General features: G+C 36.2%; 1 protein-coding gene across 2 annotated transcripts; it reads right to left on the reverse strand.

The window, feature by feature from the left end:
• Nucleotides 1-7,989: 7,989 nt before the first annotated feature.
• Nucleotides 7,990-58,002, reverse strand: LOC128862656 (dendritic arbor reduction protein 1-like). 2 transcript variants are annotated; one of them, XM_054101327.1, is made up of 3 exons: nt 57,394-58,002; nt 24,255-25,115; nt 7,990-10,004 (listed from the first exon to the last, which is right to left on the reverse strand). In XM_054101327.1, exons 2-3 carry the CDS (start codon nt 25,081-25,083, stop codon nt 7,990-7,992), a joined length of 2,844 nt encoding a protein of 947 aa, XP_053957302.1. In that variant the 5' UTR covers nt 25,084-25,115; nt 57,394-58,002. The 2 variants fall into 2 exon arrangements, with proteins under 2 accessions (XP_053957302.1, XP_053957301.1); XM_054101326.1 differs by having other exon boundaries at nt 56,327-58,001.
• Nucleotides 58,003-72,089: the final 14,087 nt, after the last annotated feature.

A 72,089-nucleotide genomic window follows, 5' to 3' on the forward strand; every position in this document is an offset into this window, starting at 1 on the left:
GACTACATCGTCCCGAAGGTAATATCCAACAGAAATGTTGTCACCCTCTTTCTATCTCAGGAGGAAAGGAAGAAGGACCATTCACTAAACCACTAAACGACTTCGACACTACAGTCTACACAGATGGTTCAAAAATGGATTGTGTGTTGGAGCAAGTATATATTCTCATAGACGTAAAATTGAAATCTGTGTGTCTTCCTAATGCCTGCCGTGTCTTCCAGGCGGAAGTATTGGCAATTGGAGAGACTTGTAGTTTACTAATAGCAGATTTCTCTTTTAAAAGCAATATCGCTATTCTTTCGGATAGCCATGCTGCAAGGCATTGGATTCGGTTACAACTACCTCTAAACTGGTGGAACACAGCAGGAGTAGTCTTGAAACCTTGAGCGAAAACCAAAACGTTACCTTAATTTGGGTTCCGGGACATCGGAACATTGAAGGTAACGAAAAAGCAGATGAACTGGCATTCCCTCTTGCAGAATAGGCATTCACACCACTGGGTGCAATCAAGAATGCAATTTCCTTAAAGTATCTCCGAATCGTGGGTTGTGAATGGAGAGACCAGACGACATGCAAAGTTAGTAAACCTCAAACAAACGTCAGTATTGATAAACATAAAACGAGGGGATGCCTGCATACTCACGGTGGTGGTAACTAGCTTCTAATCTATCGAGGAACAAGCTGTCCAAATGGGTCTCCCACACAAGGCACTCTGTTAGAGATGTAAGCAACCAGAAAAAAGTAAACAATTTTACATTTACTCTGTGAATGCCCTTCCTTTACGGAAGGACAAAATGTCAACCCCGGGCGAACCACTGTCTGGCAAACCGCACAGACTGGCTATAGTCATGCTGTAATTAACCCCTGAATAAGTTGGTAGCGAGGATGTGGCAATAAAATGGTGTGGAAGCGCTAGTTGGATTCCGAATGAATCACCACTTCAGCCAACGAACCAACCAATTGCTCTCAACAATTATATGTGAAAAATCATGTCATTTAAGTGGCCACCAAGGGCACGTCTATAGGTAAAATCTCGAGATATCAAGTTGAAGGTTGTTCAGCAACACTTTGCGCTAGAGCAGCAATAGTCTCAAGAAAATATTCAGTTTTCAGTGTGACAGTATATTTCTATCCTCTACAGAATCAGTTTCTTCTTGAAATTCTTTCACCAACCTTTGAATTGTCGACTTATTTGGACGATTATTTCCACCAAAAAATCATGAATTTTGCGATTTCCTGTTGTTAAAGATCGACCATATTCATAATAAGTTTCAATAATTTTAATGCGCTGTTCTTGTTCCGTGTAAAATTTTACAACTGTCTACTTGACAAATGCTGAAGATGATATCAGAAAAGGTACCGTCTAGAAAATATTCACCGCGGACAGCTAGGCGTCACTTTCGAAATAAAACTTAATTTTCTTCATATATCGGACGCGCAAAGAAAATGCGAAGCATCGTCATCGAAAAAACGATCAAAAATCAATAAAAACTTTGAGGATTTAATTGTAAGTTTTCACAGCTAACTTCACAATTAAGTCGCATTGTCATTATATGTTTTGACAGCTGATATATCAAGGCTTGTGTGTGAATAAGTTCAACTGATTTTACGTAGTAGTTTTTGGGCGGTGCTCATTTAAATATGGAGAGCAATAAGCAGCATTTTCGTCATCCTTTGCTTTTTTACTATAGAACAGCATGTTCAAGCCATTAACCGATGTGTGCGGAGAAGATGTGTTGATAATACCGGCCAGTGCCAGATCTGGTTTGCAAAATTTCCATCCGGAAATTTTGATGTCGAAGATACACGACGTTCTGGAAGGCTGGTCGAAGCTGATAAAGACGCGATAAAGGCATTAGTTGATGCAAATCGGCGCATAACAACACGTGAGATCGGTGAGAGGTTAAATTTATCGAATTGAACTCTTTATGACCACCTGAAAGACTTGGGTTTAAGATCGTCTTTCATTTTCACCACAAAAAAAAAAAAACGAAATTACTTTCCGAACAACCCAATATTTGTGTCCGTGCAAAAAGTATTTTGAGTTTTGTTCCATATTTCATGCAGGCGAATATTTAAAAACAAAAAATGAAACGAAAATATACGAAAAAAAATATTTTCAAATAAAAAGAAACAAAAGTGTATATTTGTTTTCAATTATTACATATATTTGTATTTGTTTTATTAATATTTTAATTTAGTTTTTTTGCATTTTCATGCTTGCACCAAGTGTAGAAAAAATTAAGTAGTAATTACACAAATTTAAATAGAAAACATGAATTTTTAACAAAATTGTGGAAACAAACATTTCAAATAAAATATTTTTATGTACATACATACATATAATATAATAGGTTTTAAATTTTACACAAAAAATACATTGATTGAATCAAATAAGAAACATTTTGCAACTTTCACATCCAATTGGCATTGAGGACTTTGGAAAATCAAATGAAATAACGTAAAGCAAAGTATATATAAAATAATGTCGCAGAAATACATACATACATATAAAGAATGGCTGTGCAAATATCTTAGAAATACAAATTTACAATAAAAACTATTTGCTAATTTTCATTTGTTGCTTAATTTCTCTGGACCGTCGATATGCTAAAATCAGCATCGGGCAAAATGCTGAACATTTAAGAGCCTTCAACTGCACTTAAACAACTAAACTTAAGTGCTAATTAAAATTTAGGACATTTAATTGAATTTGTGTTTTCACGTGGAAATACTCTTACACACATACACTTGCAAAAGCGCGTATGTGTGTACGCATGTCTGTCAGCTTACACGAAAAATTAAATACAAATGTTTTGGATGATTTTTTTTGTGGTTTTTGTTTTTGTTTTTGCTTTAAAATAAGGACAATTACAAATAAATAAGTTAGTATAGAAATTTAGTATGTTGAGTTACACGTTTTTTAGGCTTAGCAGCACTTAAGCTAATGTAATACTAAGTTGTATTAAAAAATAAAATAATTTATAATAAGATAAAATTAGCTAAATAATGAGGCTGTTTTTAAATTGTTGCATTTGTTATTTAATTTAACTTTAGTTTAACAATTATTCATTTATGTGTTTTTGTTTTTCATTTTGTTAAGTTGAAGTTTAAAATTAAAATTAATTTATTACAAATGAGATCACAGTATTAGAGATATAAGTTAATTTAAGTTCTTCTTTGCGCTGCATCTCCTGATTTTCGCTAGTTCGCTTTTTCTGTACGTTTGCACAACATTTTTCAGCGAAATTTTACGCTTTTTAATATTATTCTTTAGTTGTTGTTGTAATTTTTGCGCTGGTTAGTTGTTAAACTGTTTTGTTATTGTAATTTACCATGAGAATTCGTTTCGTGTTTGTATGTGGAAAAAATGTTACAAGTTTAAAAATTTAGTCGTTCTATGATTAGTGGAAATTCATTAGCGTTGCACATTGACATTGTCCGTTATTGTATTGCAGTGGTTAGTTTATACTTTTACTTTACTTAAATTTTATTTTAACTTTGTAAATTTTAACTAAAAAACAGTTTTAGCATAATTTTCATTCTTTATAGGATAAACTATGATGAATGTCTTGTATTTGAAGCATTTTTGTTTTTGTGTTTGTCTTCGTTTTTATTTTTATTTCTTAATGAACAGCAAAAATTGATAGCAACAGTTTCGGTTTGTTCAACTTTTCAAGTCAACAATAATAACAACCTATGAAAGCAATTTTTTCTATTACTTTGTTTTTTTTTTTTGTTTTGTTTGCTACTTGGAAACAGTTTTAATTTTAGCCATTTATTGTTTTTTGTTTTGTTTTTGTTTTATAACTATTTGTATATTTGTTTAATTTAACATATCTAAAGTTTTGTATTTTTATTGTAGTTTATTTGAAAAGATCATCGAATGTTTCTTGCGCACTTAATTTTGTGGAAAGAACATTTATATGCAAGTTTTGAATTTATTTTCAAAATTGTTTGTGTTTCATTTTCTATCAGAAAGGGGAGTAATAGCAAATTGGGTGATGCTGTGCTGGGAGATGTCTGTGGTGCAGTTCAGTATGACAAATGACAATTGACAGTTGACATTGACAAATTGTAATAACGGGTGAAGACTGCTGCCTGAGCAGCTATTTAAAAGGTTGGGGTCGCAGAAAAGAAAAAAAGTATATACAATTTTAGCCGGTGATGAATTATTTTTAAAACAAAGTAAACTAAAAAAAAATTATAATAATTTAAGAGCGTTTAAATATTTCATAGACTACAGAACAGTTAACAACAGCTAACAGCAGACGCGCTAAAGAGAGCAAATGTTTTCAACCGAAAAAGCGATACGCGTACTTAAAGCTTTATGCTCAGCTCATATCACAGCTTAATGCAAGCCTCATTTTTATTTAGAGCCTGTTGCTTATCATCTGCCTGTGTAGTGCTCATCAGGACAAGGGCTGCATTTGTCATCACAATGTGCTATGAGACTGAGCGTGCCCGTTAGTAGAGAACCTATCCTAATCTAACCATGATGCTCAAAGTTTTTCTCTCTATCGTGAAGGTTTGAACTTTTAAGTTTGTTGAAGAATATTAAGCTGTATCAATTGTGATTGAAGGAGGATAGATTACAAGGTTTGGCCAATCTGCTATGGTGAAAAACGAATTCAGAATTCTGCTTGCTCGTTGCACGTGTATTCACGAGCTTGTAAAATCAGTTGTTGTTCAGCCGATGTAACATGAGCGGACATTATGCTGATCTTTTGTATATCACCAATACAATCTCAGTTGTTTTGTAAGCAAATCGCTGTTATGACCCCGGTTACGTCAGCCAATCAGCTGATTCTTTCAAATTTGGTTAAATTCAGAAAGCCAAAGACTGTCTGTTTTCACCATGGTTACTACCATCAAAATCTCATTTGAAAGTGGTGAGTTTTATGTTCCCCTACGTTTAGAGCTCTAAAGCGTGAATTACTTAGTCCCATGCAAATTACTTTACTGTGCAATCAGCCTCGTTACTCAGTACTTGGCTACATGTGCGAGTGCGTAGGAAAGTTTCTTGAGGAATTGATTAGACTTGCACCAGATTGTCGTGGAAAAACTGTTTTTTATCTTATTTTATGGAATATTTTACCCTTTTGGATAGTTAGAAAGATGTGCTAGTTTTTAAAATAATTATCAGAATAGCTTCCATACAAAAAACAAAACTTGTAAGGATGTGAAGAAGGATACACTAAACTCAAAATTTTACTGAACTTTACTTTAAATTGGAAACAGAACTAACATTTAACTGAAATCGAATATCTCGAAAACGGTTGAGTTTGAAACATAACAAAGTTAATCAGAAATGCCTTTAAGTGTCCAGGACTGCTTTGCCGGTAACCCTGCGTATTAAAGCTGGCAGAGATTCATTTGATTTATGTGGAAATGGAGTAAATGAAAAATTTTACAAAGAAAATTAAAGATGGGTCCAAATTACGGAAATGTACTTGGTCAATAATACTTATACATATGCAATCTATTTATACACAAAGCTTTTGTGAAACTATCTGCTTTCATCAGATCTGAGCAATATTCATTGATTGGAGTAAGCAATTGAAGTGAACGATTCATATTTACATTGCATGCCGCTGATTTGCTGTCTTAATCCATCATTTGTGTCACAATCCAAAAAAATTAAACGAATATGTCGATAAGAACGGCTACATAGTTTTTAATTTGCCTTTGTAGTTTACCTAATTGCAAGTAAAGCCACTTACATCTCCATCTAATGAGATACTATGACACAAGGTGGCACGAAATTAATCATCCAATTGGTTTTTAAATCACTTCAAGTCAGCAGTCATTTCGGAGATGCCTGTAATTGGCAAATGTCGGGCTGTAGAAGCCATAGTAAACTGCGATAGGCCACAACAGGAAAGTGAAGATTTCGAGTAAGCGGGAATTTGGTTACTAAATCAAAAACAAAAAAAAATTATTTTGACTGATAGAAATTTCCTGCAAAATGCAAAAAAAATTATTGTGACTGATGGAAATTTCCTGCAAAATGCTAAAAAAATTATTGTGACTGATGGAAATCTTTATTTTTTACCTTTACGCACTCTAGGGCTTGTCTCTTTGCTGCCTCAGCTGCCTAGTTCACAAGTGTCAAATATGATTGATTTGCGATGCCATTTGAAAAAATTATAAATGCTTCGATAGAATGATTAATTTTGCGCTACCTTGTATTAATTGATAGATATCGCCATGCATTTTTTGCATAGCATAAAAGAAGAGCTTCTGGTCAAAATATTTTTATCTTTTAGATTATGACACGCTTGTAAGGTATGAGCGATTTGTTGGAAAAGGATGGAAAATTGTATCCGCAAATTTTTTATATAATACGACCATTTCTTAGGTGGAACATAGGGCCTCAATTCACAAGTTGTAATTTGATTTATTTGGAGTTTATTTTAGTTTGAGAGTTTATTTTATTTATTTAGTTTGAATGACCTGTTCTTTTCGCTTCAGCTTGAACTTGTTGCCTCCACGGTCGATACCCTTACGAAAATGCTTCCAAAATTCAACAGTATTGGTAGCCAGCTGATGGCTAATACGACGTTTACATTTCTTACAGGGTACACACGCACATACACACACGCATGTAGCAGGCATGTACTTATACATATCGCACTAGATACATATCTCTCTATTTATTCTATTTCTATATCTTCAAAGTGCCCTTGGTTGTCGTCAAGATTTGCGTCTCCACTCATGTGGAATATACATATGTATGTACACAACAACAACCATACTTGTGCATATGTATTACTATTCATACATATAGGCGACAATTGCGCCATTAAACTTAATGACAATTTATGATACGAAACACAGTAAAGTACAAAGAATTATTGTTAAGTCCATATTGAAAAGAATAACATTACAATAACCAAAAAAAAAACACAAAAGTAAACGATAGTCCTCGGACCAATAGCAAATTAAACCAGTTTTACATGCATTGCGATCGAAATAAATATACGTATGTGTGTGTGCGTGAATGTATATGTATGACAAGTAGGTACACCCTGTCTGGCTGCTACCAATTGTCGGTCATAGGCGAATAAAAGTGTTGTTACCTTTATGAGTTACAGTCTATTAAAAAATTATGACTAAAAATGTTAATCAAACCAATCTAATCGTAAATATTCGTCGGAATAAGCGGCAGGAGTGATTTGAAAATAAAATGAGCTTTAAAGTGTTTCACTTCCTAAGATATTTTGAAAGCAGCACACAATTGATATGTGTGCCAAGTTAAGTTCACTTTTGAAATGATCAGCTATCAACTGCCAAGTCACAACACCAAGCAACTCCCTAAAGGTTTTTGTTTCTTGCGTTTTTGTTCGTTTGCCACATTTTGACACAGATCTCTTGCATTTGTTAAATAATCAGCTATTGATATCTTTACTGCGAAAGAAATACTATTACCATATCCTGATTACTGCCATCCGAAAGGTGTGTATGGACTCCGCGCAATATGGCGCATGGTGCATTACCAGCCGGCTCAGCCCCTCTGCAACTGCCACTGCCACTATGACACAACGTGCCCACGCTGATGTGACCATATTTCGTATTCAACGGCGGCGTTGTATTCGTTGCCGCTTCAACAGTGCCGCCGACGCCATCTGCTTCACACTCACTGAGTGCGCTTAGTTCCACATCGAGCTCGGATTCGGTTTCATATTCTTCCATCTCGTAGTTTTCACCACCCAATGCCGCATCCTCTCCGGTCAGCTCACTGTCTTCGGGTGTTCCAGCACTTTCACCCCCCGGCGCATTTGTGGGAAAGGGGAAAGCCGTTGTCATAACTTCATCGTGTCTGCCGCGTAACGATAGCTCGGCTGTAGGCATCGTGTCCAGTGGCGTATTGGGTGAGAAGGGTGATGATAGTTTTGCGTGCCAGTCCTGCACCATCAGTGTTGGTGTATTCGTCGATGGCGGGGTGTATTCGGAGAAGGAATCATTCGATGATGAGTTACTTTCGCCCTACAAACTAGTGGCGCTGCTCGTCACAATGGGTAGATCACCGGAATGGAGCATATGGTGGGCTGTGTGATGGTGATGATGTTGTTGTTGTTGTGCAGCTGCTGCCGCCGCGGCTGCTGCAGCGGCCTGTTGCTGCTGTTGTTGCTGCTGCTGCTGGCTCAGCTTGGACTCTTTCTTGATGCGTTGCTTGAGATGCACTTTTGCGTGCCGCTTTTTCTCATCGGAGCGCGCAAATTTGCGTCCGCATATGTCGCAGGAAAAGGGTTTCTCGCCTGTGTGCGTACGAATGTGCGTTGTGAGGTGGTCTGAGCGACTGAAGGAGCGCATGCAAATGCGACACTGGAACGGCTTCTGGCCGGTGTGTATTCGTATGTGGCGGGTGAGCTCGTCAGAACGCGAAAAACGTCGATCGCAGTTTTCAACAGGGCAGGCGTATGGACGCTCGTGCACGGGTGTTTTACTCGGCCTGTTTGGGTACTTTCGTGGCTTAACCGGCACAAGTTTGAGTGGCATTGTGCTTTGTTGGTATACCTGCGAGAGAATTTCGTGGCCTTTGCTTGTTGATGGACTGTACTCGGCTAACTGCACGACGGAATAACCAGATTGGCTGCCTTGCGCCGTCGATGGCTGCATGAGATGTGGCGGTGTGGGGTCTGTGTAGGTTTCTTGCTTTGGAATGATGCCACCAACTACAGCGGAAGCTGCCACTGACGTTGCGGATGAAGGACCAGGTACAACCAATGACTGCTGCGCGCCATACTCAGCGGGCGAGTCCAGCCACTGGTACTTGGTCGTGGCAACGGATATTTGCTGGCGATACTGCTGCAATTCGTGGCTAGCCTGCGCCTGTTGCATATCAGAAAGGCTAGTGAAGCTGCTAGTGCTGCTATAGCTCGGTGGAGGTTGTTTTAGTATAATCGGCGAGCAATCCATATTGAGACCGAGCAGTTCGACATGTTGCGCTGCTGCACGTCCATCGTCGTAAGCGGTGTGCATATGATGCGAGGGTGAGGGCGTGGACGATGGTTGCGCCACAGCTTGTTGGGCGGCATAGTGAGCCTGAGCGGTACTTTGAGGGCCAGGGCCAAGTAAGCTAAATATGGGCGGCTGAAAGAGTGTTTTGTCGGGACTAGGCAAACCCCAACTGTTGCCAAGGCCAGCGGACGGTGGTGACATTTGGCCGGGCAGCACGCTCATCTGCGGCGAGCCGATTTGTTGCTGTTGCTGTGCAGCTTGCTGCTGCTGTTGTTGTTGGGTAGCTGCAGCGGCGGCCGCGGCCGCGGAATTCAAGCCGCTCATTGCTGTATTACCTGTAGTGGTGAAAATGCCACGATATGATATTTTGCCGCTATTGCTATTGCTAGTTGCATGCGTCTGTTGTTGTTGTTGTTGCTGCTGTTGTTGTTGGTGGTGGTGTTGCGCATGCTGTTGTTGTTGTTGTTGGTGGTGGGTGTGTTGTTGATGAAGGCTATGGGGCGAATGTTGATAGTGTGGGTGTTGTTGGTGGTGGAGTGTATGATGACTGTTGTGTTGCAGATGTTGCTGCTGCTGTTGTTGTTGTTGCTGTTGTTGTTGTAAGGCATTGTGGTGAGATATTTGGTTTAGCTGTTGTAAGTGATGTTGTTGCTGTTGATGTTGATACTGGTGTGGTGAATGTTGGCCGCTGTGTTGTTGCTGGTGATGTTGGTGTTGTGAGTGATGTTGTTGCTGTTGTTGTTGGTGATGCGATTGTGATTGTTGGTGGGACTGATGGTGATGGTGTTGTTGTGTATTGCTTTGTGTACTTGTATTTGTTGTATTATTACATAATGTTGTGCTTGTTGCTGTTGTTGTTGTTGTCTGATTCTGATTCTGACTTAGATGTGTAGGGTACATGGTACAACTATTATTACTTGTTTCTTCCTTGACAATTGCCAACGTTGGTGGTGTGCTGCGCTCTTCCTTCAATGGACTGCACAGCACAGGGCTGGTCGTGGGCTGGGGTTCGAGGGACAAGTCCTCGGACTCAATGGAACCTGCGAAATGAAAGAAAAAATAAGGCCTTATATTAGTAAGAACTCCTCTGTAGTTTACATGAAAGATAGTCATTCCACTCAAAGCTCAGTACGAAGAAAAAAATTATTTAAAGAACTGCTGGCGTCAGTAGTCAACCTTACCACTAGGAATTGTGGAAGTAACAGCAACACTTGATTTAAACATTTCTGCTTCTTGATTTAAAAATATTTGCAAAAGTTATATTCAAATCAATCGCTGCAATCGGATCTCCCTTGGACACATCGCCTAAACATTTTGCAATACCCATCCCAAGCTTGAGAAATTCTCCTACAAGCAAACGCCAAAAAAAAAAAAAGAAATCAGCTTACACACTCCATCCAGCTGTTCGTTACCAATTAATTTCGCTCACTTGTAACGAAAGAATCATTCAGCATTTTGCGCCCGCTTCCACAAAAAGATAACCAACCGTTGCAGCAAAGTGATTTCCGCGAATGCCGCCCAGTAGCTGCCGTCGGAACTACGTTCGACGAACTTGACTGCTCGAATTGACAAAAATCAAAACGCCAAAGCCAACAGCTACAAACGAACATACGTACATATGAGTAAAGTGGCTGCCAACCAGTCAGCTGGACTCTTCTCGATTCGCAAGAAATCATCACGGGAGGTCGGCAGCAGCAGCAGCAGCTTGAATTGCGACAAAAGAAAACGTAAAGCGCAAAGTAATTGGAGGGCGACAAAACAGTGGCACAAACAATAACAACAGCAACAAAAAAAAACCACAAAAACTATGGTGGCAGCAATGTTGATTGCAGAAAGAAGCAGCACCACCAAATGAGCAGAAAAAAGCGCGAATGTAGCACAGCTTTGGTGTGCAAAGAAGACTAATTACATTCCGAACACCGGTCTTTGGACACTCTTTTGTTTGCTGATACATTATATAGTGTGTTTTTATTTCGATTTCTTTTTGTACTGCATTTTCTTGCAATGTGTGCGGCGGCAGAATTTCTTCGACTCGAATTGATTGAGTTGCAATACGTTTTTAATGCGATGTGACAGCAATCCTGCGACGTTACTACTGTGGTCTTCATGTGAACACTTGTTTGAGTGACTGTAAGTGGAACCACATACGCATGTATGACCATAAGTATTGTTCAATGAAGTAGTCACATCCTCTGCTCTTCCTACCGCGGCGCGAAGAATTCAGAGAATGGGATTTCATCGCATTTTTAGTTCGTATTTTTTTACCATTTATTTGTTTACTTCTTTGGTGCGATTTTATACTATTATTATTGTAGTTTCACATGCTGTCGTTCTTATGTTTTTCTGCCGTTTTGATGTGTATGGCTCAAGTTGTTCTTGTTCTTGCTTTTTTTTGGAATTTGTGCTACGCTCATTTTAGGTTTGATCTATTTATATATTTGCGAAAGTAAGCTTCACAAAGATCAATTTATTGCATAATGATTTGCTCTGATGATGCATTCCTATAAATAGAACAAAATAAATACAAAAAAAGAAGAGGAAGCGGGGTGACTGAGGAAGTAGGGAAATTAATACCATCAACCACAGCGATTTTAACAAAAATAATAAGTCAATGGCGGATATTCCAAATAATCTCTTTGAACTACAGAGAGATCAGCAACCTACTAAAGCTCTCGAAACAGCGCATGATGAGAAGGACCTGAAGTCCAAGTATTCACATACTCTCTAGGCAGCAAGTTAACCAGCTCCATCAGGTGAATCTACCACCTAAGGGTGGTAACTAAATGAGTCATCTCTGGTAACGAAGAGACTGCTAACTTTACCACTGTTGCTACCGGCAAAAGAATTATGGGATACCTCTGAGTGGCTTAATAAAATCACCTATTTTAGTATTTGAACCTGCTCGTCCTTTAGTATGCACCAGCCAGTCTGGAGCAAAAGGACTGCTTGACTGCTGAAAAAGCAAGAAATTTCATTCGCGGACAAATAATATGGACTAAATATTGAAGAGGCGATGGTCGGCGTAGCCGAATGGTTAGTGCGTTACTACCATTGGGAAGTGCACGGGTTCGAAATTGCAAGCATGAAATATTAATTAATAGAAAAAGTTTTTACTAAGAGCGGTCGCCACTCAGCAGGGAATATTGCAAATGAGAGTAAACAGTCGATCTTTGTTCTTCGATTACATGAAAAACTGTACGTAAGGATATTGGCTTACGTGCCTATAAAATACAGCTCATGCAAGAGTTTGCCTAATTGGGCTCATTTAGATCTATCATTTAGCAGTTTTGGGAAAGTAGTCAAAAATTTGACTGATCGAATGGACCATGCAACTTGTGGCCGCCGGATATCGTATTCAAAAAATAAATTCCATGAAATTGTCTACCAGATTTTTAAAGGAAAAATCATTCCAACAATATTTCTGCTTTGTATTATCTTCTTAAGTTCTCGAGCTCTTAAAAACACCCTATATATGCGAAAATAACGGGAGTCAATTTTTACAGTTTACCATATTTTCCAAGGCTCTGAAGACGCCATGGAGCAAATTCAAGACAGTCTGATGAACTTACCAGGAAGGAGACTGAATTGGCCTCAACGGCACGCCCCTAACTGTTGTTAAAGGGGAATTGCAAAGTCCTGAAGACTCTTCGCCATTCAATTTCCAAACTCGTAACTCTGTTTACCGGTCATTGGACGATCGGCATACACGCAGAAAGGCTAGGTTTACCATTAAATTTCCATTGCAGAAGCTGTGGGGACCTTCCAGGGAAGGAGATTGTTAAGCACTTTCTCTGTAAATGTCCGAGTTTGACAGCTATACGATTAAGGTCACTGAGCGCTCGTTTTCTTCGACAGCCTGAGGCAGTGCGAGAACCTAAGTCCCATCATTATTTTCCATTACATCAACAGCTCTGATTGGCTGTAGATATGTACCTATTGGAGGTCTCATAATCGTATCAGAACTGCGATTTAGTGCTACTTGGGGAGTGCAAGAGTGGGACCTTTCATTTTCTTGCAAAACTACGGACCGGTTAGCGGCATGTGAGCGATCATTTTTGATCAGCCAAGCTAAATTACGAATATCTCTACTGCGTTCAGTAAAATTTCACACTAAAGAAAGCTTTTTATCCCTGCTACTACGTTAGGGTCTTTTGATGACCCAAATTGCATATAACATCACCGTATTTCTAACTGGTGGAATATATTTGAAAGTTCTTACTACTCAGTGCATCAATTGTTGAAATATACTGAATTCAAGTAGTTTTATCACCATTTTAGGCTTAGAAAATTGTTTATTGCAAGTGCTTACGCATATCATGTTCGGGTCATTTTATGACCCCTATCATATTTGTAAAACGAATAGTAAATATATAATGTAAAAAATTATAACTGTAAACGCATTCCAACATTCACAACAGAGAGGTGTTCCAGACGATGACTCTGCAACAGGGTCAATAATTTTTGTATTCAATAACAACGAAACTAAATACTTTCAGTTCTGTGCTAAATATTGTAGTGATCAGTTGCTATTGTAAATCTAAGATTACAGACGATAGATTTTGATAAAACATGGAATCTAGGCATACTGTAAGTATATAAAATCTACATTTTTTTTCTTAATTCATACTAGTATTTATACGGTAAAATTCGTTGTTGTATTTACTTGGCCATAATGTCAGCGTGGACAAATGACTGAGCATGACATTGGTGTATTCTTGAGTGACCTTGAAGACGATGCAAGTGATGATTGTGATGCTAATTTTGTAATTGAGGAAGACGAATGTTTATCTTCGGAACAGTCCATTTCCAGCGGCACAGAAGCCTTCACTTCATTGACCGTACCTAATAGCACAGAATTTTTTGATAAAGATCGGATGATAAAGTGGACAACAATACCTCCTTTGCAATGTCTAAGTCGTGCAGCAAGTGAAAATATTCTTCACGGAAAACCTGGAGTGACTTCTTATGTTATTCATCGTATTTTAAAAATTCGTGATACTTTTGATGTATGCCTTACAGAAGCTATGAAAAGGGATATAATTCACTACAGCAATTTGCAAGGAAGTGCTGTTTTCGAAAATTTTCAAGCTATAGATGCTACTGAGTTCGATGCTTACCTGGGACTTCTTATACTTATTGGTATTTATTTACAATATATTTTTCCTATTATAATTGTATAACGGACATATTATTCGTTTAGGAGTCTACCGGTCATACGGTGAAAGTCTTAACTCCCTGTGGGACGAGTTTCATGGACGTCCGTTTTCGAGAGCAATCATGTCTTTGGAGCGATTTAGCAATATTTGTCGTGTACTATATTAGTATTTGACGATAGGCAAAGATGAAGATCAGAACAAAGAGGAGATAAACTTGCTCCTATTCGCACATTAAAAATATTTTTGAACTGTACAAATTTGAATTTTCTCAATAAAAAAATGTGGGGTCGAAATAAGACCCGAACATAACATGTGTATTTTTTTTCTAACATAGTAGCAGGGTTATATAAACGAAAAATCAAACGGTCGCTGTGAATTTGGTGCCCGTGTTTGATATTTTATTTCATTGCTTGATTACATTCGAATTTTTTGTTTTTATTGTTTATAGAATGAGTTTGTAAGCCACCTATCATTAGGACCTTTCGCAGCTGGTGTGACGGCTTCAATTCTTCAAAGCTACAAATAATTTTGTTTCTGTTATCGCTATCACAGCTTACTCATGAGTGAGTAGTCAGGAAATTGTGTGGCGTAGGTCCAGGTTGAGTTTACGTCAACGAATAATCAAACTTCAATTATAAGCGCACCCACCGGGGTTTCGCGGAAACTTTTCAAAAATCACTAATTAATTCACATGCCTCTGATCGCCAATGGCTGATTCACTCACTGCCAAGTGCCTTTCTTGGGAAACTACCAGAAATTGCTGTGGCAATAATTTTTCGCAGAATTTGTTTAACGAATTTTGACGCGAAAGCAGTTCCAGGGCGAAATTTTGAGCGCCAGCAGCTCATATGCCATTTCCGACTTACGCAGACGAAAATAACGCGCCTTTCCACCCTTTGAAAATAGCTTGCATCGGAAGATTGTGTATTATGTGTGTATGTATGTATGTATGTGTGCATGTACATAATTGCTTATTACGCGTACAAACAAGCACAGGCACGAATATATTTAAATATTTCGAGTTGCAAATAAATTATTATGAATTGCCAAAATTGTATGGCTTATTTTCGGCTAATAAATATATCCTTTAGCTGCGTTGAGTTCATTGCGTCCAGTCGAGTGCATATGCTTTATTGCTCTTAATGTACTTTCAAATTTGCTGCGGAATCAGCCAACAACAAAAAATGACATGAAAAATGTGTTTAGCGTTGCCAAGTTTAGCGATTAAAAGCGACTTCATCATTGTCACCAAACACACAAACGAAAAAATTGCCTTTCTTATTTCAGTGAAATATTTCCAATTCCTAAGACGAAATAATGGAGCAAGACGACATGGAAATTGGCGGCTGGCTAAGTGCATTGTAGAACAAACAAAAAATAAAATAAAATATTAAAGTAAAATAAATAACACAAATACAGTGGGGCACATTTAAATGAGACAAGCCGCCGCGTGCTCAGTTGTTTTCGGCCACTTGGTGCACGCACGCACACATACATGCAAGCGCTGATTTGCGTTTGCTTGATGAAAAAAATATTCTTTTTTTATGCGCTACAACTTTTCCAAAAACAATACAATATTTTTAAATTGCGTGGGGACACCAAAGTTTTCTTTGGTTCGTTTTGTTTGTGTTGTTGTTGTCGTGGCCATTGCTGCTGCTGATTTTCGAAATTAAATGTTGTGTAAAATTTATGGTGACAGGAAATTTTTATGTGTTCGTAGCTAATAAAAATATTTTATACGATTTTTTGTTTTCTATTTTTTTAATTTTGTTGTTTTTTTTTGTGGAAATATGTACGTTTTTGTAATGAAAATGGTTTTTATTTGTGCGCTCAAATATATCTACTTATTATGGATCGTAAAAAGATATGATTTAGAAATATTAAGTAATTAATTGTTGTTGAATGCAGCGTTTTTTAATGAATAAACGAATTACAGTGTGGCTAATTTTAAAATTAAGTGCTAGCGAAACTGCGACAAAAACTGAAACTACGAGGAAACGGAAAACCTGACAAAAATAGCTGCCATAAAAAAGTGTAGGTGAAATAGCTGCGTTTTTGTGGTTTCACGTTGTTGTTAAAAAATCGATTTAATAATTTCGATTGACAGTGGCGCAGTGAGCGGTTAGCTAAAAATCAAGAATAGAGAGTGCCCGACGTCAAATTAGTGCAGTGTTGCCAACCCTTTAAAGAATAGATAAAATAAAGAATTGGCGCGTGCTCTTCTGTTAGATGTTTGGCCGAGCTCCTCCTCCTATTTATGGCGTGCGTCTTGAGGTTGTTGTGCAAATGGAGGCACCTGCAGTTTTAAGCCGACCCCGAACGGCAAATGGGTTTTTATGCAGATCTTTTTCGTGGCATAAACACACTCGGAGACTCGCCATTGTCTGCCGAAGGGCGACCGCTATTAGAAAAAAAGTTCTATCATTTTGTTGTTTCATACGCGGAGATTCCTCTCAACGTATTAGCTTTAATTATTCCGACGGTTTAGAAAAACAAAGAAAAATTGTTGAGTCTTCTCGTGAGGCCAAAGAAGTGTTTTAGGCCTTTTTTTTAAGTTAGTTGTATTCTTATTTTAGTTTTTAGTTTTAAGTTAAGTGACCTCGGCAGTCTAGCACAAGTGCACTAGCCTGCCTCCCAGAGGTTGTGGGTTCGAGCCCCACGTAAAGCACGGTCCTCGCACTTTTCCAAAATTACCTACTTCGCCTGTTTCTAAAAAAACAAAACAAAATAAAAACAAAAACAAAAATTCCTTTAATTCCATTCCTCAACCCCAAAAACTTATCCTTTCCATCCTTACTCCTGCACAATAAGCATTGTGGCTGCTAAAATAAAGAAAAACACACAGTTAAACATTGCATCAGTGGCCATCAGCAAGGGGAAGCGGACGGCCGCAGTAATAGCGCAGACACACGAAATTTAGCGAAGTCCTCAACCATCTGTGCGATCCTTCTGCCAGAAAAATGTGAGACACAGATGGCGCTCCAAGCAGTAAAAAAAAGTTTAGTTTAGTTCTTAATTCTCATAAGTTTTCAATGCCACGATGGATTTTTAAAGCTCTGTTTTTTTAGGATAGTCTACTTGAACAAAGTTACTAAGTTCTTTAAGTATATTAATTTAATAAAAATTTGGTATTTTCTTTTCTTTAAATGGAAAGTTGAGTTGTTTTTTTAAATCTAAAAGTAGGCAACACTGCAGTTGCGAAAGAGAGACTTGACTGCTTGAAGGAGAAGAACAAACTTGAAAAAAAATTTTAACAAAGCAATGAAATGTCACATACAAATAACACACGAAGAATTACCAACATCAACAATAAACGCAATCGCTGGGAATGTGATCAGATGCTAAAAAAGTAACTATAATTTGAATTGAAAAAAAAGTATATTTTACATAATTATATTTTTTAATTATTTTGCACATATAAAGGGTTTTCCAATAAGAGTTGTTATTTTGATATTCAAAGAAAAATGCTATTTTTTAATGTTTATTTCATTATAAAGAGGAAAGTATGCCGTTAATAGTGGAAAATAACATCAGGCAAATGACCACCATGACCTCGCTTACAGGACAACATCCTTTTCATGAAATTTTCCATAACCGAATTGCAAAGTGGCTGCCCTATGTCCTCGATAGCCTCACGAATTCCATCTTTGAGGTCTTGAACCGACCCTGGGCGGTTGGCGTAGACCTTCTCTTTCACGTGGCCACAAAGAAAAAAGTCACAAGGTGTTAAATCACAAGATCTCGGTGGCCAATTGTGATCACCTCTTCGAGAGATAACACTGTCCGGAAAATTTTCCCGTAAAATATCAATGATTTCGATTTCGTTGCTTGTGTGGCACGTGGTGCCGTCTTGTTGAAAATAAACGTTGTCCAGATCAATACCATCCAATTCCGGCCATAAAAAATCGTTCATCACCTCCCGATAGCGCAATCCATTCACCAATAACATCCCTTATTGGAATACCCTTCATTATATGTTTTGTATTATTATGAACACCAAATTTTAATTAAAAGAGGTTAATGAAATATGAGCAAGAAAGAACTAAACCTCCAGGCTAGAGCACAAAAAAAAGCTAAATCAAGTTACGAGAATGTTAATCTGGTCACACTGATCACCAATTGCACTAGTGAGACGTCACAAAAATCAGCTGATATTGTCAAGTTCACTGAGAGCAGAGTAATGGTACCACAATGCGCGCCAACTCATTATTCTTTACATCGCGGCGAAAAATAAATATCAACCAGTAGTTTTGACGTAAAAAAATTTTTTTTTTTTTAAAGAAGATCAACAATAAAATGCTTTCTAAACACCAAAAGCGAAGCAAGTTTTCGATGTTATTCAATTAGCTTCTCCTTTTTTTTCTTAAAAACTTTCAATCGCAATCAAGCGCCACTTCCTGCCACTTTAAGCGTCATTAATTGCTTTTTCATATAAAATGATAAGAATTAAAACGAAAGCGAAAAGCAATGGTCTAGTATATGCATACTAATTTCTGAAAAATCTTAACTCCACACCTCTTCCCCGCCACTTAGTGAGTCGTCATTGACGTGCCTAGGGAATGTTATAAAATTTGTATTTCCTTTCTCAAATGACTGCATCAATTAAATTCAATTTGTTGCTCTTTATATTCACATGTCTGCTGTTTCTTTTGATTTGTTTTACATCACAATGCAAAAAAAAAATTTAAATGGAATTAACAAGTGCGAGGATTTCTTGGCGAGAGCCGCGCGATATGTGAAATCGTGCCTTGAGCTCTTATGTCGGTATCAAATACATTCCTTAATTCAATTATGGAAAAACTTGTGTTTTTTGTTTTTTTTTGGTTTGGTATCATTACTTGCACGAGATCTATTCTAAAGAGCTGCATAGAATGTCAGCTGGTGATAATGCCATAATGCCTCCAGAACGTCTGTAGCAACATTGACACTGAACGGAAATGTTTAATAGTATACGAGTTACGATTAATTAGTACCGTTACGACTATGATACGACTTATAAACAGCAGTAGTTAAGGGATAAAGTTGATATGTAATTACATACAAATACATACATAATTATATCTACATACCTACGTCTGTGTAAATGGAACAAATGCCGGCATTTAGACAGCAGTCACTATTCACTAGACATTACATGTTGATGAGTTATTAGTGGGTATTAAACACCATTGCTGCCAAAGACTTCTGCATACATATTTCAAGCCATAAAGATTTGTGAAAAGAGTTTTATTACATATTTTTCAGATAAAAAAACATATAAAGTATGAGCGGTAAAAGGGTAAGTGGATCTCAAAGCAGTAAAATAATCAGCCGCCACAGCGGAATAGGTTGGTGGATGACTGCCATTTAGAAGTGCGCATGTGCTAAACCCTGGGTGCGAAACATCAATTGATAGAAAAAGAAAAATAAGACTCAGAGACCATTCCGGGATGAAAAAACCTTCATAAAATGAAAAAAGATATGAGATATAAAGGGTATTAAATAATAATTTTAGAATCATCACAGGAACTCTTACAGGGCATTGTAAACTGATTCATTATCTTACTAACCTGGGAATATACTTCAATGGCACTTGCAGGTACTATTATGAGGGGGAAAAACGCCAAGCATGTGCTGTCATTTTGGGACAGCGGGGCATGCACCAGGATAAAAAAATTTTACCACAGGAGGAAATAAAACTCAACAAAATTCCAAACTTTTCTAACAGATATCTTGCACGGCTGTCAAACCATGTAAATACGAATGCTATATGCTTATTAGACTCAAGTAATGAAACAATACGACTGAAGCGTAATCATATCTTAGACTTGCCATTTCTCTAATTTTGCTGAATTAAATTATTTATTCAACACTAAATAAAAAACAAAATACATAAGTTCCTATATGAAGATAAGCAACTCATTAGTACAATTGAAATTTAATACATTTAAGATCAAATATTAGAACAAATATCGTAATTTTATAAGTAGTTTTGCATTTGTGCAAATACTACCGCTGCTATTAGATTATAAGACCTAATTTGCTGAATATCATTATATTAAGATAGATTGCAAATAAAATACTTACACAAAAAAAAAAAACAAAAAACAAACTAGGACAAAGACTACAATGCATTGCGGAAGTTGGACTCAGATATGGACAAGTATAGATCTCTCAGGCCTCAGTGCTAAAGCCGCTCCTAATAATAATGGTAATAATTGCCACCGTGTCATCATTGTAAGCCAAAAATACGCGAATATGACCTGGAAAACTAATGAAGAGCTAAAGGATAAAGCAAAATGTTGTCCTGCCAACGAAAGCGAAATATCCAGGGCAACCGAAGAAACGTAAAGGAAAATGTTACCTAAATAAAAGTTTCTGAGTCCTAAGCTGACTAAGCAGTTCCTCATTTGTGTAGAGATAAGTGGTACATTTAAAGCTATGCAAATCCGACGCAAACCAAACTTTGTTCGATGCGATAGGAAAAGCTTCAGACGAAATTAGTGTATTAGTATATATTATGTTTTACTGTTATGTAGGAAGAAACAGGCTTCCTTATTTTTACAAAAAGTTTCAATGTACAATATATTAGTATTTTTGTTAAGTTTAATAAAACCTCACCAAAATATTTATTTCTCGAGCAAAAAGTACATCTATAGATCTGTAGATGGGCGCAATAAGAGGTCTAGACACCTCATTTACATCTCTTTAACCAATTTAATTCGGCCGCCGTAGCCGAATGGGTTGCTGCGTGATTACCATTCGGAATTCACAGAGAGGTCGTTGGTTCAAATCTCGGTGAAAGCAAAATTAATAAAAACATTTTTCTAATAGCGGTCGCCCCTCGGCAGGCAATGGCAAACCTCCGAGAGTATTTCTGCCATGAAAAAGCTCCTCATAAAAATATCTGCCGTTCGGAGTCGGCTTGAAACTGTAGGTCCCTCCATTTGTGGAACAACATCAAGCCGCACACCACAAATAGGAGGAGGAGCTCGGCCAAACACCTAACAGAAGTGTACGCGCCAATTATTTATTTTTTTTTAACCAATTTAACAAAATATAATAGGTCTATTTATAAGTTCGTGCGGTTTTACAACAGATGGCGTAACTTGATTATTATTCCATCGATCCACATTTCCAAACATTCATTGGAGAGCTACTGTCGTAAGCCACAAACGTCAGTATAAGTTTTTTATTTGAAGCGTAAACAACAATATTTTTACCACACTTGAAAATGTCGAATTTCGTGCCAAATAATGTGTTTTTGCGGGGAATTCTTCTTCATTATTTTAATATGAAGAAAAAAGCAGCCGAAAGTCATCGTATCTTGGTGGAAGTTTATGGTGAGCATGCTCTATCTGAGCGAACGTGCCAGAAGTGGTTTGCACGCTTTAAAAGTGGTGATTTTGGCTTGGAAGACGAAGAACGCGAGGGTGCGCCGCCAAAGTTCATGGATACCGAATTGGAGGAATTGCTCGATCAAGATCCGGCTCAAACGCAAGAAGAGGTTGCAAAAACTTTGGGAGTTGATCAATCAACCATTTCCAAACGTTTAAAAGCCATGGGAATGATCCGAAAGGTAGGCCATTGGGTGCCGTATGAATTGAAGCCAAGAGACGTTGAACGCCGTTTTATGGCATGCGAACAACTGCTTCAACGGCACAAAAGAAAGGGTTTTTTGCATCGAATTGTGACTGGCGATGAAAAGTGGGTCCATTACGACAATCCAAAACGTCGGGCAACGTATGGATACCCTGGCCATGCTTCAACATCGACGTCGGCGCAGAATATTCATGGCCTGAAGGTTATGCTGTGTATCTGGTGGGACCAGCTGGGTGTTGTGTATTATGAGCTACTGAAACCGAATGAAACGATTACGGGGGATGTCTACAGACGACAATTGATGCGTTTGAGCCGAGCACTGCGAGAAAAACGGCCGCAATACGCCGATAGACACGACAAAGTTATTTTGCAACATGACAATGCTCGGCCACATGTTGCACAAGTGGTCAAAACATACTTAGAAACGCTCAAATGGGATGTCCTACCCCACCCGCCGTATAGTCCAGACCTTGCGCCATCCGATTACTATCTCTTCCGATCGATGCAACATGGCCTGGCTGACCAGCACTTCCGTAATTACGATGAAGTCAAAAAATGGATCGATTCGTGGATTGCGGCAAAACCGACCGAATTTTTCACAAAGGGAATCCGTGAATTGCCAGAAAGATGGGAAAAAGTAGTAGTAAGCGATGGACAATATTTTGAATATTAAATTTGTAACCATTTTACGTCAATAAAGTTTCAAATTTCGAAAAAAACCGCACGAACTTATTCATAGTCCTATTACAAACATCTCCCAAACAAATAAAAAAAAAATCTGTAAAAAACTGTATTTTCTGCAATTAACAAGAATTTTGACGCAATTATCTTTAATGTGCAATAAAATATTGTTGCAATTAAGCGCATAGCATCCCATCATCTTTCCCAAATGTTCAGCAGCGCGCACGTATTTATGCATATTATTTTGAAAAAACTTAATTGAAATTAAAAAGCTGTTCGCTATTCTTTCCCAATGGAAAATCAGAATTTAACAGCTGCGATAAATATAGAAAAACATTTATTAAAGCTAAAAAAAATTAGATTGCCATTGTAGTCGTCAAGATCACTCGTAAACAGGCCAATCACTCAGAAATGCCAGGCGCAAATGTTTAAAAAAATTAACTATTGAATTTTCCAAAGATCTGGTACTTGTAAAAAGCGTTGCTACATTGTGATTATTGTTTTAACAATACAACAAATTTTATGTAATGAAAACATGAAGAACAACATGTTTTTACAAGAGCTTAAGTACTCTTAGCACAACACTAGAAAGGCATAAGTGCCTTTTCAGCGGTGCGCCAAAAGATATTGGAGCAAAAAAACAAAAAAAAAAAAAAATAAAAACACGAGAAAAAATAATAATAAAAAATTGGTGAAAAAAGAAGAAAAAAAGTAAGAATAAATGAGCAGGAACACATACACACATAAAAATTATGGCACGATCAGCCAAAAATTTACATTACTGTACAAAGTCCCTGCGCTGCTCTGCTAGAAAATTGGGCAAATATGTCCACGTCTACAAATCTATGCTTGTTTTATTTTAAGTTTGAATATTAACAAATACGTTTCAGCTATGCTCGACTGCCATAAATATGTACGCTCACCAAGTCTGCTGGTTATAGCTATGAGTTTGAAACTATAAAAACTCTATGAAAATCTTTAAAACTGGCAAACGGAGTCCAAATTGTTATAAAAAACGGAAGGGTTTTTTGAATGCTTGAGCCAAATATTTATGTGCGCAGCGGATTGCTTCACATCAGTTATAGGCTCGACGCTCGAAAATAAGGGTTGTTGCTAGGTGCCACTGTGCTGAAAAAGAGATAAAGCACGTTGAGGCGAACAACTTCTCATATGGATATAAGAGTGGGTTCGTGGCTTACTTTAGAGATCTGCATACGATTTCAGACTTTACTTGTAGCTAAAGTGCGTTGTTTCGTTATCAGTACATTCGAAACACACTGCCATTAACTACGGCTGAAGAGAATTTATTTAGAAACTGCGTTAAGTGTATGACACAGTGCTTGCACAGACTCTCTGACAATCTGCTCATGCAGCATCTGAACCTGCAGAGTAATGGCAGGTATACGTAAGCACAGTAAGAGTTCTTAGACGCTTCCAGTTTTCTTACCAAAACCATTCAGATATTGCACGAGAAATAATTCTTCAAGGCCCAAATTTTTCAATTTACTTTTTTCCGATAAATTTTGAAGTAATGGAGGACTGAACCTAAATGCTAGCATAAATCTTCAGGAAAAATTATTTTGCTTTGTACTGAGACAATTTTTTTATACAATATGTAGTTAGAGACTGGATAAAAACATTTCTCATACAGTGATCGTCGTTGGTCACTGTGACTCTGTATTAAATACTATAAAAGACTTAACTTAGTTTGTAAAATATTCTAACAACGAAGAATAATTCAATTTGAAAACTGCGCTTTGGCTGGAATGACTTGCCTTAGTTATATACATAATTACATACATATATACTCGTACGTCTCAATAAATTATTAGTAGAATTTCATCAATGAATAAATTATAATTAAATCCATACCTGTAATTGGTGGCGGCTCAACAATGGTTGATGGTCCGAAGAATGATGGAATATCGTTGGATGTGGTGACGGGCGTATTCAGATCGCCCGTCTGCGTGTCACCGCACTGCGCGTCCGACGGCAACGACTGCGACTGTTTAACGCTACTCGCGATATTCACACCACTACTAACGCCTACGCCGCTGAGACTGACTGCCGCGTGACTCCCCGGGCTCTGTTGTGCGGTATTGAGTAGACTCAAATGTGTAGCGGAATTGCGTCCACTGCTACTGTTATTGTTGACAGCTGCACTGTTGCCGCCTGCACTGACTGCAGCGACAGTTGGTGTCGTTAGCGCGATGCTGCCGCTGGCGATTGCTACACTTGACTGTTGCGCTGTTGATGCGTTAATACAACTGCTGGCGCTGCTATTGCTGCTGCTGTTGTTGGAACTGCCGATGCGTGCAAAATTTGTGCGTGTAATGGCAGCGCTAAGCGCTGAATTAGTTGCTGCTGCTGTTGCCGGGCTAGCGATATTATTGTTTGTGGGAGTGCTGCTACTGCTGCTGCTGCACGGTATGACGCTCTGATGATTGCTATTCGCCGTAGAGAGATTGTAGTGGAGTAATGTTTGGGCTGCGCCCAAATGACCGCCACCAAATGTATGCGATGGGGTGCTGAGATATGTGGCCGCCGAAGTGGCCGCTGTCGATGGACTAGTCTGCGCGGTCGTCTTGAAGAGACACGTATCGAAGCTTAGCACATTGAAATGTGCAGCGGCGGCGGATTCGGTTAGTAGGAATGCGTGATGCGGTGGCGCCACCAGGGTTTCAAGCCCTTCCATGATCATGGCCGCTGATGGGGTTCCAGGGGCTACGCCACCTACAAATAGATGAAAAGTGAGGAGAGATAAGTTATTAGCATATGATTTGTTAGAGCTTATAGTAGAAAGGGTTTTTGCTAAGCGAAAATGCAGTGCGGCGTTAAATATATAAAAAGCTGATAGGGGAGAGGAATGGACGTACATACACATTTTATATATATATCTACATAACTTCTAAAGATAGGAATTCCCGATACAGTTGAATTAACTAAAAAATAGGGATCAGACAAAAAGATGCTGAAAAGGCTTTAATAAAAAATGGGGGTTTGAGTGGCGGTGCCACCTAATTTTTAATGAAAAAACTAAAGAAAAAAAAACTTGGTTAAATATTAGAATATAGATATTCAAATTAAAGACATTTGAGAAATATTTAGCACAATTTTTTTAAGCGTGTTGCCATCTAATTTTTAATGAAAACATTTATAAAAACAAAACTTAGTAAAATACGGGAATTGGACATCAAAAGAAAAGAAGAAAAGTCTTTGGTACAATTTTTTTAATGGCGTTGCCACATAAGTTTTAATAGAAAAAATGAATTAATAACAAAACTTAAAAAAAAACATGAGAATATGGGGATCAGGCGAAAGGTGTTTAAGAAATCTTTGACAAACACTTTTTCAACGGCGTTGCCACCTAATTCTTAATGAAAAAAAATTAAAAACACAACTTAGTAAAATATGAGAATATGGGCATCACACGAATATCATTTAATAAATCTTAGGTAAAATTTGTTTAATGGTGTTGCCACCTAGTTTTTAATGAAAAAAAATTAAAAACAAAACTTAGTTAAATATTAGAATATAGATATCAATATTTGAGAAAAATTTCTGTACAATTTTTTTTAATGGTGTTGCAACCTAATTTGCTATGCAAAAAAAAATATAGTACCAAAACTTAGTAAAATACGATAATATAATTATCAAACAAAAATCATTTAAGAAATATTTCGAAAACATTTTTTAATGGCGTTGCCACCTAATTCTTAATGAAAAATGGCGAATATTAGGCACGCGTAAACATACTCGACTAGAGTGGCCGTGATTGAGTTAAATAACTAGATATGGATATCATACAAACGCTGATTAAAAATACTTTCATAATATGGAATGGTGTTACTAAATATCTTTAAAATCCTTTGAAGCCAAGAAGTATTGAAATATCTTTTTAATGAGGCGAGCATGAGGTAGGGTATTTCGTGCCAAGGGAATAATCAATATATCAATTTATAATATTTGTCTGGCAACACTGGGACCTAAGAGGATACGAATAAATAATTAATATATCAATTAATGAATTTCACAAAATAAGACAAGATGTACGTCATACACTGCCTCATTCTAGATGATAAATGTTTTTCGTCATACTCGTCAGATTCTATTGTACTTATATTGGTTATTGGTTATTATAATTTTTTCAAAATTACATTATTTCATGCTGTGACTAAAAATAAGTAACTTGTACGCTGTGGATTTTAAGTACCCGCTGCCGGACTTTAGTCCACGATTTATTTCAGTAATAGCCTGGCCACATTATTGCAGCTTTTTAATATTTGTAAAAGCTCCCTTTCAACATATTTTTCCCCAATTGCTGAATTTCTATTGACTAAAGTTTTAAATTCTCTAAAACTGTTAATCCTTGTTTCTCGTTTTTATGCGAGCATATGTCAAAATCTTACGCGTTAAAGTTAATTGAATTGCTATGACAGCAATTAGGTTTTTATGCCCCCAAAGCAGAATAAACCGTTCGATGTGAAAAAAACCGACTAATTACGATTTTTAACAATTTCAACCAACATTCAAACATTTACTCATCGAAGCAAGCGAAAACAGCAACTCATTCATTCGCTCTGTAACTCATTCATACTTTTATTTGGTTATTTACGACAGCAACAGCAACAATACTAAATAGTACTAGACATCAAATAGACATAGAATTAACGATCTGACATCTGTGCACCCACACACGACACGACACGGCACAACACGCCACGCACACAAACGAACAGATATCTTCAATGCTCTCACAATCTATGTAGCGAGCCATCGATCGCGCTGACTGACAACTCAGAGTCAAACAAGCGCCCGGGACGTGTTACCAGCAACAGTGTTCAGAGCTGCCAGATGTTGTTTATAATTAAATTGAAATCGATTAAGCACTTAACCACAACTGGTCGACTGAAGAAGCAATCAGCTAACCGAGAAGAAAATAAGAAGAAGAAGAAGAGGCATACAATAGGAATTGATCGCACCTAAAGGCGAAGGAGACGCGTGCGAAAGCGAGCAGTGCACGTTCCAGTTCCCACAATGTGCGCTGGCAGTCGCTGCGATAGGCGTTATATGCAACGCTTTGGGTCCGATCACCACTGACCCACTTTTGACAGTTCAAATTGTCAAATGGCCAGCGTGCATATACGTATATAGTGCAAGTGGGTATATGTATGTGCATTTATGCATGTGTGTGTAAATATACTCATATTCATGTGAAAATTTGCCAAAAGCATGCGCGCATGCGCATCAGATGTCCCGTAAAAATATGAAATACGTACAGATAAGTGCGTGTGTGTGTGTATGTATGCAAATATGTACGTACATATGTATGTGATTGTGTTTAGTAATGGTAATTCCGTTTTCGGCTATTAAAAAGTTGTAAAAAATGTCACTTGACAATTTACTTTGCGGCGTGATATTAATTTGCTATTATTTGCATTTCGAAAAGCGTACCTACACACATGCATATGCACTTATACGTACGTATGTATGCGTTTATGTCGATCGTGGACCTATCACCTCGTCACATGCCCGCACAGAGCTGAGCTGAATTGCTTTAAGCTTTGTTGATTCAACGCTTGTGCCAATTGCAGTGAACAGCGGGTGAATGGATATGCATCAGCATACATACATACTCATATACATACATTGACGTGTGTATGTAGGCATGTGAGCCCAACTCATCTCAGCGGCTGATGTCACTAATTTAATTTCGTGCGTTTAATTGAATTTCACTTGACAGTGTAGAAAATGTTGAAATTGATTATTTTATGGTTTTTGTTGTTACTCAAAATGTTTTAAATGAGTAATAAATAAATTGTACAAGTGATGGGTAGGTGTGATGCCTCATTAAATAGTGTTGGCATGTTGGTAATTGAAGAAGTTGCAGCATGGCGTAAGGCTTACCACAAAACGGTTGTAAAATATTTGGCAAACATTTTAGAGTTTTTGAGCTCAAGAGAGGCCAATGTGTAGTTGAGATTGCTCTGAATTAGTTATCAGCTCAAAAAGAAAAACTCACATTAACTAAATGTTCTCGGAGTCGCTATTCACTAGCGCTACATGGCGCTTTCGCCGAAAAAAAAACGGTTTTTCAGCGCCAAACATCAGTGTCAATTGTAGGCACTGTCATTTCTGCAACGTCACTCTTCTCATCATTGACCGCTTAGTCGCTCACCAACAACCCCTTACAGCAGCTCAAGCCTCAGCGCAAACCCAACCAACCTCACTTATGCTGAGGTTTTTTAGTTATCTGTATTGCTGTTGACTTTGCGTCAAGCGTCAAGCGTCAAGCGTATTTTTATTAATTTTTGCTATGTTTTTAGCGCCTCCATATATTTACATACACACACACATACATACTTGCATACAGGCATACTTACTTACTTACATACGTATGCATGTATTTGTTGCCTTTTGTTTTTTATTATTTAAATAGAGGAAGCTCTTCTCATCCATTTGCTTCTCGAGTGGAGTGCCCTTCATGTCAGAATCTCTGCGCTAAAATAACTACTGTGCGCCTTTATTTCTTTAAATAATAGTTTTTGCTGTCCACGATTTTGTGAATAATGCCGTTTATGCTTTTTGAAATTTTTGCACAATATTCATTGTCGGAATTGCTGTGAAGTGTGTTGGCGCACTTATGTTTCATCAACAGCAAAAAGTGAAACCGTGTTTTTGGTTTTTTGTCGAGAAATGGACAATGAGCTTTTCGTTTTTATATTCACTAAATTGGTGAAGATAGGTAAGTGGCGAAAATGTTGAAATAATGAACAAATAAGTATTTTATAAGCAATAAAAAAAAATAAATAAATAAATAAAAAATATAAACAAAATGTAGGCAGTCGCTATTATGTGCAGAAAATAGGCCAAATATTTAAAATTCCTTAGGAGAAATTTTAAAATTTTTAAAGCGAATTTATTTATTAAACAATGTCATACTATGTAATTTGTGTTTTGTGTAAATTGGTTGGTGATACAATTTTTTTCGCCATTTAATGAAGGCGAATGCGTCTGCCAGATAACTGCAATATAAACCAAGCTGGGGATATTTGGTATAGAGCAGGCAGCTATGCTTTTACGAGGGAGGATTAACAAGCTTCGTTAAAAGTCATACTTTAAAGGCTGTATGATACGAAGCAGTCAAATTGAGGATTGTAAAGTAGTCGCAGTAAACATTAATCTCATTACCCGCTCATATATCTATACCTATAATTACCGCTTACATCCTTTATTGCGTGTTTGGTCGAGCTCATCCCCCGATTTGAGGTGTGCGTCTTGATGTTTTTTCACTAACGACCTACAGTTTTAAGCCGGCTCCGAACGGCAGATGGTTTTCTATGAGGACTTTTTGCATGGCAGAAATACATCCGGAGGCTTGCAACTGCCTACCGAGGGGCCACCGCTCATAGATAGTGCTTTAATTGTCAGCTAATGCGCGAAAAAGCAAAATCTCTAGACAACGTACGTCCTAAGGCCTACATAAAAGGTGGCACAAAATTAATCATCCCATTGGTTTGAAAATTTTTTTTACTAAATAGAAAAAACAATTATTTTGTGTGAAACAAATCTGTATTTAGAGCTGCAGCCATGTACATTGCAGCGGTGCAGTTCACAAGTGTCAAATATGATGAGGATACGACACCATTTCCAAAAGTTATTACACCTTCCGATATATATCTTTAGGATCCAAATCGGAACAAGGAGCTACAAGAAGATTTTTCCATTCGGATTGGTTGTACAACACAGCTTTCACTTCACTTCAACGCAGGTTCATGGAGCGGATTTCCAGTTCTAGAAGTCGTCTCCTGATATTTGCTGGTTTCCTTCGTCTGCGACTACCGTAAGGGTTCCGGTCAACGGCAGTTCTTGTTTGGTTTCTGCGCCCTTTGTGCAGGGCACACCCAATCCAGCCGCAATTTCCTTTGCGTATCTCAAGCAGCACGGGCGTTTGTAGAGTTTTGCTCCATAAGTTCGCGTTTGATATAATGTTCGGCCAGAATATTTCCAAGATTCTCCTCAGGCAACTATTTATGTATGTAGACTTGCGGTGCGTTATTGTCAGCTGTTGAGGCATTCGAGGTTTCGCATGCATACAGACAAATTTTCGATTCCGTGCGTTTCGAAATTCGTGAAGCATTCCAAACTGGCTGAAGCGCACCAAATGCCGCGGATGCTTTTTTAATACGGTTTTTGATGTCTTCGCTTAAACCACCTGGTGCGGACATCAAAAAGATTGCACATTTTCTAGTTCGACCACATCTATGAAAATATTGCGCGTATTTCGCACTGCTTTCGTTTTTGAGATGTTAACCTTTAAGCCGGCTTTCGCTTCTACTTCATACAGTTTAGGTGCCGATTCTGAAAAAGTACGGATCAGCAGGTCGATATCGTGCGCGTATTTAAGGTCCGATAGGGTTATTAATTTTGCGCCACCTTGTATATATAGGAATGTATTTGACGTTTCCAGATTGTTGTAACCATAAGTAGAGAAGCAAAAGTTTTCTTAAATCAGCCCTCACTGGGCGCTGAGATATTTCAACACCCCTCAACAATTAAGTATACCTACAAGTTCTCTCAGCAGGCGTTATTAGAATGAAAGGAGCATGAAATCGTTCCCGGAATATATTCCGAGAATTCAAAAACAAGTTTATGGTATTCCTCAATAGTGATATTATCGCCTTCAAAGTACTTCCAACAACTGCAACTCATTTATGCCAGCGTTTGATCCGGCTCTCGAAATATTTCTGGAACTCGATTTTCGGTATAGCCACCAGTGCCGTCTTCGATTTTTCTACTACTTCTTTTGGACTGTTAAAACCCCTTCCCCGTAGAGATTTTTGTTGGGAAAACCTGGTGGTTGTTCCGTACACTTTTTGATCAAAATTATATTATTGTATTGTCGAACCGGCCTTAATTCGCCTAACGCGACCCAGCATCCCTTTATCCTTCGTTCAAAAAAACCATCAAATCCCAAATACATACATAGATTTGGGCGTGATAATTCGATACTTTTATTTATTTCCACCACGCAGGCCCATTTTCACTAACTAATCCATTAAAACTATTTTTATAATTTCTGTTTTCGTTACCCTAATTATGAGCTCATATTTTCATTCGTTTTGTGATAGTATCGGCCAATTTGATGAAAATGAAATCTTTCCGTGTATTCTGTTGTACCTTTCATCTGTAATGTTTTGATTTCACATTACAACTTTTAAGCTTACGATTTATCTTCATACTTAGCAATGGAGATTTAATCTTTGTGCCTCCAACCCGACTTATTGGATTGCTTAAGCATATCGCAAGTTCGCATAGACAAAAAAATATCATATTAAAATATTATTCCTCTAGGACAATATTTCCTTAAATATTTTGAGAAAAAAACTGATTTTGTTATACCCGTGACAAGTGAATTTCCTCAAACAGCAAACAAGTGCACCCTTCACAATTTTGGGCACGCTTTCTTTATTCCTCAAAGAACAGAAATATTAGGTGATAAGCATCTTTGAAAAGAAAGAGGAAACGAAAAAACCCCAAATATGGTAACAGTGTCTCAAACATGCATATGTAAGTACAGTGCACTCGCGATAACTCGAACTAATTAAAACAGGCGCTGTTCGATTTATCGAATTTGTTCGACTTATCAATTGAGTGTGCTATGTTAAAAACACAGTCATCGATATCGATTTTTCGATCGATTGTTGAAAATGGAAGCCAGTAGAAAATTTCTGTAGTATAGTTTCGTTATACGAATTACATTTTGGTCCATTGGCTGGATCAATGGTGTCACATTCGGCGGCATAAACATAGTTAAAATTAAACCATCCTCGGACTTTAATTCGATTTCGTTGGGATGTGATGGGGCATTATCAATTAGAAGAAGAGCCTTCTCAGGTAGTCCCCCATCTTTCAAATATTTTCTTACATAAATATTAAAGTCATTTAACTTGGTTAAAAAAATTGTTTTAATGAATCTGGATTTTACCTGCGGCACGAACGAATTATGAAACCAGTCTTTGAAAATCGCCGAAGTCATCCAGGCTGATTTGGAATTTTTGTACTCCACCGGACAGTTAAAATTTTTGAAAACACGAGGATTTCTTGCTTTGTCAATAACGAGAAGTTTAAGCTTATGGTTGCCGGTAGCGTTGGTGCAAGCCATAAATTGCCTTATCTTTCTTTTTTATAAGACTTATGGTGGACTTGGCTACCCCATATTCCTTCGCTAGAGAAGTAACACTACGTCCACGTTTAATTTTGTTAAGGACTTCAGCCCTCTCTTTTAATGTTAAACACTTCAACCATTTACGATCCATTACTCACGTGCACTGATACACTACAAATGACAAATTTAAAGCAATTTGGTCAATGCAAGACGTCGTTCCCAGAAAACTAACGGGATATTAACGCGGAAATATTCATATGGATAATACACTAGTATACATATAATTTATATACATATACTATTACATATGTGTCTATGTACAAAATGTACATGTTTGAAAAGAATGTGTGTATAAATAAATTTGTTTTTTTGTTCGAGTTATAGCGCTTTTTTATTGTTCGAGTTACAAAGAAGTCAATAGGGGAAAAAATGTGTTCGAGTTAGCACGTCGTTCGACTTAGCGGCTATTCGAGTTACCGCGAGTGCACTGTACTTATATATGCATGCATAAATATCTACTTTTAGATTGGCTTTAACAAAATATGGGATACAAAATGATGGCAATCTCACACATACACATTGTGAGCAAGTGTGAACAATCAAAAGTTATAAAAAAGCTATAAAAACAAAATAATTTTCAATATCAAATCACTTGAAATAGAATAGAATAATTCATTCATATTTGTGACTAAACCAGCAAAGCCTGATCGGATATACATATACGTGTATGCATACATACATATACCTGAGGGCGAAGCCAAAAAAAAACTAAAAACAAAAAAATATATTTGCTTTAAGGTAAAAAAGCCAAGTACAATACCAACAACTAACTGCTCATGCAATGAATCAGACAAACAACAAAAAGAACATACATACTCAATATATGCACACATGACACACATATGTATGCACGTATAAGAATCGCGAGCAACCGAGCTTCTACAACTACAAAAGCTGAGATTAAACCGCGCTCAGCTGAGCTGTACCAAATTGCCGTAGTGAGCGCGACTGGCGTTGCTTTTTTGCTTGTGTTTATTTTATTTCTTTTTGTTTTTTGCTTGGTTTGTGTGTTTTTTTTTGTTGTTTACTCATATGGCGCTGTGTAACAGGAGAATGGTTTGACTGTGTTGAATGCGCCTATGACCGGTAAACGCCATTGACACTCCTCTTAAATGATGCTGCTGTACCTACAAACGTCGTTGCTTATTTTGATTTCTTGATCTTTATGTTTTTAGTTGTTGTTTTCTTTATTGCTTGTTGCTTAACTCTTTCACTGCCTATAATTTTTATCGTATCTGCTTGGATATTTTTATTTCTTTTCGTTGCGGTTGTCAGTAAATGGGATATTTTGGCATATGTGGAGCGAACGATGCACATATGTACATATGTATGTAAATATATATGTAAGTACATATAAGCTGCCCTTATAATTTTTGGCTTGTGGCTTAACTTCTTCAAAGTCCTAATCTATATTAGTTTGGGTTACACAACAGACAAATTTAACTCCATTCGACGTTTTAGGCGCCTCGAGGATCTAATCGAGGCTGAGACAATTAGAAGACTAACTCCACTAAAAGGCACACCTAAGCCTATGCACTTCTGAGTTCAACCCCAAATCTATCTAACAACTAAGGCTTTTCTAGGCTATCTTCTAGCCTGAGGCTTACAAAACACCTTTCTAAATCGATTATAATCTTCATATACTTGTTCATACATCTGATTGCTCTCTCATTTGTCGAGGCGCTTTATTTCGAAACTTTAGTTACTTCCTGTAGTCTTCAACCGCACCTCACAAATATCTTCCGACCATATTTCAAGTTTGCTAACTATGAATGACAAACAGTCTTAAAGCTGGCTAATATATAGCTAAATAGGCGTTTGTATGGATTTTAAAATGCGCTAGAAAACCCGAATATAAATACATACGAGTACGCACATACTTAAGCATTTATAAATGGGCAAAAATATTTAAGAATGGAATAAGTTAATAACAATAATGCAAAGTTATATGACGGTATTATTTTAATTAAGTATTCAACCGGTTTCAAGATGAGAAGGTGCTCGAGCTCGAGCTCGGGCTGTGATTGTTACGGGGTTCGATGGTGTTGGTGTTGCTGTTGGCTGCTGCCTTTTGGCTTGCGGTTATTGCTGTTGATGGTGTTGCTTTGCTTTGCCTTGCTCTGCTCTATACAAAAAATACTTCAAACTATCAACAACAACAACAGCAAGAACAACAACAGTGCTGCGCTTAGACGCACCTTTAACACTATTCATAGCATTGCCGTTGACTGCGCTGTCGTTGGAGGCGGCTAAGCTGGCTGGTGGAGGCTGTGTTGAACGATGTTTCGGTTCGTCTGTCGCATTTGCCTTGCAACGTTTGTCTTGATGTTTTAAGCCGTTGTCGGGATTTTTTCGATTGATTTTCAGTGTTTTTCTTCTTTTTTTGTGGATTTTATTTTTAGTTTCAACTGCGTTTTGATTTCCATTTTTTTCGTGGTTACTCCAATGGATTCTTGCAGTAAAAAGTACAAGCTTTTATGTGTGCCTGAGTATGTATCGATATTAAACAGCTCTTTTATATTAATATTTGTTTATTTTTGTTTTTGCTTAGTGTTGTCTTTGGCTGTCTGAATGGGATTTAAAAACAAAAAAACCCAAAAAACAAAATTCGCCTCAAGTTGGAGCGAGTCGAATCGTATCGAAGTGAAGTGAATCGTTGGCAACCAGCCGCCAGCCACTAGCCACACCGTCGTTTTGGCCTTTTGCATATTGGCTACTTAACGGCTCCATAAAGAGAGATATGCTGCTGTTTTTATTGTGTTTCTGTTATTATTATTGCTATTATTGGTAGTGCCAGATATTGGTTTATGGGGCTTGACTATTTGTTATTGCTTTTGTTATTCGGGGTTCGGTTGTCGTTAGCAATTTTTGCATTTCGCTGGTCATTTGTGTAAAAGTGATTTAATTTTTTTCCTTCCTTGCCTTCTCTGAACACTTATTATCTAAATTATTTAGCAATTTTTGGCGCATTAAACAAAATAGAGGGAAAAGAATGTAGTGCTAAATAAATTAAATTATAAATACTGCCGAGCAAATAAAAATATTGGAATTATTGCGCAAAATGTGTCTTTGTTCGGTTTATTCGATTCGTTTGGCTTGTTTGGTAATTTTATTTTGGCTTTAATTTCAGCCTTGATGGAATTAGCTGACGTTTTAAGGTTGATTTCTATGACCTTCTCCGACTATAATTGGTTAGTGACATGATTTGGTGGCACAAGTGCATTCAAAAGTACCCAATAAAGAATTAAGCTTGTTTCTAGCTTGACTTTACGCTGAGAGCTAACTAAAAGAGACCGCAAAAAACAAGAAAGTTTCCAATAGCATCGTGCATGGAGAATGATAGCATTCATAATAAAAATAGGTATACGTATTGTGACAATTGTTATGCAAGGTGGCGCAAAATTAATGATACAATTTTTTTATTAACTTTTTTACTAAGTAAGTTTTTTAGCCGAACACTATCCGAAATACGGACTTGTGGCAGATCACCGAACAAGATCCAATCCCAAAGGTGATGAATGGTCGTATATGGCGATGGATCCGGCACACTCTCAGAAAGAACAGGGAAAACATTAGCAAAACACCATTGGAATGTAACCCACAAGGACATAGAGACCCGGTTGTCCACGCAATACTTGACGGCGTTCTAAGCTTCGTGAACTAGAAGCAGTTAACCAAACGTGGGATGTCGTAAAGAGAACTGCGGTTAACAGAATAAGATTTATTTTTAATATTTTTATTATTTTATATTTAATGTTTTGTTGAAGCCCTATGTTCCCAAGTGGAATAATAAAGGAATAAAAAAAGTATTTCGAGTTATAAAAATCTCTATTTTGCCCTTCACCCCCTCCATTGTTTCTCTGTTTGTATACTGCAGCAGTCTAGTTCACATGCGTCAGATATTATTGACGTGCGATGCCATTTGCAGAATAAATACATACTCCGATAGGGTTTAGTTTTCAAACTGGGTACAAATGTGTTTAACAAACTTGGCTTGCTTATAAATTTTTGCACTGCCTTCTATTAACCCTCCGTTGGGCACCTTTTTTTTAATTTTCGGTTGAGCCCTTCGTTCTGGCCTTTTCTTCGTCCTGTTCGAGGATACTTTTTAAAAGCTTATATCCGTAAATTAATTTAATTTTAGGAATCTACCTAGAAGCTCAGGTCATTAGCTATAGAAATATGTTAAATTCAAGTCCAAAGTCGAAAAAGCCAGTCTGGCTAGTCCCGGGTGCCCAACGAAGGATTGAAAACAATACACTCATGCCAGAGAATATTATTTCCACCTCCAGTTAAACTTACAAGCTAATCGTTACCGATGTGAACGTTACATTTGATTGCGGCATGAAAATTATACATTTATCGACTTTTTAATTATAAAAATTTTTATAGGCTCAATATTTTTTTTTCAGATATGACTGCATAGCAGCTTAAGCAGGGATGTGCCTATGTTAAATGAAATATTTCGGCATTTTATTCACACTTTTATTAGCAAAGAATACACAAACAATGCATACCTGCATACGTAAATATGTGCTTTACAATACGTCTTCGACCAAAAAAAAAAATGTATCAACAATTAAAAATAATTGCATGCTTCTATTAACACTCACCGAAATGTTTATTAATGCTATAAATTAAATGGCGACCAGTTGCAGTCATAATTTTACCTGTGCATTAAATTTGCCACACTTTCATAACAATCTGTTGACAATTTTGAGATTTCGTGTATGCAGTGCATTAGGATTTTTATTGAAACTGATTTAAAATGCATAGCGAAGCGTACATTCGCATAATGACGCAGAGGACGCTGTCACAAATTATATATCAACGAAAAGTCAAAGTGACATACGGACCAACATACACATTTGCATGGAAGTTTTAATACAGCCTTCCATATGCATATATATACATATATATTTACACACATACATGCATGAGTGCAATGTAGGATTTTTATGGCACACATTAAAAATTAAAAATTCTCTTTTAACCGCAAGATATTTTCCACAAACATTGTATCTTACCCATTTGACTTGTATATTTTTGGTTTTAGATTTCGTAAGGCATTCCGACTTTTTGCATTCAAATTTCAGCCAGTTTAACAAATTGTCCTAAAAAATGGTGCAGAAAGGAAAATTTATGCACAAATAAAGGAGCGAAGTTAATAAAAAATTAATAAAATAAAGTGCATGCTTACAAAAGTACTCGCCGCTCCTAGCAAATCCCAAATAAAATCTTTCAAGGCAAAACAAAAAAAATATATATTATATTTAATTAATTTAAAATTAATATTGAGGCTCAATGTTCCACCTGAGAACCACGAGAAAATGTATAACATATTTAAGAAAATAGAAAAATTAATTTCACAAAATGAATCATCCAGTTTGAATGATTTGGGTAAACTTACATTACCTTCCGCTTAGTTGCTGCAAGAGTGCCATAATCCAAAAACCCAAAATTTTGAGAAAAACGGCTTCATAGTTTTTAATTTATCTTTGCGTCTCTAAGTGCAGCGTGGGCCAAATAAGACCTACTAATGTTAAGCACAAGTACCTTTTTTATTTTTTGACATATTTATTTTTCTCTTTTTGTAGGTTGTAATTGAATTGTTGGAAATTTATTATGGCACCGTACAGTGCAACACAACGTGTTAAAATTATCGAGTTTTTCTATTCTTACAAAATTAGCCATACAAATTTATTTTTTAAATAATGTTTTGATGTCGGATGAAGCGCATTTCCATTTAAATGGCTATGTCAACAAACAAAACTGTAGATTGTGGTGCTCTGAAAATCCAAGGGTAACACACCAACATCAGTTGCTCCCATCTAAATGTACTGTTTGGTGCGGTGTTATGGCCTCTAGAGTTATCGGTCCATATTTCTTTGAAAATGAGGATGAAACGCCGGAATCGATTTCAGGAGCTTCTTACAGAACATTGATTGAAAAATTTTGGCGGCCAATGGTGGAGCAGTATCCTAATTTGTGGTTTCAACAAGATGGAGCAACTGCGCATACTGCTAGGCAGTAGTCTTTAGTCATTAGTAGGTCTTATTTGGCCCACCCTGTAGATGTGAATACATATTTATCTTCATCAAATGAGCTACTTCAAGGTGGCGCAAAATTAATCATCCAATTTTGTTTTTGAATAACTTTTCTCCTAAATAAAAAAACAAAAATTAATCACTGTCGTTTTTGATTAATATTATCAGGGGCAAAATTGATTGTTCTTCTCTTCTAGAAATTATTAACTTTTTGGTCCTTACGTAATACATATCCGTTCCAATTTCAATAGCTTGAGAACAAATTCTGCTTGCAATGCTCCTATTGTTCGCTCTCTTCATGAACTCAATGATATCTCGAATTTTAAATTATCTAAATTTTTGACAAAAACTTAAATGTATCCACAAATGAACTACAACAGCTACTTAACACAACGCTGGCCTGATCCAATGCATGGGCAATCGAAATTAACACAGATAAAACTATCCAAGTAATATACACAAACAGACAATAGCTTGACTATATATAATAAAGTCATTAAATATGATACAAAAGCCAAATATTTAGGCATAATAATTGATGCAAAACTGACCTGGAAGGAGCATATACTTCAAAAGAGAAACGTAGCTAAAAACAGATTCAGACAAATCTGCTGGCTACTACGAAATGGCTCGCGTCTTTCCCTTGGTCATAAATTGTTAATCTATAACTCCGATCTGGAAATATAGCATCGAATTATGGGGAGCAGCAAGCAAATAAAAACCTTAAAATAATACAACGACTACAATCAAAAATGCTAACGACTATCACAAACGCAGCCTGGTACATAACCAATGACGATATACACAGAGACCTCAAAATTAAATTTGGGGAAGACGTCATACTAGAATGCAGCACAAAGCATATTCACAGACTACTAACACACATAAACGAAGATATGATGAAAATTCCACATTCAGAACTGCAGAAACGAAGACTAAAACGAATAACTCCGGCAGCCCTAGCAGATACTTCAACTAAAATAAATATCAACCTGTTCTACGTTTTATGTTATATAATTCTTATTTACATTACCCCTCTTATGTTGTAAAAAGAAATGTACTTTAAAAAATGATTTAATGTTACGCTTATATTTCCATAATTGTTATAAAAATTACTAAGTATCGAAAGTTGGCAGATGTAATAAATTGGGGGGAAAAAATAAAAATTTTTTTTGATAAAAGAAATTCTGCTGGGTCAGAAATGTAAATCTACAGGGTTAAGGTAAACCATTCTAGATCCCTAAGGGCATTATTATTTCAGTAATTTCTGATTAATTTGCGTTAAGAAGAGTTTCAATTCTTTAAAAATTTAGAAGAAAAAAAATTAATTTTTATTGTTATACAAAGGTAATTTCTGATTAATTTCTTTGAAGCTATGCAGTCCAAAACTTAGCCGTTTTCGGGATACTCGGCTATAAAGATTATTTAAAGAAATTTGTTTTTCTGCTTGTATGCCTATTTTTTTATTGTAAAGGGTATGCCAATTATTCAAAAATTGTTAAATAAAATTTGAACCAAAAAATGGTAGTTAAAAAATGCTGTTAGTTAAAATTTACTATTTAAGATTTTTCATCAAGTGATTCCTACTTTAGATCATTAAGCAACAATTTTTTTTATAAAAACTATTTTGCAAATTATTTTAGAAACTAGTATGTACTTCTATTTTTAGCTAGTCGCAGAGGCAGCTGCAGTACCCGAAGGGGCTACTGCGTGCCTACCAATCGGATGTGCACAGGTTCGAAAACCCAGGCATGAAACACCAAATACTACAATAGAAATTTTTTTTTTTAGTGTAGTGTATTTCTGCCATGGAAAAGCTCCATTCAAAGGTGGCATGCAACTTGAGGTTCATCCGTTTGTGGAACAAGATGCATACTAGAAATGGGAGGGGCACCTCGGCCAAACACTTAACAGAAGTTTACCAGCCAATTATTTATTTATTTTATTACTATAGCACTCTAAAACACTAAAAAACATTTGGACTTGGAATTAGTTCCTCTTTAATTATTTTTGTGTTCATTATTTTGTTTTTTTTTTGTAAAATATTTATTTTATTATTTTTTATTTTAAAATTTATTTCCTTTTTGTGCTCTTTAAACCATGAAAAGGTGCTTGCGAGTGAAATGCGAAATGGTTTGAAATCTGACACATTATCTTCGGGGTAGACTAGATTAGATTTGTGAGGTTTGGACCAGCCCAAGCGCTCAGTCAGGAGGACCATTGTACTACACCCGGCTAGATTACAGTAGAAAGAAAAAAATGATAGACACAATTTTTATGACAAGACGGAAAAATTGCTTTGAGGTCACTCTTCCGTAAACGTTTTGGATTCATTAATGAATCTTAAGCGATTCGGAAGAGGAAGAGTATAAATTTTAACCATCTACATCGCAACACAACAACCTAAGTCAGGTTCTAGAAAACGCTGGATATTCTCAAGGCAAGATAAGAATATTGGGACGCCAATGATTCCCATGGTAGCGGAATGCTGACCACAGACGTTGTACCCTGTGACTACGTAGACCAGCACTTTTAGGCCTTTCCAACTAAGTTTTAGAAGAAAGGTCGTTAATTTCCTGTTTGGTTATTTCACAAAGCACTTGGCTACTCTACAGTAGTTCAACTCAGACCAAAGTCTTCTATGAGGCCGTGAATCGATGCAGAATTGACATCTAGAAAGGGTACAGGGCCTAGTGATATGCTTGCAGAGCCTTTTTAGCCATTTTAGCCACAACGTACAGGCAGCCAAATAAGACAAACTTTGTTGGGTTTTGTAAGACTGTTCAGTTTTGTCTTACATACACCGAGTGTGCAAGTGCTTTTAGTGCAGCTTGAGTGTCAATTCAAATTTCTATTCAGGGTGCCATAGACTTCCGTTAGGAATACCTTAGTCATTTGTCCTGTAGCGTAGGAGTACTAGGTGATTTCGTCTAAGTACCGTCCAAATCCGCTACCATTACTGGTTTTGGATCCGTCGATGTAGAAAGTGTGCAGAAATTAAATTAATAGGTTCTCTGGACCAAGCCATTGATCTCTATCTGAGATCAAAACATCATACACGAAGTATGAAGCTAACGTAAAGTATTTTTGAGGTAATCCATAAAATAAGGAAATAATAAACCACTATAATTCAAGTAATCGAGATATCGCTGTAATTACGCAAAAATACTCAAATCTAAAAATAAATTAAATATTTTATTATTTCTTTTCTGTTTCCAAATCTTGCAACTGAAATGCTTAACTTCCAAGATTTTGTGAAATGTCATAAATGCTACAGCCGTCACAGCGCTTGACGTGTCACACTTTTCCACATATGCAAAAAAAGTAAAAAAAAAAAAATTAAAACAAACACATTTTATTAAAATTTTTTTTTTATTTTGATACATTTCAAACTTTTTCTTTTTGTTATATTTAACTCCACACAAATTGCGCGTTGAGTACAATTTAATAAAATAAACAACTGCATTTGCGTTTAAACGCATCAACCGCCGGCGGCAAGCAGCACCGACGAGCGCCGACCAGCGGCGAGTGTTTTCTTAAAAAATTAGAAACGAAAATATTTGAATGCGATTGCCGCGTACACAACGAGCGACGTGTCAAAAGTTTATTATTATTTTTACTTTTTTAAATGTCAGCTCGAAGAGACAACGAGCAGCGCTAACTGCAATGTAGGCTACTGTTGCAATAATGTGTATACATATAAACATTTGTGTGTGAATGTGGCCTGCATTTGCTACACAGTGCACGCACAAAGTACTGTGTTTGTTGTTATTGTTGAACAGTAAATATCGGTAACTTCTGAGTGGCGAATGCAGTTGAGTAATTGTGTAATAATTAATTTGCTAAGTAGCTAAGCAAACAAATGTATATACATATGAACGCACACATACCTACCCACATTCGCCTTTTCATTTGTCAAGTCGCTTGGGCAGGCAGCCTGCTATGATGTCCACAGAAAGCTTTATTCAAGCACTTTTCAAAGAAATTTAAGCACGCATACATACACAAACTCTCACACATACACACATGCTTCTTATTATGGGAAATATTACGATAAACTATTGAACAAACTAATCGAAGAACGTTTCACTCATATTTACAAACACTAATTTCTTAAGCGTTTTGCATGGGAAAAACTAGTCAAATCAATGCAGCATCACACCATTGCAAGTATATGTATGTATGTATGTATTTACGAACATTCGCTCGCCTCATTTGGTTCATCCGCTACTCATCGGCGGCCATGGTTAATCTGCCAGTGGTCATGGGGATTGATTGTGGATTTATTGTCATTGTTGTTGTTACTGTTGGTTTTGTGAAGAATGTAGAAAAGTGCTTGCATTCGCGCATAAAGAAAATCTCGGCATATTTAAGCCGCCGATAAACAAACTATAAATATTTTTACGGCTGACTATTTTCATATTTTTTCGCCGCTAATACGGCCGCAACTGACAATGTTGTCGGAATTTTTCTTCAAATGTCATTTGAATGCAAATGCATACATATATAGACAAAACTTAGAGAGAGAAGCAAAAAAAAAACAAAAAAATAAAAATAAAAAAGCACAAAACTTGGGAAACAATGTTTTCTCATCACTTGCGAGCGGCTTTCGAGCGAGCGCGCATATGCTTTTTTTTGGTAAATTGTTATTGTTGCACATTGAGCATGTGTTGTAGGTGATTATTTGTAGTGGAAGTGAATTTTTATGCACATAGGCGCGGGTGTGGCAACGCTGCTAATTGACTACAAAGTCACACGACCATTGCGGCAGTCAGTCAATCGACTTAGTTTGTTGTAAAGGCGATGTTGCAATTTTCTTGCGTTGTTGTTTTGTTTTGTAGCCATTTAGTTTTTTTGTTTTTGGCCATCTGCACTTTTTTCGCCGTGTCGCCGTTTTATTTTCATAACATGCGAATTTTTATTGAGCGTTAAATGAAATTACATTCCCGCCTATTGCAAATTATTTTCACTGGCCTTTAACGAGTTTTATATTACGCAGCTACAAATGTACAGACATATGTACATATGTATGTATGTTTGCAGATAGGTAATGTATGCATGCAAGTGTGTTGTCATAAATTTTCTTAAATATTAACCTTTTTTGTTTTGGTTCTAATTAAGTTATCTTTTCTGTGTGTTTATTAATTTCATCCATGAACGCCAGCAGTTGAAGCTCCGTTGGGCTAAGTGGGCAGACGCCATTAACGTACATACATCTTTTACAGCCATTTTCCTATACTGCTTGCAACATTTACACGAAATAAATCTTAAAATCGCCGGCACTATGGTGGCACAGCAATTACGATATATACGAATTATAGTACATATGCACTTACGTATATACATATGTATACAGTCCGATATTTTAATTTTAAACGACTTTTAAAAGAATTCACTAAGGGAAAAATGCTGCGATTGGTACCAGGACTCTGAAAATGCTTGAAATATCTTTCTCTCGCTATATAATTTTGTATAAAATATTTAATGAAATTTTCGTGTATTCTTTGTAAGCCCACGAAAATCAAATGAACTCTTTCTACCAGTCAAGCACTACGTTTCAGGATTTTATTATTATTATTATTATTATTTATAGCAGATATATATAAATATAACCCTAACTTAATTAGTACACCGGCTACTATTGCCTTCAGTGCTATGGATTTTAAATATTAATATTTATCTAAAAGCAAAAAATGCTAAAGTAAAAAAAATATTTTCTTAATTATTTTAATAAAAAGGCCAGAATATTTTTCGGTTTATAAAACCATTGAGCTCGACCAAATACCTAGAACTCTCTCTCCTAACTGGCACCTCTCTTAAGCGGACACCTCCCATAAGCGAACACGTTTTGCAGGCATACCACAAATCCTTCAGAATTTTAAAAACAAGTTTTTCTTGACCGGACAACTCGCCCATAACAGCGTAACCTACTCTTTCCTGACGAATAAGAGCCTTAAGCGGACACTTCTTTCAATACATACCACGTTAATACTTAATAATTAAAAAAAATGTTTTTTTTCTTGAGCGGCCAACGCTCACATAACACTTTAACCCTCCCCCATAACTTATTAATTTTTTCACACTTAACAGAGCGTAAGTACACTGAATACATATTTATTAAAATATATTTTTTTAAAACAGAAGATTTTGACAAATTTTACAAACAACTCAGTCTTCCTAACCAACATTGCATTAGATTCGCTTAGATTAGGCTGAGGTGGCCGCTGATAGAATTTTATCTACATCTTCTCACCAGTGCTAGTGATTATGATACCACACGAACCATGCCATCAACTCCGACTAACCCATATCAACGCAAATCTGAGCGGGCTTAATATTTTAATTTGAACCTACATTTTAAGTGAGCTCCAAAACTTTTTTAAGAGGTACGAAATGCCTATTTGCGAAAAGTGCTAACTCGTAGTAGATAGATTTTAGGAGATTTCAGGACAAGATTTTTCTTGGCAGTAAGTCGTTCGAAGGCCGGCTCAGCTAATTTTCAATTATATCTACATATTTGAAGTTATCTTCTCGTGTAATCCAGAATCCTTTAGTCTAAACCATAATTTTCTATGACAGCAGAAGATGTTTCCGAAGCCGCGACCAGGAGGAGTCACATTGATATAAGGCGCCTTAAGCTAAATTGAAACAACTAAGCATCAATATTAGACGCACGCCACAAATATTACTAGGAGCTCGGCCTAACACGCAAGAAAGAATTCAAGCGCCAATTATATCTACATATATTAGCGGCACATCTCCTATGCTACTGTCCAGCTCTCTCGAAAACTAGACTACGCTGCTTGGATGCTCTCAATTTTGAAAGAATAGAATGTATTCGTGAACTAGAGCTGAGCGACTCCTAAAATTCGCAAGCAGTATACGCATCTTAAGAAATGCATATTTTCGCTAAAATAGGTCTCTGATCTGGTATTGCTATGGACCAAAATGGTCTCTGCATGGCTACGGCCAGCCAACCTAACCTAACCTATCCTGTATATAATATTATACTCGAACATAAACGGCCTTTCAAAAGACGCGCCTAGATTTTGTTTTAAAAATAAAACATGTAAAAACTGACCTTCCTTCAGGCCTCACTATTTTAATTCAAAATACAACTGTGACAATTATAAAAAAATCGCCAAACAGTCGATTCATGATTGCCTAATTCTTGAGAACGTCGAACTATCGATATTGAAGATTGTGCAGCAATACTTTGGCTACAGTAGCGATATTTTCAACAGAACGCCCAGCTGTTGGTCTGCCAGTCCTTTTTCTAAGCTCGACAGACGCAGTTTCTCGACATTTTATCACTAACCTCAGACTTGTCGTTTCATTTGGACGATTATTTGTACCAAAAAATCACCATTTTTGAAGACCAACCATTTTTACAAAAAGTTTTAATAAAACTGTTCATCTGTCTACTTGACAAATGTCAAAGATTACAAAAAGTTTTAATAAAACTGTTCATCTGTCTACTTGCCAAATGTCAAAGATTGCATAAAAAAGGTACCATCTAGGAATTCTTCTACCAGGAGATGACTTCACAGTTTCACTTTTCAAATACATTAAGTTTGAAGTTAAAAAGTGAAATCAAAGCATTTCAAGTGGGAAACTTTTTTTAAGTTCACCGCAGAAAATTCTCTATTCAAAATGACAGAGAGCGTTCAACTCTATGATAATTTCTTTAGTGTGGAAAATTGACAATTGTCAATGTACTGTGCTTTCACGAAACATAAACCTCTTTCCCTGTGATGAGTTAAAAATTTTAGGAATCATTATCAATAAGAGATACAGATGGAACTCCCACATCGATCACCTAAGCACTTCCCTGGTCACACAATTAAACATTGTGAAATGTCTAGCCTCCCCAAAATTTCAATGCGACATTCAATCTATCTTAACAATTGTAAAAACATTATTTATACCCAAAATCAGTTATGGCATTTTTCTTTACGGATATGCTCCTAACTATCTCATAAACAAAATCAAGTCATTACTTAACACTGCAATAAGAACCGCGTTGGGAGCCCTGCGCTCTACACCAATCGCAAATTTATTTTTTGAATCAAAAATATTGAATTTCGAAAATCAAAGAGACCTAACAACTGCTAAACTATTTAAAGCTCTCATAACAAAGCAAGACAACCCGCTTTACAATATCGTCAATAACCTAAAGAAGAGGACAACCACCCTTAAAATACAGCCTGCTATAAGCAGAACAACAGTACTTTGCTCAGCAGTAGGTATACTTTTAAAGCCAACTAAATACGATATTCATATCCATCCCCCATGGTCCTTTAACCCAAAAGCAATTGACACTTCATTGCATATCTTCAACAAGAACAACACAAATCCGATTCAATATCATGCAATGTTCAACGAAGTTAAAAACAAATACTCCAACTATACTTTTATTTATACTGATGGGTCAAAGATGAACCAAAATATATCATATAGCATAACCCTAGAAAATGAAATTATAAAAATATCAATTATTCCATATTATAGTTCTATATATTCAGCCGAAATTATTGCCATATCTGAAGCAATAAATTTAGTAAAGCACAAGAGAAAAAAGGTTGCTATATGCTCAGACTCACTCTCCGCTCTTAATTCCATAGCCAATATAAATAACAGCGACTATTACCCAAACAAAATCAGACACATTATCACACAACACTACCCAAAAATTATTTTAATATGGGTGCCTGGGCACAATAATATTGTTGGGAACAGCCTCGCTGACCAATCCGCGAAACAAGCTCATCGAAGCCCAGTAACTAGCACAGACAATTTGAACTTTCTTGATATTAAAAATCATATTAAACAACACTTCTACAACAAACAACTCCTTGAATGGAATCTAACCAATGACTGGTATAAAAACGTTAACTACACAAAGACCAATATAACAGATTTTCTACAAAAAACTAATAAAAAACCTTCACGACTAGACATTATAAAATTCGAACGCCTTAGGTTAGGACACACGAAAATAACACATGGCCATCTTATGAATAACTCAAACCCATTATATTGTACTTGCAACACAGATATCTTAGTCACAGTAACTCATCTTCTACTGAGTTGCCCCCTGTATGCTACCTGTAGAGAACAAATATTCACTAACACAAACCCAATTTCACACCTCTCAGTCCCTTCTCTTGAGTCAATATCCCTAATAACAAAATTCCTCAAAAGAACCAATCTTTACCATAAGATTTAAAATAAAATTGTATCTACTAAGTTTAAGAATGGAAGTATGCATATGTATATTATATAAAATTATCGAGATTAAGGCCTCGCTGCTATAGCCCCTAACTTAAAATAGCTTATAAGATTTATGTTGTAAGCTAATTTTATATAAATAAATAAATAAAGTGGGAAACTTTTTTTAAGTTCACCGCAGAAAATTCTCTATTCAAAATGACAGAGAGCGTTCAACTCTATGATAATTTCTTTAGTGTGGAAAATTGACAATACAAAAGTTGGATTCGACATTGCTTGTTTTATAAATGGGTTTATAACTCTGGAGCTTCGTCGAAGCAAGAGACCGAAAGTGTGCAATTCATTTCCTCTCAACTGCCAAACCGCAATTGTAAGTACTGAAAGTTGCCACCTGTGTGGCCACAAAGGGTTTGCCCATTTGCTCTACCAAATAACTGTGCTCCTAAGGATATCCGTCAAGTTTACTTTTCAGTCGTTAGCATTTTCTTTCAAAAGGAGGTTAGCAAATATTTCATTATCCTCATATAAAATTGAAACAAATTTCTAGTTGCCATACGCCTTTAGAAACACGAGCGCGCTTATGAATCTGGGTGTTCTAATAAGCCTGTGACCACTATATACATACAAATATTAGAATATAACATTCAAATGCACTCCTGCCAATTTAAATTACATGCAACATTAAGCAATATTGCAACAAAATGTACTAAGTTAAATTGCGCGAATAAAATTTTTAGGAAATACTACAATAATAAAAAAATATTTATTATCTGCAAGAAAATTGCGTATATTTAGCTGCATATTTGTATGTGTGCATATCTATTTGCTTACATATATTTGCCACTTAGTTTGCATATCGCCGATCTAATAGGAATGTGTGCATACAAGTATACATATAAACAACGTCTGTGAAACGATTAATTTACTTTTATTATTTATTATTTGTTATTAAAAACTATAATTACAGCCGAACAGACAGTGGGGTACGACCGTCAAATTGCGCCCCGCAGGCAGGCAGGAGACAAAGCGGCAGACGCCAAGCTGCAAGAAATTGCTGACTACTTGATTTTTTTACAACACATTTTTGTGTTCAGCGCAGCTGAGCTGCCGCACACTTAGACACAGTAAATGGTATACTTACACCTAGACGGTATATCGTACAATGTGGCTGAGGCTTTCAATTACCTCAGGTGTAAAATATGCATAAAACATACACACAGATCTGTAGTGTATTTTATTTTTCAGCATTTATATTAATATAAGTTCTTGCATACATCGGTCGTATATAACTATGTGAACAGATATGAATTAGTAAATGCATTCTAAATAAACAATAAAATATTTTAATTTGCCGCATTATGTCCTGCTGCGTTCCCAATGAGCTATTGAAAGTTTTTCATTAGACTGAGTTATTTGATTAGTTTATATTGTAGCAAAATGAGATTTGTATTTAAAGTACATATTGAGCTTGTTTCGTTTTAATAAAAATTAATCATAAAAACATATGCGAACAAAAAATATATACAATTTGCCATTATTCGACCTTTACAAACATAATTTAATGTTGTATTTTAGCTCTGTTAATAATAACAGCACACGACGTTTTTCTGTTAAGTACATTAAAATGGATGGGCTAGTGTGTTTCATACAGACTTCTTTAACGAAGCTGAAGCGAACAGTAACAGAGGCATTTCTAAGCAGGATATTTGCCGAAATATAACATTGTATTTTCTCTGCTATTCAAATGAAAAGCCGTTAAACTTAATTTTAAGCTAGCCGATAGTCGATACACCCAATAATTTTAATTGCAATTAATCTAAATAAATAAACAAATTTAATAAATTTTAAGGTAAAATAGATTGAAGCTTTTGTACGAGTGGGTACATAATTCATTTTATACCGACTGCTCTGCCAGGCGAACAACAATAGGGACATGCGTAATAACAGAAACAGAGATATAAGGAGTAACAACATATTTGTCGAAATATAACATTGTTCAACAGCAGTGACTTCCTTTTTGTATGTAGTGCTCATTTTTAGACCTAAGTAAATATATCGTAATTTAATAAATAAATAAATAATATTGTATTCTCACTTTTTTTCAAACAAATAATTCGCAGAATTTTTTCTTATGAAGATTTTAAATTATCATTAAAATTCAAGAGATTTTTTAACTAGATATGAACTTATAAAATAAAAGATATAAATAAAAATGAAAACGAAAAATTTAAATAAATAATATAACTAAATTAAAATTTGTTTTTTTAAATAAGGGAGAATGGGGAGTTTTGAGGCGGGTTTTGTTTTTGGACCCGTATTACTCAAAATCTTAATATTCTGCATATCTCAACGATGGAATCTTTAGTCAATGAATACTGGAAGCTATTGGTATGGCCTATTTAACAAAACTACAATTTTCCTTAAAATTAAAATTGTATATAATCATATAAAATATAATATATTACAAAATTCAAAAATGTGGGGAGTTGTGAGACACCATGGTTGAAGTCAATAAAAATGACTTATTTTTGTTGTTAGTTCTTTATTAAGATGAAAAATAAAAAAGAAAAGACAATTGTTATAAAAAAGTGTATGAAAAATGCAATGCCATCAATCTGATGATTCGCAGTGAGAACATGTATAATAACCAGTTCGTAAATTGGCGCGCTTTAGGTGCACAGCTCGATCGCGTACATTGCAATGAATGGAATTGTTTCTGCTTAACTTAAAACAATAAAAACTCAAATTTAACCAAAAATTTCATGGTATATATACAAACAATGCATGACTATTGCGAGGTACTTATGAAAGATCCGTTAAAACGTCGAAAAAATGGTGTCTCACAACTCCCCAAATCGTTTTTTTTATAAATGGCCGCGTAGTCATAAACACATCGAACGTTCATGCCGAAGTGAATGTGTAAATTCAAAGCTAATAGGACAATTAATAACTTGTATATATTAACATTTGCAATTCGCTTCAACAACTGATCGAATGTATCGCAAAACAAATGATGAAAAAAACTTACAGAGAAGTTCCACAGTAACTGGAGAGACGCGTCGAATGCGTGCAAATATGACCAATGCTAGCTGAAAAGAGAGATCGCATCGAGAACACTTGTTGACACTTAAAATCGAATGTAAACAAATGAATAATGCCGAACGGTAACAATGTCTCACAACTCCCTGTGTCTCACAACTCCCCATTTTCCCCTACTAAATATTTATTTATTACAAATATAAATTAAATTAATATTAGATATATATACAAATAAATAAATATTAATATTTAGTATTAAAAAAAAAACAAATTTTAATTTAATTACAAATTTTGCATTTTAATTATTAATTTAATAACAATTTGAATTTCTTTTTTAATTTCAATTTAATTTATTAAATAAATATAAATACAATTTAATTCAAATTAATTTCGTGGTAGTTAATTTTTAATTTGCTAAAAATTATTTTTCTAAAAAAATTTATGTATTAATTGTATTTTAAAATTGTATGTTTTGAAAATTTCCTTAAGCACAGGAAACGCAAAAAATATGCCTCTCATTAATTTCAACACTTTGAATATTAAAAAAAAAAAATTAACACCCGAAAACATGGGTAATTTAAATTTCCTACTATTTTATTTTTTTACTTTTATATATCAATTTAAAAAAACATAAGCAAATGTCGAATTATTTTTTAATGACATATCGAAGAAAATAGTTCTGAAATATGTGTTTGTTTATCAACCTAAGTATATTTAGCTCATGGCCCATTTGTTGGTAGTCTAACAAAAGGAGACAAATTATGAGAAAAACAAAAGTAAATATCTATAAATAAAAGTATGCCTGTGTGTGTGCATAAACGTATGTACATATGTGTAGCAGGTAGATAGGCATTTTTATTTATGAGCCAACACTTGTGGTTTGCATTTTCTATTCGCTCAGAAATCATTATTGCTAAATATTAAATAAGATATGTGAACTTAAAATTTATGTTACAAAGTAATTTTTATAATAGCAATTAAAATCTCTCGTTAATTAAGAAGGAAAAAAACCACACTACTATAACATCAATTTAATTTTAAACCTAACTATTGTAATATATGTATATGAAATATGTACGTCTTAAGATGCAAAGAAAATTTGTATGGTTTAAGATTTTATTGGAAAATTTTCACAAAATTAACAAATGTAATAAAATTTTATTTATAAGAAATTCTTAAGTGCGGCCACAAGCACAGTATTAATTAATTTATTAAAAATTTCTAAATGGTTTTACAAGTGCATGCTGGTAGGGTAGTAAATCAAAAGATTACTCAGAAGTTTTATGATTTGTTCAGTTAACATCGACATTGTTTCTGTTTGTAAGTATATATGAAGATACTTTCTTGCTTCACTTAAATAAGAAATTAAAATATCAAATCGAAATTTTCCACACATTTTTTGGGCAAACGATAAGTGAAACAACATAAATATTAAGCGAGTAGGTACTTTGCTAGTTATTTATCATGCGCAAAATGCTCTAAATATGCAATGAGGTGGATTATCCGTTTTTAAACACATCTTTTTTTTGCACAAATTATTCTTTTTGTCGCGAGAATTTTCACTCATCGCCCAAGGTGCTAAAATAAATTGTTTATTTCATTCAAAAACGCTTAATTTTTTTTAGTTATAACAACGAATCCGAACTTTATCGTTAAAAATTTCCTCATTTTTTTCGATTTTTTTCTTTGATATTTTATTTAATTTTTTTTTATTTCTTCTACGATACAGCGAAACTCGTTTTACGAAGCTCAAAACTGTTTGGTAGAAAATTTGTTGCTGCAAATTTCATTACAAGGAAATTAAAACGCAAAAATAGATAAAAAAAAAATAGTTCGTTAGAGGCATAGGTTTTTTTTAACAGAGGCTTAGATCGGGTATACCGGTTGTATTTGAAAATTTGTAAAAATAGTTGTTATTTGTGGGTATGCCTACATTTTTTAGATTATGAAATGAGAAAATAAATGAGCTGATATTTATTAAAAAAGTCGTTTAAAAGAATGCAATTTTATTGTTTTTTTTTTTTAATTTTATTATTCATGGAGGCGCAAAATTAATCACCCCATCGGAAGAGTTATACTTTTTGCAAATAGCGACGTAATTCAATCATATTAGACAGCCGCTGTATACAAACAGACAAGCAATGGCGCGCATAAAAAGATGTTCACTAGTCAAAATAAACTTTTTTGTATTTAGTAACAAACAAATCTAAATTGAATGATTCATTTTGTGCCACTTTGTACCCGCGCCTCACTAGATCAGTATTTCGCATTGATTTTTCACGAGCCCGTTATACTTATTTGAAAATAACTCGAGAAATTAATGGTATCACACTAGGAACTTTTCTTAATTAATGAAAGCAATTTGAAAAAAAAAATGGTCAAATGACAAAACAACATTTTTGAACAAAAAAAATATTTTCTAAAAAAACAAATATTTTGTTAAAAATGAAATATTTTTCTTATTTATTTTAAATTATATTTTTTACTCACAACAAGCGTTTGAGTTAATTGATTTTAAACAATAAAAATTAAATGTTTGTTAGAGTCGCAGTTCTACTGAGTTTGAGTATTTGAGTTAAAATATTCTGAAAAACCAAAAAAAGCTTATTTACAGAGATTTTTCTTACATGAGAAGTTGTAGTAATTTTCTTTCAATTTATTACAATTTTATAGAATAAATTTTTTTGGAATATTGCATTTAGTTCCAAATTTGTGTAGAAATACTTCATAGAATTGAACGAATTTAGAAAGTCTTCTTACATTTTGCGCTTCTCGGATACTATCCCTACCTAAGAAGCACGAGGCGTTTTGACTTGCTTAAAATCATTGCAGAACAGGAGCATAATTTTATCTTTCTCTTTCATTTTCGATTCGATCCGAGGTGCTGCTGACTGTGGCGCTGTCGAATGTGTCGTGTCGCTTAAGAGGATTTTATTTAATATTGCGGCCAGAGCTCTTCGTAATGCTCGAAAAGCTTGTATTACTAGAGCCCTTATTAAGTTTTATAAAATCTATGAATTTATTGAAAAACATTTTTCATGTTCAAAAGATGGCTTATTGAATTGTTTCAATAATTATTAAAAATTTGTTTTTTTTTTTTGTATTTTCATTTCTTTCAATGCCTATTAACCTTAAAATGCGTTTACTTAGTCCATATTATATTTATTGGGCTAATAAATAAATAAATATACATAAGCTGACACCTGGGGACTGGGACTGAAAAATGTGTGCTTATAAGAAAAGTGTGGAAAAAATGAAAAATATTTTATAGGAGAGAAAATTAAAAAAAATGATTAAGTATTTGTGGTATGCACTGAAAAGAGTGTTCGCTTATGGGAGGTATTCGCTTAACAGAAGTGGTCGCTTAACAGAGTCGTCCGCTTAACAGAGGTGTCCGTTAGGAGAGAGTACAGTGCATTTATCAAATAACTATATGATACAAAAGAGGATCAGTAGGCATGCTAATTTCTAATAATCGCTAATAGTGCCCTGTCTGTGCAGTATTCATAGAGTCCGCTTCACTTGAGAGGGGCAATAATTTTTATGGAAGAAAATGGTTATTAAAGCAACCATAGTAATCTAAAGTTTTTTGATAACTCAAGTGAAAAGTCAAAACTATTGAGCGAAGTCCAAACGTTGTGGATATATGCGTGAAACAAAGTGCCACCTATGGTGAGAACTACAAAGGCGGAACTGCGATGGCTTTAAAACGGAAGGAAAACTGCAAAGCCCTTAGGATTGCATGAAATTCCACACTTCCAACAGCAAAAATAAAGAAATGGCTAATGTATCAGCCAGAAAATCAATCGGTCGCAAAGCTATTCTTAAAGTACCACATCTGAAGCTTAAAAAAAAAGAGAAAAAGAATCAATTTTGAATAAATTTCAACCCGATTTTGCAAGGGACCACTTGGCTTGGAGTTCTGTTACAAATAGCGATCCCGTTGAGTGGAAGTTCACAATGCAATGGATGCAATTACTATTTTCATGACTTAAGAAAAGAGAGAAGATACTTAAGAAAGGAGGTAAGGTAATTTAGTCGACATCTTGAAAGTGAAGTTGGTGTTTTCTTATGGGGAGCAAAATCGTACTATGGCGCATTCAAAGTGCAGATTGTAGACTACAAAATGACAGGAAACAGCTAAGCGCTGTTGGAATCATCTTTTCCCCTCAGATTTGTGACACATTTGGAGCTATTGATTGGTTCTTTCAACAGTGGAATGCACATGGACAGACTTCAAGTTTGGTCGAAACTTGGATTGCGTTCAAAAATGTTGAAACTTTAGCATGGCTCCCACATTGCCCAGTTCTGAGCATCAGTGAAAATCTATGGGATGGCTCGCACGTAAGGTTAATGAGAAATGGCAACAATTTGAAGATAAAAAAGCTATAATTCGGATCATCGAAACGACCTGGTCTGAAATTTGATTAAATTTTGAATTTGAATTTGTACAAATCCGACGCTCTTAAGAAATAATTTATTAACAAGGTGGCAGCAAAAACTATTAAGCTTTAAAGTAGTTTTTATTTACAATTAAATTGTACAATATTTCTTGTATAAAATTGTTGATGAACAGGGTTTAATCCTACAATAAAGAAGGAGAAGGAGCAGAAGAAGAAAAGAACAAAATTTCCTAATATATATTTGTTATTATTTTTTCGCATTTGCTTAGCGCCTCTATTCAAGTGAAGCACTAATCCAAGCAGAGTATTGCGCCTGCTGAAGTTTTACTGCTGTGAAATATCGTTAGATGAAATAATTTTTTGATGCATGCCTGCTTTCGGGAAAAGTACAATTTTCACTTGAATTATCAGAAAACCCTGGATTACTAGAGCAGATACGGTTGCTTTGATAACCATTTTCTTCCATCAAAATGATTGCCTCTAATCATGTGAGCCGGGCTGTATATGTATTTTTCTTAAGGGGTTAATCCCCATTTTGATTGTAATTAGTTTTTAGTGCTTTTGGTAAACAACTTTTTGTGCGTCTATAGACTGTAAGAAACTTGAATTTTTATAGACTAAATTTATATGAATTAACAAATTATTTGTAATTTTCTATTTTTAATTTTTAACTTAATATATTTTTTTTACATATTAACTTATTGCTACTTACAAATATACATAAAAATATTGGCTCTAAATAATATTTGCTACGAGTGCCACGATGTGTGCGCAACAGCCAACTACCCACTACAGTCACTACGTGAACTATGCTACGAGGTGAAATAAAACTACACAATTTCAAAGCGTGTAAGTAAATGTAAGCATTGGTTAATTTATTTCAACTACTATTTTTCTACTATTTACAACACATTTATTATCACAATATTTTGATTATAATTTATTGAAATTTTTTTACTAAATTTAGTTTTTTACTGAAATTCAACACCCACTCACCTGGATATGAATGGCACTAGTAGAAGAATTCAACGAACTTGCTGCTGTGTGCGCTTGTGTCACGCCGCAGCCCACCTTCTCTGTTGCTTTCACACGTGCTCAGGACCTTTGGAGTGCTGAACTCTTTTATTTTTTTTTTTGCTTAAAGTATTTTTTTTAATACTTGCGTATGTTCCACTTTTCCTTTTTATTTTGTATTCTTTTTTTTATAAATTTTTACACTTTAAGCAACACGCACAGTGAGTGTAAACTTTCACAAATTTGTTTGCAATCGACACGGCACGGGGAGCAGGAATAGCGGCTAATGCCGGTCGAGTGTGTGACGCGCATTTGCTGAGTTATTTGAGTTAAGGTTTCAGCCTGCAAATTCCCGTACTCTAAATACACTTATTTATGGGTAGATGCGTTGCTGGTGTATCGAGTGCGTGCGTGTGTGTATGTGTTGGCGTGTTGCGCGCAAAAAATCGATAAAAGTTTACGCGAACGCGTGCAAAATACAATAATGAAAAAAAAAAAAAAACCAACAGAATTACAGCCGGGCGACTGATACTAGCAAATGCGTACAAAATACGTCACTAAGAGTCGCTGGTTATCTGCATAAAATTGTATGCTTGCAAAATGTGTGTTTGTGTGCGCGCAGTAGAGCGATTCATTCATGCATTCATTCAACACTGGGTAGCTACTTGTTGTTGCTTTGTTTGATTTGTGCTGTTATTGTTGCTGTTGTTGCTATTGCTGCTGTACGCCGTTTACACGCTGTGGGGGTGTAGGCGTTTGTCGTATGGCCGCTTCGGCTAACTAACATACGGACATGCACTGCATAGACGTCTGTATGTATGCGTGTATGTATGTACTTGGGTATGTGCATACATAAGAGTGCATATATAGGTGTGTATAAAGTTGTTATACCAACAAAGTGTTGTCTGACTGACTGACTGGCCGACTGCTTGATCTAATAAAATAAAATCCTTTCACTTTTTATCTTGGCGCACCGCACACACAGAAAGTAAAATAGGCACCCAACAACAAACTTCGTGTGCGGACACTTTCTTTTTCACGGTTCTCACCTGCTGTTTGTGTTAGTTGTAGAGAATTCACTTTGCTTGGCACTTTTTTAAATACTAAATATCAGAAAATCCTTATTGGTTGGCTTTTAAGCTTTGCAATTTACCAATTAAGGTCCACCAAGTTCAAGTTCATGCGCTGATGTTGTTTTTATTTTATTTGCATAATTTTTTTATTTTGCGATAGACTCTGTTGCACAACCGAAATTGCTAATTTGACACGCAGTTAACTCAATCAATTTTTCTGCGCTCGCATTGGTGGTGAAAAGTCTATTGTAGGTAATTCTGTTTTCACAAAATTTCTTATATTTCTGCATATACTTTTCAATGTTCTTTAGCGCGTGTTTGCTTGCACTGAGTTTTTTTTTTTTTTTTTTGTTTTTTCTTAATCACTTTTTACTTTTCACAATCGAATTTTCAATAATTGAATTTAAATTTTTCCACTGGTATTTCTTGCTTTCGGTTGTATGTGTTTGATAGCTGCTGTTGCTGTGCTTTTGCTTTTCTATTAGCCGTTGCTGCTTGTTTGCTTGGAGCAATTGGAGAACTAACCGACGCGCTTGCTCGAACACAACTGAAGCACGCGAAGAGCACACATTTGGTTTTTATGAATGAAAATTCAACTTGCAGCCGCTTCGGCATCTATCAGCCGCCAGCCAGCCACAAGCAATGCGGCTGTATGGCCCAGCACACACTTACACACACATACACAATGGTTTGAATGTGTGTGCTTAGCCGGCTTGCGTGCTCCCCAACCATGGCCCAGCTAACCGCTTGCTTACGTAGTTACCATCAGCCGAATAGGGGCCGGTGCGCTCAGTACCAGCGCTATGAGCGCGAGAGCTACACAAAATAATATTTCCCCTACATGATGTGCCACTTTTCGAACTTCGAAAAACACGCTGTACACTTGCACAAACTTGCTGTGCCTATGTACTTGTTTATTTGTTTGTGCCTTGAGTGGGGAACGACGGCACGTAGCGCCAATCGTGGTGTGGGTCACCTCCCTGTTTTGCAGCCATTTTCGTGCAGACGGGGCTGGCGCAAGCGCACTTCAGCCAATCAACAGTTTGTTTCTGCTGGTAATAGCAACAAAAACGGCTATAACACACAGAGCGTACACATTCCAACACACACACAGCCACAAGTGCACACCGAATTAAGTGCACGCATACACACAAATAAAAATATGTATATTTAAAAGAGTTGTTTTTATTTTCACTCTCCGCTTGAATGCTCATTTCATTTTGGTGTTTATTTTTCCTTTTTTGATTGCCATTTAGTGGCTGTGGTGAGTAAATAACACTCACCGCAATACGTTTTCTAATAAGTTCTAATTTCTCGTTGCTTTGCTCATTCTGCTAAATAACCAAACTATCATATCTTATTTTATTCGCTTATTATGTTTAGCAGCACTATTTTGTTCCTGTTTACATTACGTTTTCATGCGCTCGCTCTTTATGTTTATCTAATTTGCTGCTAAATTCTAGCTATACAATACATTTGTGGCACACACAAAGGGATACATACATACGTTGTCATATACATACATACATACACACAGATATGTACATTTATATTTTCCTTTTGTTTAGATTTTCTTTGCATTATTTGGCTTTCAGCCTTCACCGACGTCATCAACGAAAATTTATTTGAAAATTTTTGTGGAACTCTTACGTCTTTGTTTATTGTTTACCGGTGTTGTGACTGAATCATTTGTGCTGTTTTAGTTCGAAACGAAGAGTGCGAATCCATATAAGGAAAGGAACGAACGAGTGACTTGTTGATGCTAATTTGTGTACTAATATTTGCTTAGATATGTGTGTGTATGTATGTGTATGCATAAGCAGTTGAGATAATTTTGGGCGTTGACATGCGGATTTTTGAAATGATGGAAACAAATGGACAAGCACAGATGCACATTAGGTTGCCTAGGGTGAAATTTGTTGTTAATTATATTGCCCACTTTAACGACTTCTTATTTGGCACTGGCTTAATATTTTACTGTAATTGTAAGCTATTAAACAATTTTAAATACCTAAAAATAAAATACATTTCTTATAAATTTGGTCGACGTGCTGATGGAATAGTTGTACATCCGCACTTTTATGAGGAATGAGTTCCAATGTGGAACAGTTCAGCAGGGAGGAGCCAGTTATAATATTTACCCCACTCAATAACGCCATTTTAATGACAATTGCTGGTACTACTCGCACCTAAACCAACCGTAGCCATTTAGCAGTTGAGCTTAGAAGGGGCGTCTAGGTGATGAAATACCCAGTGTCTAGATGTAGACATATTCCAAAATTGTTATCTCCGCGTGAGCTTGCTTTTGGCATTCTAAGCCTTTGGCTCGGGATAACCGAGGGGATAGTTGAATAATTGCTAACTAACAGAGCACAGGCTTCGTATGAAACTGTTACGAAACCGTTACACATTCGTAGTGAACTAAGTCGTAGTAACAGTTTTATGTATTTTAGCATGAGAGGGATTTATGTTAAAATGCTTGTCTGCAGACAGGTGCTGCTTATGTATTGTAATATTCGATAATCGTATCCTACAAATGAGTACTTATGTTGCTGGTGCGAGTCGCTATAGAATAGTGATATGATTTTCGTATTCAATAAATACAATGCGCGGCTTTAGAATTTTGTTTCTCTATGGAGAATTGAAGTAAAATAGGTTTAAGTAAGAATGAACTTTACAGACTTAAAACGGACCTAATCCAGAATGCGTTCCAGAGCTCTGCAAAGGGGAACTTCGTAGAACATCATGGTGTAAACGAAATGCGAGCACTAAAATAGATATTTCAGTAGTTTTCTTTGTAGCAAAGTACTCTGTTACCAAACTGAATCTTATAGTTCGGAATAGAGGAGCCAGACTATTTAGTATTATATTTACAATAAAAAATCCATCAAAAACATTCAATGTACACCAAACTCGGTTTTTACATGGCAGATACATTCCTTGGAAATGCGTGCAAAAAAAAAAAATTTAAAGAAATACATGCGACTTACGGTAAATTTGGGGATAGGTCCTACAACTTTTAAAAAAATTGTGTTGGATGAAAAAATTCTAAATATTTTCCCAAAAAATTGTGCAAAAAACGTAATAGTGAAATCCATATAAGATAATATTTATAAACAAAAAACAATTCATTTTGAATATAAAAAACTTAAATTAGGAAACAGTGAAAATTCAATCCATAAGTACTAAACATATAAAACGTAAAAAATGCAAATTGAAATTAGGAAAAAAAAACAAAATATTTTGTAACTATTCATTGCTACTTGATAACAAGCGTGCACGTTTGTTACGGATTGGACCAAAAATGCTATCATCAGTAGATATGTCAAAAATGTACCGCCCATCTGTCAAGTTTTATTCAAATTATTAACGGCTTCTGTTCGTTTTATCGCTGCAACAAAGTCTGTTATTTGCCATTGTTTTTCTTTTTCTTGAGCTATTTATACAAGGTGGCGCAAATTTAACCGCGATATTGGAGAATTTATAAGTTTTGCGAATTACGTCGTACGTCGTACGGTGTTGATTTTAATAAAATACAATATTTTTAGAAAATTATTGTCAGTTCTCTTTATTATGATAATAGATACTGGTATGACTCAATTACGCATGGAACAAAATATCGGCCGAATGGCCTCGGCGGCACCCCTCCATCCGATGGTTCAAATTTTCGATGACGCTGAGGCATAATTGAGGTTCTATGCCGTTAATGGGCCGAATTATCTCATCCCTTAGCTCTTGAATTGTTGCTGGCTTATCGACGTAACCTTTTCTTTCAAATAACCCCAAAGAAAGAAGTCCAACGGTGTCAAATCACATGATCTTGGGGGCCAATTGACATCGCCGCGACGTCAGATTATTCGGCCATCAAATTTTTCGCGCAAAAGAGCCATGGTTTCGTTAGCTGTGTAACAAGTGGCACCGTCCTGTTGCAACCACATATCGTCCACATCCATATCTTCCAATTCGAGCCATAAAAAGTTCGTTATAATCTCACGAGAGCGAACACTATTCACAGTAACTACTTGACCGGCCTCATTTTGGAAAAAATACGGCCCAATGATGCCGCAGGTCCACAAACCACACCAAACAGTCACTCTTTTTGGGTGCATTGGTTTTTCGGCAATCACTCTTGGATTATCATTCGCCCAAATGCGAGAATTCTGCTTATTGACGAATCCATTGAGGTGAAAATGTGCCTCATCACTGAAGATGATTTTCTTCACGAAGTGCGCGATATGCATTTTGAATAGAACGCCCGTTTTCATAATAAGCCTAAATAGCTTTAGCGTTGTGTATCTTTCCATGGTTAAAATTGAATTAGTCTGAAATTGAAAAATGTCAAATGAAATGCAGAAAAAAACTTGACGTTTAGGTGTGATTCACATTCAATATCGGCCCTTGAAATTTAACCACCCTTTACATAGATTTAACTTGGAGACATCTACAATTTCACCCTTTGGGTGCATATTTATTTGATTGAAATTCATTTTTTTTGCGTATAATTTTTGCACAAGTGGTTTAAAATGGTTTCATGGTCCATTGTAAGCTCCTGGGCGATGCTACGATTACTAATATCCCTGTCAACTTCGATTATTTCTGTGATTTGAAGGATATTTTTGAGGACCTGCCTTTGAGAAGTGCATCTTTAACTTCAAAAATGCCTAACGGGAATCGACAAAATCGACCAAAATTCCACTTAGTTAGCTGTTTTAGTATCGGCACCATAAACACCATTCAAAATTTCATTAGCTTGCATTTTCGCCTTTATCAAAGAAAAACTGTAAAATCTACCGAATTTTCTACTTTTTGACTTCCATTGTGAACACTCTGTAACTTACGACTGAATTTAATAAACAAAAAACAGCAAAATAATTTTTTTAGTGTGAAATGTCTCCTTGAGAACTAACATAAACCTTAAAATTGTTTGATCGACACTTTACCAGATATCGATCGCTACAGCCATCTAGCAAAAAAATAACGTATTTATTTTTCCTCAAACTAATATTATTATAATATTTAATAGCTGCTGCCTATCGTAGCGTCAATGTGTTCGTACTATCAATCCCTCCTGTTCGTCATCCCTCTATTTGCTACGTTAGCAATTCGTTAGTTTAACATAGAGATGCTCTCTGAAAAGTTAATTGTCTCCCTGCATTTCATAGTTATGCTATTAGTACTCTACAGCATTTAATTTTTACAAATCATACAATCATACTAACATTTCTCGCTGAGAAATCGAACATTGTTTAAATCGTAAGTCATGCCAACATTACACTAATACCAAACCAGGTTGAAACACCAAATCCTCTATTCGCTATCGAAATTTCGCTCCAGCTTATGTTAAATATAGAGGTAACTTAGTAAACACACTTGAGCTCTAACAGTGCGTACTCTTAACAGTCATTTTACAGAATTTGTAGCTGTTAAATGTGATAAGTGGACGAGCAACGACAATTGCAGCAACTATTTAGTAGTCTAGAGAGAAAGAATGATCGACACACATAAGAGTACTCAGGTGCTCATATTACGGAAATATTCAAAAATTACAATTACTTTCCCTCTGTTACGAACAGCCGAAGCTCTACAACACTAAACCACACTCAGTGAATAAAACTGTAGTATTTGCTGTAGAGTATCGATTAGTTTCTAAGATATTTGCTTAACGATTTTGGCGGGATGAGAAAGCAAACCCCATTAAGGCATTGTTTACATTCCCGCGCTGGTCAAGTCGGGCAATTGAACGGTCATTACGTCAAGATCAGTGTTCACACCTGAGTTGCACCGCCCCCACAGCAGCAAACCTGTTCCAAGAGTATAGAACGCCACTAGTGCTGCCTACACACACACACACACTTATGTATGTAAGTATATACACTACCACCGGTCATAGTGAACTAAATGTGTTTGAAATTTATTTTTAAATATAACTAAAAGAGAATAGCAAAAGTGGGCAGGTTTATCCGCGGTGCGGCCAGGGCAGTCATGCCGCATCAAAAATAGACATGAAGTGTGCGGCCCATAGCTAAAATTAAAAACAATTTGTTTACAGAAATTTTCCCAAAGCGATAATTGCACTATTTTGAGATTATTGAATGTTAGTGTGCGCCTATATAGTAGTGGTGTTGACAGTATAAATATCCCCATGCATACACACATACAAACAAACATACATGTGCTTTATTCGCTTACAGTTTATGAATGAAAGGACGACGTTGCGCTTGATTCAACGGGACACGTGCGAGCAGCGCGCACACCCACAAGTGGTGGTTGCAGTGTGCATAAAAATACCAACAACAAAACAATGACGTAACAACTTACGACGTCACTGTTACACTTGCTGCCGGTTGCACTAAAATTGTTGGTTCCATATCTAAGTGTAAAAATGTAACAATACATCTGCATGAAATTGTAAGTGGTGAGCTTCCGAGGTTTCCCCTTCTTCTAGTCACTTCCCCTAGCTAATACGCATGCAAAGTACTTCCTCGGGCGTTCTCAAGTGATGACGTTGGCCCAGCGCTTCGCTGCCAGTTAGCCACAATATTTATGCACACCCTTACATTCACACACACATATGCACATAAGCACTTACATACATATATACCCATCAAAGTAAACCTTGCGTGCGTATCGCTTCAACTCACCTTCACCTTCGCACACATTTTTGTATATTATTTTCATTTGCTCGCGCGCTGAGTTAAAAAACTAAAAATAAAACCAAAAAAATTCCCAAGAATTCAATTATTTTCGGCACACAATCGCAGCATCAAAATGACGTTTGCAAAGGTGGCTAAATATTTGGCAAATAAGCGCACAATTGAATATTCGAATTTACCTTCGCGTCTAATGCAAAATTGTTTACATGTGCGCACACACAAACATACAAATATGCGGTGAATCGGTGTAATTTTGTTTTTCTTGCTATGCCGGTGATCATAAACAGCGCTTGAGTTCAATATCAGCCAGCCAGGCGGTTGTTGTTCATGATGCGCGGGACCGACGCTCGTTCGACGTCAGGGATTCCTCAAATATTTCGTGTGCGTTTATTCTTGGCCATGTCTAATTAGCGCGCATTGCACAAATGTTAAGCTGTGCGAAAAAACATATAGTGGCCTGTGTGTGTAATAATATTTCATACTTGTAATACCCCGCAGGAAAGTCCACTAGAGCCGAACTGATGCACTGCTACTAGTGAATTTAGAGCAATGGCTGTTGCCCTTTTGAAATTTGCATTTCTTTTTCGGTTTTTGAATCATTGTTAAGTTCGAGAAACAAAACTTTGATTTACAACTTAACTCCGAAAAGTATAAAAAAACCAAATTATTAACTTTTATATGGCTTTGAAATATTTGCAGGCTTTGTAGATTTACTATCGCAAGCAGCTAATACAAATAATCACGACAGTGCAGTAACCGCCCTTCGTACAAGGTGGCGCAAAATTAATCCCCCTACCGGAAGATTTAGAGCTTTTGCAATTGGCGGCCGCCGTTGCCGAATGGTGCGTGACTACCATTCGGAATTCAGAGAGAACGTAAAATAAAGAAAAATTGTTTTTTTTCTAATAGCGGTCGACTCTCGGCAGGCAATGGAAAATTTCCGAATGTATTTATGCCATGAAAAAGCTCCTCATAAAAAATATCTGCCGTTCGGAGTCGGCTTGTAACTGTAGGTCCCTCCATTTGTAGAACAACATCAGGACGCACACCACAAATAAGAGGAGGAGCTCGGACAGGGTTACAAGTTAGTTATTAAAAAAGGAAAAAGTGTATTTAATAAACATTTAGATTGAGGTAATGAAACGAAGGAAAAATTATTTATTACTCGTGTAATTATCTGAAAAAAGTCTACAAAATATTAAACTAAGCAGAATTAGAAGGAATGAAAAGCTGTATTTTTATCAGATTCACATTTTGGTGTTGATAATAGGTCGATAGTAGGTTAGATTGCAAAAGGACCGTTTTGGTACCATAACGTAGACCACTACCTGCGAGAGATTACAAAACTCTAAAAACATCTACAGCCATCCAGTGCTGCTGATGTAGTGGAGGAGAGAAAAGGGATCTAGGCCGGAGAACTGCTTCTGGCTATCCCCAAAAGGCACACTAAGAAATCTCAAGCGCCTAGCCGCCGAGCCCGGACATTTGCAAAGAAAGTGTTCAACAACTTATTTCCCTGCAGGATCCCCACAGCCTCTGCAATGGTAGTGGTTCGAAAGTCTAAGCTTCTCCGCATAAGTTCTAATTACCCAGTGACCGCTGACCACCGCTTTGAGTTGCGTCTTGGGTTCTTTGTACTGGAGCCAAAGATTTGTTGAGATAGCGCACGATAAAATATAACTCCATCTATCTTGCGCTTTTTTAATCAATCAATTTGCAATTTCCCTTTAATAACGGTCAAGGTGACACCGCTGTCTCAGATGGGGACAACAAAAACCGGTTCTATCGATCCCTTCCTGGCAAGCTCATAGGCAATCTTTCCTGCAGGATTGAGTCGCTTGATCTCCTCCTTGCAGGTGTTGAGAGAGAACAGAGAGAGGTGGAACATTGCTTCGGCCTTGTCTATCCTCTTTCTCCTTCATTATCGGAAAAGATATTTATGTCTTCCTCCAACAGCGATCCCTGAGCATTTTTCATGCCTGCGGAATCACGAAGACCTGTGTTTGAAAAACACTACTAGTTTTCGACAGTTTAAAAAAATGAAATATTGGCTGATTTATAGAAAACCCCCGCTTCCACTCCAGATTCAATCTTGAAGCCGTCGGGGAAAACAGAGGTGCCTATGGGCGTGCAGATTCCTCTCTACTTCATATCCAGCCTGCTTGGAAAGATAGTCCTGGCACAACCCTCAAAACCCGGTTTGCGGATAGAGTGATCTGTACGAAGTACACAGAAGAAAGCAGAAATCTGCCTCAAAATGCTACCATGTCTTACAGGATATTGCCTTCAGAGGCCAACCTCCTTTAACGTCATACCGCTCTGAGCAGAAAATCCGATGTTGTAAAAAAATCAATAAAATGTCCTCAAGGTGTCACTAGTTCCCAGTTTATCTTACTAAATTCGTTCAGTCAAAGTTCTACGAGTATAACTCCCTCAGTTTTACTCTGAATTGCTTGATATTCTTACACAAAATTACGAAAACTCTGTATTTTTTTTAAATGTAAAAACCACAAAAATCAGTCAAATATCCTCAAAGCGTCCCTTACTAATCTCCTTCAGCCAAAGTTTTATTTCTCCTTAAGTTTTCCTCTGATGAAGCTGCAGTTGCTGCTTTCATTAGATTATATTGTTTTTGCTGTCCCAATGACACGCAGTTAATTAAATTATTTTATATTATTATAAAGTGCTTTCGTATATTTGTTCTTAAATTGCATTCTAAGCGATTACACTGAACTAAATCATTTAATTTTTGTTATATTAGTTTGTGAAATAGAAATCCATTATTTTTGCGCGAATGGTTTAAAACGGTTTCATGGTCGAACTTTAGCTTCTGGACGGCGCTAAGACTAGTAAACTGCCGGACAACTTCGATTATTTCTATGATTACATTATCGGCATTTTCTTTAACATCTGAAAAACCTGAACGGAATGACGAAACCTAAATTGCACGCAATTAGCTGTTACAGCATCGGCACCATAAACAGAATTCACATTTTCAGCGGCTTGGCTTGCGTTTTCGCCTTAATAAAAAAAGAGGTTGTCTGTAAAGTCGGTTTACTGACGATAGTTTAACGTGACAACGTCATAAGAAAATATTGATGGAATGGTTGCAATTTTCAAAACGAAATTTTAAATTTATTTGTTTGATAGATATTTTGAATGGATATAGAGAAGGAGGTAAATGGAATTGCTATGGAATAGGTCAAGTTACATTTACACAAACGTGAAAAATGACGAAACATTTATCAAATTCATGAAAGATATCTTCAATTTCGATTGTGCATCAGACGTTAATAAGTCACCAACACTAAGAGGCACCATCATCGATTTGCCTTTTTAGAGACACATTACCCTCGAATCACTCCCTTTCAATTCCTACTCTTCCTATCGTCTTCCTATTCTCAACAGAGAAATGGTTCATTACCATGCACACAGCAAGAAGGCATATGCAAATACAAATATGAGAATTTATATACAAATGCGCATATACATACATATATATGCTCACTCAAGTAGGACAGAGCCAGATGTCGAACGTTGCCGAACGCGGGGGCCGATTGTGCTCTTTGTCGTTCGTTCCGCCCTCTCGCTTGCAGTTCAAGCACATTAGCTTACATTTCCTTGCGTACGGAATAGATTCGTATATTTGATATGTCCATATGACTTGTATGCATCTTTACATATAGATTTGTTCTTTTTGAAAATTGCGCGAAATTGTATATGTATATGCATGTTTATATATATTACATATATTAATATAGTATACAACATATCTTATAAGGTACATGGTAAATATTACCTTACATTTTTTCCTTCATATACATATAATAAAAAAATTAATAATAATACAATAACATTAAAACAACAGGTATTATTAACAAACTTGGTTTTATTTTAAATTCTTCAAGTAAATCAAATTAATAATAATCAATAAGAAGGCATATGCAAATACAAATACGTGAATTTATATATGTACATATGCGCATATACATACATATATACGCTCACTTAAGTAGGAGAGAGCAAGATGTCGAACGTTGCCGTTCGTTTGCTTTGTTCGTTCCGCGCTTTCGCTTGCAGTTCATTCAAGGTAACGGCAATAAGCAAGGTAACGACATATGAGCAAGGTAACGACAAATGAGCAAGGTAACGACAAATGAGCAAGGTTAAACTAATGAGCAAGGTAACGACACATTTTTTCGTGCGTGCAGCCGACTAAATCGAATTATAAGACGTTATCACGTCAAAAAAAGACTTCCTTTGTTAACACCCTGTAGCTCATAACTGCATGGAACAAACAAAAAACAGGAAACGATTTTTTTTATGTGAAATGTCGCCTTGACAACGAGCATAAACGTTAAATTGTTTGTGATCAATGCTTTGCGAGATATCGATCACTACAGTCATCTACCGAGAAAATAACGGATTTATTTTTCCCTTTTTTTATTTTATTAAAACTCAATTTCGACGCAGTAGGTTGCATTTATTGAATTTTTTTTTGTATTGAATTTTATTTATATATTACTTAGAAAAAAATAATAATAGGCCTCTAGCTCTATGCTAGCCAGCAAGTCACTGTATCAGAAGCGTAAGTCAATTTCGCCGCATCGAAATCGTGGCAAAATCCTAATCTTTGATTTTTTCTTACTTTACTTTACTTTGACTACTTTTACCCTCTAAATACAGACCCCAATACTCACCACAGGCTTTCCCTGCAGGGGTGGCAAATGTGTATACGCTTTTCACACATGCGAATTTAGAACCGAAATGTTGTTTATCTTTCGCCAACTATGCCAAGTTGATAATAAAAATGATTTCAAATGAGTTCATGCGTTACTCTGTGGGCCATGATTTCATGGGTGTATAAAGTTGGCCATTCGTGCGTTAAACAAGGCAAACAAATGTTCATATGTTTCTAAAAATGGTTTACATATCGCACTAAAGAGGGAATGTGCCGCGTGGTTAGCGCGTGCCAAATGTTTATATCACTTATACGTAAAATATAGGCATTAAAAAATGTATGCATATCCCACTATAAACTTACATACATATATATTTTAACATAAACTGCAATAAAAATTGGAACATACCCAGGAAAAACGAAAATGAGTAATTTCAAAACCACCTACAATTTACATACCTACATATATACATGGGTAAAACGGTTGCAGATTGAGACAGCTGGGCACATGTATTTTCAGCTGGCAGCGCTGCCGGTAAGTTTTTATTACGTTTATGTAAAATAAATCAATTTCATTAATCAATACAGAATTTTACGAATAGCCACAGCTGATGATGTTGGCCGTCGTATCTTAATGTACATGCATATTTGTGCGTAGCATTCCGCCAGTTGGTCTCGAATTCAAAACGCGCTGCGGATACACTAAAAATCGGTTCTAGCAGCGATGGATCCTTGACAGGAAATTCAAACCATGAAGGACTATGAAAAAGGTTTTCCTAAAAAATATGGAGTTACACCACCTTCTGCGAAATTTCTTAAGATGAACACCACAAATTTGGAGAACAAATTTGGTAAAGTACTTTGGAGGAACCATAAAAGTAGTTATATGCGCCGGTCTATTTTTTATTACGAGGGTTGCCTTTTAACAGGGTCGACTCTGCAATATTACCTCCGATGAGCTGTAATTCGATATTTTCTTCGAAAAAAAAAAAAAACAAAATTGCTTGTTATATTAACAAAAAATACTCCAGCGGTACTTACTAAAATAGCAAAAAACCGTAAGTAATAAAAATATAGGGTTTTCCAATAACAGGTGTTGCAGGTTAATGGACTGCGTCAACAAGAGATGATTAGCCACAGTGGAATGCACGCTTGGATACCAGTTCCAACGTGGCCGTCGATACGTGCAGAATGAATTTTATGAAGGCCAGAAACAATCGAGGCTGCGTGTTAACTGATAACGCAAAATCGTCATGTGAAATATCGCTTGATACAGGCATCCTTGGGCATTAGAGGGACCTAGTATACGTATACATTCAATTATATTGTACATTCAATATTGTATCAACATTTGGTCATGAAAGATTTGTTCTCGTTTCCGCATAATTTGACAATGACCAAGAAAAGGACTTGCACTCGTGTCGATTATTGCAAGGAAATGTTCAAGAAATTCAGCTGCAATGGTTCAAAGCATGCCTGTGATATTGTAACAGGTGACGAATCTTCGATGTTCTCATATAAGCCGGGAACAAAACAGCAATAGACAGTATAGGTGCCGTGTTGGTTTAATCCAGCAAAAGTTGTTCGCAAAAGAGGAATCCCAATGCAAATGGTCGCCTATTTTTTCGGGAAATCTGGTCATGCCGCAACTGTACCACGAAGAAACTAAGAAGCAGTCAATTTTGAGTACTACACAACCATTTGTTTGCCAGAATTTTACGGAGAATTAAGGAAAATCAATTGCCCAAGACGAAACATACTTTACCAAGACAATGGGAACTCTTACGTATCGGCTTACACAAAAGAGCTTTTGAGTACTCAAAAGATCGAATTAATGATTCATCCGCCTTACAACCCTGGTTTGGCACCTAATGATTTCTTTTTGTTCCCGAACATGAAAATAAAATGGAAGACCAATGTTTCTCAACGTCTGAAGAAGCTATTGAAGCCTCTAAACAGCTCGTAGCCACTTCTAAGTGGCAAAGAAAATTAGTTCAAGCAAATGTACAAGTGTATTGACTGCCAAGCAAAATATTTTGAACAAAAATAAAGCCATCATCATATTATTTTACTGTGTTTCGAAAAAATAGAGCCGCATTCAGTTCTTTTGAGGGCATCGATTGGTTTTACTGTAGTTTAACTAACATAGGATGTTGACACATCCCTCCGCTTAGGGAATTTTTTTACGACCATAAAACACTTTAATCTGGCAGGAAAATTTATTTTCGGGTAAAGTAGTAATCACAACCCGGCTCTTAATATGTTTGACAGAGCTAAGTAGGTAAGAGAAATGGCTGAAGTACCACTCTGGCATTTCCCAAATAGCACTAAAGCTCCATTGAAACACCATTATGATACCTCCAACAGCCAACCAGAGCTGTTGATGTAGTGGATTGATAATAGATAAATGATTGATTGATGAGATCCAGGTTGGGCCCCAGGCGGGCGAATAAAGGCGCACCCAATGACCTTAATCATCTAGCTACCAAACCTGGACATTAACAGAGATAATGATCATCAGTCTTCTGCTCTGAAAGGGCCCCACCGAGCTAAGTGCTGACCTGTCAAAATAGCAGAGATTTGTTTAGATTTAAATTTGCTGCATTCTTCTGTATTCGAGCTGCCGAACGAGCACCTGAATTCGGTTGTATTTTCTATTTACTTACAGTTTCTCTATTTTATTTCATATTATTTGTGTATCCAGTTGGAGGTTTCGTTTTATTCAAAGCGAACCCATGCAAGATGTTTGCAGTAGTACAAAACTAAAAAATGCATTTTAGTTTTCATGTATTTTGTTTTTGCAACTTATTGATTTGAGTGTCAAAATTTCAATTCAAATGTAAATAAACAAGTGAAGCAACAAACAAAAAGTAAGTAAATTTTACATTGAAACCATGAGGTTACTTTGAGATTGAAACCACCAAACTGCGAGCTAGAAAAAACAAATCAGTTTTTCAAGTGTTACCACCTCAGATGAATGCACCTCGGTTTAATGTGAATATCTAGCATTTTGGAGTTCAGCTGGAGTTTCTGAAGCACTTTCTAAAACCAATGTGACCTTTTCGAAAATTTTAGAATATCCCTGATTTGCATTTAAAGGGGTGAATCTTCGCCTGGATAGAGCAAAAGAGTGTCACAGAAGGTGCGATATCGTCTCTTTCGTCTCGTCTACTTTTGCTTAATAGCGCGACCGCGTAGCTTCAGCTAAAAACGGTAGCGCGTACCACTTTTTTAAGCACTGAGGTGGGGAAGTCGTACAAAAGTGAAGCAAACCTTGACTGAAACCAATTACAGTCTTGCGCAGCTCAAAGTTATTCATCATCTTTATGGAGCCGATG

This window comes from Anastrepha ludens, chromosome 2, assembly GCF_028408465.1.
Source record: "Anastrepha ludens isolate Willacy chromosome 2, idAnaLude1.1, whole genome shotgun sequence".
NCBI lineage: Eukaryota > Metazoa > Arthropoda > Insecta > Diptera > Tephritidae > Anastrepha > Anastrepha ludens.

What these genes read in the sequence shown, in the direction of transcription:
- LOC128862656 (XM_054101327.1), bottom strand. Translation starts at nt 25,083, where the DNA reads ATGATCATGGAAGGGCTTGAAACCCTGGTGGCGCCACCGCATCACGCA. An exon ending in TGAGCCGCCACCAATTACAG is followed by an intron (nt 10,005 to 24,254) that starts GTATGGATTTAA and finishes TTCATTTCGCAG; the next exon opens with GTTCCATTGAGTCCGAGGAC.